General features: G+C 36.9%; 2 protein-coding genes across 13 annotated transcripts; one reads left to right on the top strand and one right to left on the bottom strand.

Annotated features, from left to right (window-relative positions):
• Positions 1-1,719: 1,719 nt before the first annotated feature.
• LOC126753483 (putative nuclease HARBI1) lies at positions 1,720-2,443 on the top strand. The gene is made up of 3 exons (XM_050464998.1): positions 1,720-1,777; positions 1,838-1,973; positions 2,031-2,443. The coding sequence occupies exons 1-3, from the start codon at positions 1,772-1,774 to the stop codon at positions 2,396-2,398; spliced, it is 510 nt and encodes a 169-aa protein (XP_050320955.1). The 5' UTR covers positions 1,720-1,771; the 3' UTR covers positions 2,399-2,443.
• Positions 2,444-29,498: 27,055 nt separating this feature from the next.
• LOC126753430 (FAST kinase domain-containing protein 1, mitochondrial) lies at positions 29,499-58,683 on the bottom strand. 12 transcript variants are annotated; one of them, XM_050464877.1, is made up of 10 exons: positions 58,229-58,278; positions 58,143-58,172; positions 56,857-57,300; positions 56,645-56,793; positions 56,296-56,575; positions 48,117-48,267; positions 47,906-48,029; positions 31,696-31,805; positions 29,821-29,903; positions 29,499-29,751 (listed from the first exon to the last, which is right to left on the bottom strand). In XM_050464877.1, the coding sequence occupies exons 2-10, from the start codon at positions 58,145-58,147 to the stop codon at positions 29,550-29,552; spliced, it is 1,548 nt and encodes a 515-aa protein (XP_050320834.1). In that variant the 5' UTR covers positions 58,148-58,172; positions 58,229-58,278; the 3' UTR covers positions 29,499-29,549. The 12 variants fall into 12 exon arrangements, 11 of the variants coding, with proteins under 11 accessions (XP_050320834.1, XP_050320835.1, XP_050320825.1 ...); XM_050464878.1 differs by having other exon boundaries at positions 56,857-56,886; positions 58,229-58,243; XM_050464868.1 differs by having other exon boundaries at positions 56,857-58,172; positions 58,229-58,682.
• Between the last annotated feature and the right edge of the window lie 11,602 nt (positions 58,684-70,285).

The following is a 70,285-nucleotide window of genomic DNA, read 5'->3' on the forward strand; positions in this document are numbered from 1 at the left end:
AAAGTTGTATTGCAGGAATTATACAAGGAGTTATTTGACTTAACTATGACAATTAATTTCGCGAACAACGGAAATTTTTATTCAGCAGCAATAAATACGGACGAGATTGAAAGGATATTAGGAAAGGGACAAATTAGTATACCGGTTATGCAGACACGCATGTAGGTAGATTAGACGACACTTTCATTGTAATTTATAAATATCCAGTCATTGAAAAGAAATGCACAACATACAAAGTTACTCCATTATCCTATCGTCAAGGCATTTTGGATATGAATAAAATCGTAAGTAAATGTGGAGATAAAATAATATTAGCATCTAAATGTAAAAGTAATTTAAGTAAATATATTTGTAAACAAGAACCTAATGACAATTGTACAATACCAATGATCAAAGGTTACGAAGCCCATTGTAATGTTATCCAAGAAAATAACGCACCTATTATAGATTTAGGACATGGTAATGTCGTATTACAAGGAAAACATATTTTAAACGGAAAATCAACTGAAGGATCAAATTTAATACAATTTAATGAAACAATTATTATTGACTCAGAAGTATTCCACAACCAGGAACAAGAAATTAAAGATTATATTATAGCTAATGGAAACGAAAGAATTCACATTCTTGAAATATTGAAATCAGAAAACGAATATCAATTTGACAACATTAAAAAATTAAACAAATTTTAATACCATTTGAAGAACACCCAATCAAGAATATGTTCATAACTATAGGAGTACTTGTAGTCCTGGGATTAAGTATATTTGTAATATTCAAACTATATATAATTTATCAAACAACTGTATATCTAAGAAACTACAACGCTACCATAGAACGTGTAGGAATGACTCATCTACTCAAGACTCAAGTATAGATCAGGAGATCTATTCTTCACAAGAGAGGGGAGAGTTAATACTTTAACCTTTAACCACAACCTTATCTTTCAGTAAACATTAAAGAAAAATCATCAAAACAACTTTATCTTAGAACAATAGAAGCGCACTATCAGTACAACAAACAATAACAATCCAAATAGTTATTTACTAGTAAACAACTAGCATCTCAATAGTATGAGCAGCGATAAGCATAGCCTATATAAGCAACTGGAACAATAGCCTCGAGGTCACTTTATCATTATCGACTGCCGAGTAACAAGTTCTGTATACCACTTGTAAAGGTACAGTTTAAGTTTAATATATTCAATACTTAAGTACATGTGTATACTGTGAATTATTAAACGAATAAAGGATCAGTCAGTACCGATCTCATTGGCTGACTTAAAATTATATTTATTTTATTCATAACGAGTAAATAAATTAACTCTCGCGAAAAAGTGAATAAACATATATAATAAACAATAAATAAAAAATGGATATATTCGTGATCACTCAAATCCATTGGAGCTTCCAAATGCAAAGTAAGCCATAGTTTTTTCACAATTGAATTGCTTTTTTTTTTAATATTTGTTGCAGATTCATAAGTTATTTTCGATTAAATAAAGAAGCATTTTGTTTTTTACTGAATGAGATAAATTTCCACAAAGTGCGAGGAAGCATTTTGTTTTTTACTGAATGAGATGAAGGATACATTTCTAAATATAATTGAACAACGTACATATTTGTGCCCAATGGGTTAAAATTCAAATGACTGAGGAGGAGCACAATGCTTCAAAAGTTTCATTTTATTCAAAAAGTGCATAATTTCACCGGAAAGAAAAGAAGTGCCACATCTTTATCTTAACAGAAAGGGCTACTACAGTTTAAACGTGATGAATGTATGTATAAAATCAGAATTATATTAGAAACAAAATGGTATAATTTCTTAAAATTTTTAGCTTTGTGATTATAAAATGTCTATTCGATATGTGGATGCTAGGCATGCAGGCGCAAATCATGACTCTTTTGTTTTCAATGTTAGCGATTTGAAAGTGCATTTACAGAACAACATACAGAATAACACTTGGATCTTGGGTAAGACTTTATCGTATTTATTGCTAAATAATTAGAGTAGAGTAGATAATTTCTTAGGAGACGCTGGCTATCCTCTGCACAAATTTTTAATGACGCCTTATCGCTTGGCGGAAGCTTCTTCACCCCAAGCACGCTACAATACAGTACACTCAAAGGCCCGGAATATTGTAGAGCGGACAATTGGTGTACTCAAGAGTAGATTTCGATGTCTTGTACGAGGTTTACATTACACTCCCGAAAAGGCTAGGCAAATTGTGAATGCTTGTTGCGCATTGCACAATATTTGCCAACACTTTCAAGTGGAATCTCCGGAAGAAATACCATCTACTTCACATACTACAATGACCAATGATATTTTGGACATAGAAAGAGAAGAAGAGGATACGGCTCGAATAATTCGCAATAATATTACGACTTCCCTCTAAACAATTAAAATATTAAATTTCATTTATTATTTCTAATGTGCTATTTATTCAGGCATATATATGTATGTTTAAATTTTATTTAAATAAATTCATTAAATAACAATATCACTTCATTTTTTAAGGTAAACTTAAACTATGGTACAAAAATATAAAATATCACTTCATTCCAGAATTATTAAAAATAAAATAAAAAAAATATTACTTTGTGTCTTAAATAACCAAAAAAAATTAAAATCTTTGCGAAGATTTTAATTTGGCAATTTTGAGGCGCTGCACCTCAATTTGAATTTATTGTTTCCAAATTGTGGCTTTCCTCTTCCTACTTCTGGAAACTTCTCCATTAACTCCACCAATTTTTCGAATTGCTTTTTTGTTGCAACTTTATTTTTTCTAAAAATTTATAAAAAATATTAATTAAAATTAATTTAACATTAATTAAAATAGTTATTTTACCCGTCCTCCATTTTTCTTTAATATTTTTTTGTATTTCACTGCACGAATGTTGAACTTCAACTGCTATTAAACAGTTGAAGTTTATTTATATACTAGTCAACCCCACTTGTACAGAGTTGAAAACCGCAATACCAAAAAAAGTTGAAGTTCGATCATACTTCAACCGCAATTTTTTTTGACGGATTGAGTTGAAGTTGGCAATACCGAATTTTTAAACTTCGACTGAAATGCAGTTGGGTTGAAAACCGCAATAGGGGCATTAAATTTATACCAATTTGTATGTTTATTACATAACGTTGGCTTGGCGGCCGAAATTATTGTCTTTTCATACAGCTTTAATAACAATGGTGAATGGTCAGAACTTAGGTCTGAGTTATCTTTAATACGTACATAAATTGTTTTTCGGTACTTTATTGATTATAAAGAAGTCAATAAGGTGTAGAAATTTCTGTCTATCTGTAGGTCAATAAGTGGGTCTACCTGTACAAACAAAATTGCATCCAATTGCTTCTACACCTTTGAGAAGTTCTCGACCTTTCGTTGTAGTTAAACGAGATTCCCAATGAGTCCGTTTTACGTTGCCATCATTATTGTACCTTCCGTCATATTTTTTTAATAAATTATAAAAATAATATACGTATCTGTTTTTTATATTATGCCTAGGTGGACTAATTTGATTTGATTAATATCACACTCCGTCCTTGTGCTGAGTTTGCCGGTTGTGGTGTGTGATGTTATTCATAGTATTTAAATTTTAAAAATTAATATAGAGATATTTCAGTCGTGTAGAATAACTTTTAATTCCTTTTTACTTTTGGAAAGACCCTTGCGTTCCATAGCATTATTCTTAAAGAGTTACTATTCATCAATAAATTGTAGTTGGTACACAAGAGCGTTGAGCCGCTGATTAAAGGACTTAAATTGTTCCTCTCGCTCATTTAGTTTATCCAAAACTTGGGATAACGGACTACTTTTTTAATTGTATTTGTATGACCTTGCTTAGCCATTTGCGCAAATGTAAATTTAGAAATGTAAGGAAGGGATTTTACTTCAACTGTGTTCATAATAGGTTTGTTCGACAGAACATTGGCATTCTCCTCAACTGAATTACCATTCTTGTTATCTTTAATTTTTTGCAGTTCTTTTGCAACGACACAACCTCGGTAGCTTAAAGGATGAGAATCGCCGCAGTTACAACATTTAGCAGGATCTTTCTCACCTTTGCTGCATTCAGTAGTAGGATGTTTGTCTCCACATTTTACATACCTCGATGGCTTACCACAGAGGTTTTTTGTATGTCCAAAAGTTTGACAGATTTTGCACTGTGATTTATGCACTATTAAATGCTTTAATAGGCTCAACTTTGACAACGCTACTAAGAATGCTTTTGATCTGGTGGATTTTCTTAATGTTTTCGGGAGCATCCATTTAAGCTTATTAATTGCATTTAATACTATGTTCCCACCAAAAATTTTAAGTGGTTCGATTACATTTAATCTCTTGACTAATCTAGCCAGTTCTTACTGCCGTTGGACAGATGATAAAACTGATGTTTTTGCCATTCAAGAACTGAAATCGTATAATATTTATTAAAAGAAAACATTTTTATATAGTATTTTGTTATAAAAGCCGTCTCTTTTAAATATTTTCCATATAATGGACATAATGGACGCATTTTTTTTATTTTCATTTTCATTTCGTTTAATTAATTTTTTGGTTACATTTTTAAGATTAAGAACTGTCATTTTTGTATGGCTAAATCTTGTTAAATTTATAAGATTTCAGCAGCCGAATATGGTATAAGACATTAAAGCCTTGAAATTTTAAATCATTTAAAATAGATTGTGTATATTTTTTATGATTACTTTTAGAGGCCTATTATGTTTACATTCGTAGATAAACCAAGGTGTATTTTCATTTGATAAGAATTTTGTTACTGTGCGATAATAATTTGCATCGAAAACATTAAGTTTGTAGGTGCCGTGGCTGAAAAGCTTGATTAAGAAGTCGTTATTTATTAGAGCTGTAATATTAGAATGTATGTTATTAAATCCTTTACATCGTTTATTATAATAGGAGGTGGGCGGTGGGTTTTAGTATCATTGTTTGGCGCCTGCGCTTTATTTTTATTTTTTGCGGTTTTTTGAAGAGCGCTTCTTTTTTAGTATCCACTGAGTTTCTTTAGCTAGCTCATCTTCACCACTTTTGTATATTTGATCAACATTCATAATTGAATTTTTTGCCTCAATACTCACATGCTTGCTTTTACTAGTTTTTAGTTTTTCGTTTTTTTTTATAACGCTACTTTATCTTTATGTAAGTGATTGCACATTGCTTCCAAAGTTTTAAGCCTTTCATTTATAAGCGAGTTTGTTTTTTCTGATTTTCCTATTTTATTTTTTCTAAATGAGCTGAGACTGTTTCTCGGCGTCACCTCAGCCATTTTTATTTTCTAGTGATTTCTCTACAGGGTAATAGCAGAGAACGTAAATTACAGAGAAGGTCCAACTACGGACAAGCGTGTGAACTGTTAAAAGCTAACAAAATGCGATGGCGTGTTTCACCACAGCTAGCTAAGAAGAAGAAATTTTAACAGTGGCGTGTGAACAGAGCTGAGTATTCAATGAAAATTATGCTGATAACATTCTAAATAAATTATGTTATTTTCAAAACAATATTTGTAGTTAATGTGCGAATAAGAGTTATTTATTAAATATTTCATGTGCTTGATAATATATTATAAATTCACAAATATTTATGTAGATATGCTATATATGTATATGTATGTACATATGTGTATATGACATACTATTATAATATCCTAAAAAAAATAATATATTACAATAATATTTCATTTTAATTTTCATACGCATCTACATATCAGATAGGCTATGTTCGTAAATGCATCATGACGCGCATCATGACGATTGCATAACAAACAGAACGTTCAGAAATGCAATATTGCAACACTGCAATAATCAAGCGTTCAAAAAAGCAACACTTCTATCAACTGTCATACATAATTTCTATCAAAAAATTGTTTACTGCATTTAACTACGATGTCTGACGAAAAGTAAGTGCAAAACTGTTTTATTTTAATTTTTGTATTGAAATTTAGTTAAATTATGTTAATAATAATTGTATAAATAAATATGGAGGACGAATTTAAATCCGATAGAAAGAAGAAAAATGTATTGTGGAAGAAAGTTTTGAGCGAAATTAAAAATGTAAATCCACATATAAGACTGGACAGCACCACAGCGCAAAGAAAATTCTTAAATCTCTTGGTAACGTACAAGCGCATTAAGAAAAGAAATAATTCTTCCGGTAGAGAAGCTACATCCTGGAGGTATTTTGAGGACTTCGACGAAGTTTATGGTACAAGGTACTCAATTACTCCTCCAATAGCAAATTTGCAAGCCTCTTTGGATTTGGTACCTTCAACGTCGCCCACATCTTCAAGTGAAGTAAATGAGTCGCCAGATTCTCCACCGACTAGCAGTCAGAGAGCCACTCGTCCTCGAGCGACGTCTAACAAAGACATTTTAAAGTTTTTCGAAGCAGAGGCGGTTAAAGAAGAAGCTCGACATAACGAGGTCATGGCTATGGAGAGGGAAAAGCTGTCTCTAGAAAAAGAAAGAATAAAAGCTCTACTAGACATGAAATCGGTGTTGGCAGATTATTTAAAAAAATAGTGTTAATATGAATAGATAAGTATTTGGCCTGTGGTAGAGAACTGAAATGTACCTTTTTATTTTTTATATGTGTAAGAAGTTCAACTTATTTTTTTATTGAAACTAGGTTTAGTTAAATAAATGTTTTTTCTTATAGAAAATGTCCTCGGGAAACGACTTTATTGTTTTAATAAATGATTTGTTTTTAGGTATTTTTCTTTTTAAAGACAAACATTTGTACCTACAAATTTTTCTTTTTGACTTCAATAGCCTTCTTTTACTTAAATTTAAAGAAAATCTATCATTTCTTTGCTCACAAATTTCGTCTAGTATTAGATTCAGCAAAATTTCCATTTTAGTATTATACGCGTTCAAAAATGCAAACAAATGTATCTGCAAATTGTCAAAAATTGTATAAGAAGTATCAAACGTCAAACTTGCAGTGTTGCAACTGTTGCTTATGCTGCAAGTCATGATGCATTTACGAACATAGCCATATTTGTAGACAAATACGGGTGACGCTTTGTCGTCGCGTCAGTTCTTCGACACATTAACTCTTTGACAAAACGTAAGCTTCAGCCATTGGTTACCCATGACAACGGAGATTTCGTATGAAGCAATAAGTGTACATCTTTACATACAAAGTTGTGTGTTGACAAATTTACAAACATTTTGCGTATGGTTCTTGTTGTTTACATGCAAATTATTACTTGCGCGAACGCGGGGTGGTTTTTAAAAAGATGTTAATCTAGTGAGCTATTGTTCAAAAACTAAACTGAATTATCTTTATTTCACTTATATTTATACAATTGATATCTTAAGCCTAGGTACAGAGTTTCATCTTTCATTCTAAGAAGTGCAGACTTATGTGTTAGATGATGTGCTGTCTAATTCTACTTAAGGCGTGCCATAAGTTATAGTTTATGGCCACTTCCTAAGCGTCCCGTCTTCGAATATAAATTCTGTAAGTTATTAATTTGTGTCGATAGTTTTATTAACATTTTTTTTTTCTTTTGAATTTTTAACTTTAATATTTAATATAATATATGTTATTATTTTTGTAATAAAATAACCCATTATGATTATCAATAATAAATGTCCACCAAATGTAAATAATGTCCACCAAATAGGATTTATTTTTATTTCTTGTTTTATTGGATTTAACATGTTAAAGTTTTCCAATCTTAAATAAATATTTATTGTTTCAATGTATTATTTTACAAAAAATTGCTTAAATTTTCCTTCTTTTAAATATTTAAAATTTTTTCCGGTGGAATTTTCATATTTTATATCATCAATTATAACATTATTATCAAAATTTATTAAATATACTCCGTCTATTGTATGATTATTTACATTATGTTTTCCGGAAATTGTTATAGCTCCGTCTTTTATAATATTTATTACTTTATTTGCTACATTAATTTTTGTACAATTAGCATGTTTATTATATAACATGTCTGGTAAACAAGTATTATTATTAGTATTGTATTATCATACAAAATGCATTATTTAACACTTTTTTTACAAACTTGGACTGAATAAAATTTATTTTCTTATTTTGATTCATTGATATTTTCATTTTCAATTAGTAATTTACCATCTTTTTGTGAGACGGGTATTGCTTTAAATAACTTACAAATGTTTGGTATTTTTGGATATTTAATATATACTTGGTAAATATGATAAATGTGGTTATCTGTAGTACTAGATTCCAGCATAAGAAGATTCATCAAGCTACCTGGCTGTCTCCGGATCGAAAAACTACCAACCAGATCGATCATGTTGTGATAGACGGAAGACACGTCTCAAGTGTTTTAGATGTGCGTGCGCTCCGAGGTCCTAACATCGACTCGGACCACTATCTTGTTGCAGCTAAGATTCGCACCCGCCTCGACGTCGAGAAGCTGCAATTACAACAGACAGCCGAACGATTCTCTACTCGGCTTGCACTCCTGCTCTCTGAGAGCACTCGTCAACAACTCGGTATAAGGGAACTGTGGGACGGCATTTCAAATTCCTTACCTGCAGCTGCAACCGAAACCATTGGTTTTCGGAAAGTGCAAAAGAACAGCTGGTACGACGAGGAGTGCCGGGTCGCAGCGGAGAGAAAACAGGCTGCCTAACTCGCAACGTTACGATCGACCACTACACATGCGGGATGGGATAGATACCGAGAGTTGAAGAGGGAAGCGAGACGCATTTGCATACAGAAGAAGAAAGAGGCCGAAATGCGTGAGTACGAAGAGCTTGATAAGCTGGCCGACAGGGGTAATGCTCGAAAATTCTACGAAAAAATTCGGCGGCTTACAGAAGGTTTCAAGACCGGAGCATACTCTTGTAGAACCCCCAAAGGTGATCTAGTAACCGATGCCCAGAGCATACTTAAATTATGGAGGGAACACTTCTCCAGCCTGCTGAATGGCAGTGAACGCACAACACCACGAGAAGGAGAACCCGATTCCCCAATCGATGACGATGAAGCAGACGTTCCATTACCCGACCATGAAGAAGTTCGAATAGCAATTACCCGCCTGAAGAACAACAAAACGGCGGGGGCTGATGGATTGCCGGCCGAACTATTCAAACACGGCGGCGAAGAACTGATAAGGAGCATGCATCAGCTTCTTTGTAAAATATGGTCGGACGAAAACATGCCCAACGATTGGAATTTAAGTGTGCTATGCCCGATCCATAAAAAAGGAGACCCCACAATCTGCGCCAACTACCGTGGGATTAGCCTCCTCAACATCGCATATAAGGTTCTATCGAGCGTATTGTGTGAAAGATTAAAGCCCACCGTCAAATCAACAACCGACCAGATATTCACCATGCGCCAAATCTTGGAAAAGACCCGTGAAAGAAGAATCGACACACACCATCTCTTCGTCGATTTCAAAGCTGTTTTCGACAGCACGAAAAGGAGCTGCCTTTATGCCGCGATGTCTGAATTTGGTATCCCCGCAAAACTAATACGCCTGTGTAAACTGACGTTGAGTAACACCAAAAGCTCCGTCAGGATCGCGAAAGACCTCTCCGAGCCGTTCGATACCAAACGAGGTTTCAGACAAGGCGACTCCCTATCGTGCGACTTCTTCAACCTGCTTCTGGAGAAAATAGTTCGAGCTGCAGAACTAAATAGAGAAGGTACCATCTTCTATAAGAGTGTACAGCTGCTGGCGTATGCCGAAGATATTGATATAATCGGCCTCAACACCCGCGCCGTTAGTTCTGCTCTCTCCAGACTGGACAAGGAAGCAAAAGAAATGGGTCTGGCAGTGAACGAGGGCAAGACGAAATATCTCCTGTCATCAAACAAACAGTCGTCGCACTCGCGACTTGGCACTCACGTCACTGTTGACAGTCATAACTTTGAAGTCGTAGATAATTTCGTCTATCTTGGAACCAGCGTAAACACCACCAACAATGTCAGCCTAGAAATCCAACGCAGGATAACTATTGCCAACAGGTGCTACTTCGGACTGAGTAGGCAATTGAGAAGCAAAGTCCTCTCTCGACAAACAAAAACCAAACTCTATAAGTCACTCATAATTCCCGTCCTGCTGTATAGTGCAGAGTCTTGGACGATGTCAACAACGGATGAGTCGACGTTGCGAGTTTTCGAGAGAAAAGTTCTGCGAAAGATTTATGGTTCTTTGCGCGTTAGCCACGGCGAATACCGCATTCGATGGAACGATGAGCTGTACGAGATATACTACGACATCGACATAGTTCAGCGAATTAAAAGACAGCGGCTAAGCTGGCTAGGTCATGTTGTCCGGATGGACGAAAACACTCCAGCTCTGAAAATATTCGACGCAATACCCGCCGGGGGAAGCCGAGGAAGAGGAAGACCTCCACTCCGTTGGAAGGACCAAGTGGAGAAGGACCTGGCTTCGCTTGGAATATCCAATTGGCGCCACGTAGCGAAAAGAAGAAACGACTGGCGCGCTGTTGTTAACTCGGCTATAATCGCTTAAGCGGTTTCTACGCCAATTAAGAAGAAGAAGAATATATACTAATTAGATGATGGAGGATGGAGTCATGTGTAGAAGTTCACGCAAGTGAGGAAAGTGTCTGATCGCCATTCATTTGGGAGTGGCCAGAAACGATTCTTTTAAATATGACTCAAGCAGCTCACGACTTCCGGTCTTTGACCAAGTATCCTCTGGGTAGCCTAAGAACATCCGTTTGAAGGCGAGCTAAAGTGAGAAGGCGAAACATCCCCTCCGCAGGGTTGTGCGCTGGGTTTGGGACCCGCCACGTGAAAAACACCCCCAATGAAAAGAAAGCGACAGCCTCGGAAGAGAAACCCCCCTTTTGATGACGGCCATGACAAATGAAATAAGGACTACGAATTGAAGGCATGCAGCACCCGCCGGGGAAGAAGAGGAAGAGGAAGACCTCGACTCCGTTGGAAGGACCAAGTGGAAAAGGACCTGGTTTCGCTTGGAATATCCAATTGGCGCCACATAGCGAAAAGAAGAAACGACTGGCGCGCTGTTGTTAACTCGGCTATAATCGCGTAAGCGGTGTCTACGCCATTAAAGAAGAAGAATGTGATGTCCTAATTAATTACTTTTTTCCGCTTTCATTGCAAACGCAGGCTGAACCCTACGATCCTTATCCATTTAATATCTTAAATATCCGCCCGGGGAGGCGGAAGCGTGCCTATAAATAGCTCTCTAACAAGGAATATTTAAACGGAAACGATGAAGTATGTGCGTACAATTTCTAACTGATCCTTCCTCAAAAATAATAATATTGCTAAATATTTGGAATAGTAGTACTGGAACCAAATACGCAGTGCAATGGGTTATAATTGACTCAGTAATCAGTCGATGAATGCCAGCCGACTTTATCGTCTTTCCGTGATTGAGAACCGGTTCATCATGTGCAGTCCACCAGAATGTCGATTGGACTCCAGTGTAAAATGATGGAGCCATGTTTCTATTGTCACACACCAACACAAAAATTCGGTTTTATTACGATTAAAGAGAACTCAAACAGAATCAAACTCCTCAGAAGCTATTCGTTGTTTTTGTTGGATTATAAACTTGCGCGGCACTCACTTTCCACAGAGCTTTCTCCTCTTTAGAGCGTCATTGTCCACGGTGATCATTTCGCCTGTTGACAACATATCAAATCTCTTTTCAACGGTTGATTTCCCTAATGTAGAGCCAAAATTCAACAATACTTTTCCCCAAAAAGCAATGCTACATATACTTATTAACACACGAAATCTTTATGATCCATTTTTCTGTAAACTAAGGCAAGTTGCTTCATAAAAATGCTAAATCTCATTAACTAATAGTTATAATCTAACTAAAAGAAATCATATAAATGGTAGTGGTAGTATTATCTACATATATGTACATATGTGGTTAGTAGTACATCTATATGATTTCTAGTCGGCGCCTACCTTTTAAAGATGCGTATACAAATTTGCCAACTGAGAACCTATTAGTTAATCAGATATAGCATTTTGGGTGAAGCAATTTGTGTTAGTTTACAAAAAAGCATTTCATGTGTTTCTAAAGCATTGCTTTTTGAGGGAAAAATACTGTTGAATTTGGGCTCTGCACAAGGGAAATCTACCTTTGTAAAGAAATTCGCTAAATTGGTAAGAGCTCAAATGAGCTCCGAGGAAAATGAAGGCTGATTCTAAGAAGTGTTTGAATGCTCTTTAATAGTATTAAAACGCGACTTTTTTTGCGTCGGTGTGTGGCAATAGAAACATGGCTCCATCATTTCACACTGGAGTCCAATCGACAGTCTGTCTAGTAGACTGTACATTATGAACTAGTCCTCAAGCGTGGAAAGACAAAAATGTCTGCTGGCAAAGCATCGGTATTTTGGGATTTTGGGATTGGGACTGATTACTGAGCCAGTTATGATCCATCGTATATACATACTTCATCTTTCCCTTTTAAATATTGCACTACTCTGTGCAATGCTTCGAAAATATTTATGTATATCTCAAATTATAATAGAACTTTTTATCAACACTGCAGTTATTCCGCTATTTTTTTTTGTTAGACGTCCCACAGTGTTGCGAAACCGGAATTTTTTGGAAATCATATTGCCTAAACTGTAATTTTAATTGTATCGATGAGAAACTTCTACAGATTGGTAAGAATGAAATCCCAAACAGAATGAGTGAAAAAAAATGTACACCAAAAAAAATTGTTGGGTCAAATTTTCAACAAAAGTACAAAAAAAAAGTTCAAAAAATTTACAAAAAAAATTTATTTTAATTCTTCTTTTATTTCTGATAAATACCCTATGATTAGTTTTTTAAATAAAGTATAGGGTGGTCCGAACAAGAATTATAAACGTCAAATTTTCATGATTTTTCGATATTTGTTGAAAAACTCTGAAATTTTATATAAAACCAAAATCTATTTCATTTCTTGTTTGAAAGGTGGCAATAAAAGCTTTAATTTGATAGGTTTGAAGTCAATAGCTTCAGTTTTAAGAGAGTTATGCTCATTTTTGTAGAGTGCTAGAATAGATGTAGAATAAAAAAAAAAATTTGAAGATACTATTTTATAACACAGGCATATTTTATTGCATTCTACAGAAAAATTACAAATTATCAGTCATCTACCAATAAGTTCATTGCTTCCTCTGATAATTTCAGGTGTTTCTTCTCCTTCAGTATTCGCACTTGTGATTGCGGAATCAGAATTGGCGAGCAGATAATGTAATATGTCTTCACAATTGTCTTTTCTTGATGTTTTCCTAGCATGGTAAAGCCTTGTGTTTCTGAAGTCCTTGTTTCCTGCTTCCAATGCTTGTTCTGATAAATGCCCAATGGGGACCAAAAACGAACGAATTATTTCAGCTCCATGAATAAGAACCTTGTGGACAGTTGGTGGCATATAATGCCACGAATATTTCTTTACATAGAGACCAGCAGTTTCTTTGCCGTACTTAGAGAACTTATCACAGTCTATCTTATATCCAGAAGTTATAGCTTGAAGAATACTAGAAAACCTTCTTATAAGTTCGGTATCTACTGTTGTGGCCAGAGCGGTTTCCTCAGGATCACTAAAGAATTTCCTTGCTGTGTTCCGTCATTAGTTGTTCCACTTCCTTGTTTCACAACATCGAAGGTTATTTGGAGCTGATCTTTCAGATTTTGTTGAACTTCCTTTTTTCTTTGATCTCTAATAATCTTTTCATCTTCACTGAGCTTAGTTCTCTCTGTTTCCCCTGCCTTGCGCACAGTGATTTTATAAGCAATGTTCAGTAGGGTTTCCATAAATCTTATTCTACAATGTAGTGTTGATAATCCAAATCTATAAGCTTCCTGATTGGGTGTCCTTTTAACAATTTTGTCCAACTGATTCATTTCACTGGGCTTTGCGTGGCAAATGTGACAGGTTGCTGCATACTTGTTATCTGATAAAGAATTACAGACTTTTCCATCAACCATTGTTTCCTCCAATTTATGTTCTACTTTAAATTGTAATCCGCTTATGTTGATAATCGTTTCGTGTATACTATTTATTTGTTCTTTCATGAGATCGTCCTGTTGCTTTGTATACTCTGCAGTCTCCTTAGCATATTCAAACTTGATTGCTCTGCAATATCTGGTTGATGATGGTATTTGATTCTCCCATACTTGTTCTTTATTGCATGAAAGAACTAAAGGAACCATAGATATAGTGAACAAGCTACTATCAGTTGCTGTATTGTCAGTAAAGTTTTGTTTATACTGGCTATGTCCTGAGGATCCATCCATACCCCATTTGCTAATCAATAACATTAATTTCTCTGCATATGCTTGAAGGTGGTCAATTGATTGGGATTCCAGTATTCTATTCGCGGTGTGATCCAAAAGAGATTGTAGTTTGACTGAAGCAGACTTTTCAGTTACCTCGACATCCTCTGGATAACATTTCTTTTTCTCCTCTAAAAGTTTTCTGTAACTTGGAAAGTAATTGTATTTTTCATGATATTTTTTTAACTTTTGCCACTGATAAACGCTGAGTTTCATGTCCATGACGAAAGCCAAAGCTGTCTTTATATCCCTTTCTTCCTCTTTTCTCAATTCTTCAGCTGTGTATTTAATTAAATCTGCAGAAACCTCTTCTGTTTCCATTAGTTCCATACTTCTTTTCTTCTGTGTTTTCTCACAGCATAATGTAAATTCCTTAGGTTCGGGTTTTCGTTTTGAAGTAGTTGGATGATTTCCAACATCAATATAGCCCTATTGAATCCAAACTCTTAAAAACGTGTACTGTACTTATTGACAAACTTTTTCAATTTATCTTTTATGTTTGGAAATATTAAACTACTTTTCACTCCATGCTCATGATCAAGCAATTCCAAAACATCCTCCACGTTTCTAGTTTTACTCTGTTGCATCAACTCATGCAGTTCCTGATAGGAAATTTTAATGTATTCCATAATACTTGACTGTCAAAATTATAATTATACCCAGTCTACTACCTAACCCAAATTTAAAGGAAAAATGAACCTTTAGTCGGGTTTTCGCTCTAAAAAAGGTGCATATAAAAATGTCTCAAACAACATTCCTTTGTTTTACAGAAGATACTTGTCCGAAGGCAGATTTTTTTTCCGAATCAAAATATCTGTCACCAAAACCAAATGAGATCATTTTGAATACAGCCCTGAAATCCCCTCTTTTCGTGAAAATTTTGTATATTTGACTTCTAAAATCAATTAAAAATCAACGGGCCAACATAAAAATAAGCTTTATGTGTTTTTTGTTTACTTGGAATGTCTGTGACAAAATTGCATCATTAAAAACACTGAAAAAAATAAACGGAGAAAAGTTACTTTTCCACTAGCCGCAACACAGTGCGTCCGTTTGGTTTGTTATGAATGCATTTGCGTTCTTCGCCCATAATATAGTAAAGGAGCTGCAATGCCTTGACGATGAAAATATCTATGCCAATGAAAGTATTTATTCGCATCTTATTGAATTTTGGGGTTCTTAAAAAATCACAACACACAACACCGTTAAATAGCTGAATAGCAGCAATTATAAATAATTTTATAAACGGAATGAATATAGATCCTCAATAAAGATATAAATGCATTTCTTTGTTCTAATTACAGCACAGCAGCTTCGTCTCCGAGGAGCCATCTATGTCAGTGTACATCAGGAATGTTTTAAAGCTGGATGGAGAAGATTTGGAAAATTGTAACCACCTCGTTTAACAAATCCACAGCCTTAATAGTTCTGAAGAATCGGAACAACGATCTTAGGAACATAAAAACTCAACTAAGGAAAGCCGTCGATGAGCCCTGGAAACCCCACCAACCAGATCGATCATATTATGATAGACGGAAGACACGTCTCCAGTGTGTTAGACGTGCGTACTATCCGAGGTCCCAGCATTGGCTCAGAACATTATCTAGCTGCAGCAAAGAAACGCTCCCGTCTCTATACAGCAAACATGCACGTCAACAAACACAAGTAAGGTTGGACGTTGAGAAGCTGCTATCACAACACACAACCGAACGATTTTCTAGTCGACTTGCATTCCTTGTTTGAGAGAACTCGTCAGCAACTCGGTAGAAGGGGTCTGTGGGAAGGCATTTCAAGCTCCTTAAGTACAGCTGCAAACGAAAAAAGTGGTTTTCAGGAAATACAAAAGAACAGCTCACAATCTGTACTGTAACTACCGTGGGATAAGCCTCCTCAACATTACATATAAGGTTCTAGGTTTAAAGAAGGTATAATCTTCTACAAGAGTGAACAAGTTCTGGCGTACACAGATGATAGTTATAGTATATCGTTGGCCTCAACAAACGCGCCGTTAGTTCTGCTTTCTCCAGACTGGATAAGGAAGCGTAGCAAATGAGTCTGTTAGTGAACGTGGACAAGACTAAATATTTCCTATCATCAAACAAACAGTCGTCGTACTCGTGATCATACTCCCACATCACTGTTGACAGTCATGACTTTGAAGTTGTAGATAATATCGTCTATCCTGGAACCAGCTGAATAGGCAATTGAGATGTAAAGTCCTCTCTAGACGTTCAAAGACAAAGTTCTGCAAGTCACTCATCATTACCGTCATGCTGTATGGTGCAGAGGTATGAAGGATGACAACATCTGATAAGTCAGTCTTACGAGTTTTCGAGAGAAACGTTCTGCGGAAGATTTATGGTCCTTTGTGCATTGGCAACGGTGAATGACGTAGTCAATGGAACGATGACCTGTACGAAATATATGACGACTTTGACATAGTCCAAAGAATTAAGAGACAACGGCTACGGTGGCTAGGTCATGACGTCCGGATGGATGAAAACACTCCCACTCTGAAAGTATTCGATGCAGAATTCGCTGGGGGAAGCAGATGGAGAGGAAGACCTCCAACCCGTTGGATAGACCAGGTAGTGAATGAACTGGCTATACTTAGAATTTCCAATTGACTCCAAACAGCGAAAAGAAAAAACGGCTGGCGCGCTTGCTGTTAACCCGGCTATACTCGCGTAAGCGGTGTCTACGCCAGTAAAGAAGAAGAATTATTAGATTATTTTTTGTGCAATTTTAAGTTCTGAAACATCAGTAAGATCTGATATTGTTACGTTAACTCTTTTCTCGCTTATTATTTCTTTGATTTCTGCCATACCTAAAATTAAAGGATTGAAAATTCCCAGTCGACGCTGCGAGTTTTCGAGAGAAAAGTTCTGCGAAAGATTTATGGTCCTTTGCGCGTTGGCCACGGCGAATATCGCATTCAATGGAACGATGAGCTGTATGAGATATATGATGACATTGACATACTATAGTTCAGCGAATTAAAAGACAGCGGCTTCGCTGGCTAGGTCATGTTGTCCGAATGGACGAAAACACTCCAGATCTGAAAGTATTCGACGCAGTACCCGCCGGGGGAAGCAGAGGAAGAGGGAGACCTCCACTCCGTTGGAAGGACCAGGTGGAGAAAGACCTGGCTACGCTTGGAATATCCAATTGGCGCCACATAGCGAAAAGAAGAAACGACTGGCGCGCTGTTGTTAACTCGGCTATAATCGCGTAAGCGGTGTCTACGCCAATTTTTCAAGTTCAGTAATTATTAGTTTGCTTTTTTTTTTCTTAAAATAGTCTTTTTGTTCGAGCTACCTTGTAATTGTTTTATTATTTGTGTTAATTGTGTGATTGTTTTAAATATTTGTGAGTTAGTTGTAAATTGTTTATTATTATTTTCTATTAAATCATTTACTTTGTTTGTAATTTTCATAAAATCATCATGGTCAGGTGTACCGGAAATCCATTTCCATACCGTACCTAATTCATTAATGCCTCTTTTTTGTCTGTTATTGTCGATTTTTAATTATTTGTATTTCAGAGTCTATATTTGAATTGTCGTTGGTTTTATATTTTTCTTTATATTTTCAAATAATGATAAATTTGTTAAATGGTGTATTGATCCGTAATTTTCAAAAATTGCTGCATCTTCTTCCTCTACAAGTATGTAATTTTCTCTTGCGTGGTCAATTATGTCTGTCATAGTATTGTTAATATATAAAAGTATCAATGAAATTTGTAAAAATATCTTCATTGTTCCTATAAGATAATGTAATTAAACTTTAATATTGTCTTTATGTATTATTCTATTTCTATTTTGTACTTTTACTTTATTTCCTAAGTCTTCTGCAACTATTTGTTTTTTATATTTAGGATTTATTTCATTCCTTTCCCCATATATTTTTTCATATATTATTTCTCCTTTATGATAGCTCTTTGTAATCCTTTTCTTATCCTCCTGAGCCTTTTTTACCTTGGCTTTCAAGTCTAAGTGGGTTTCTTTATTAAAAAAAATATTGTTGAGCCGCTCTAATAATGGCTTCAAAGTTACTAATTAAACTATATTCCTGTTTTAAACATCTTGAAATTTCTATTAATGTCGAATGAACCCTTTCTATTTGCCTATTACTAGTGCTATAACGTGGTGTGTGGTGTACAGTATTAAATTTGTATATTTAGTCGTTCCATTAAGGATTTGAATTGAATTGTCCTTAAACCTGGTTCATTGTCGATAACTATACTGTTTATATCTAACAATGGTTGTAAAAATTCTAGAATTTTTCTTCTAAATTCGATGAGTCTTCAATATATTTTATTGTCAAAAATCAAAAAACTCAAATCAATGCACGTAAGAAATTTTAATTAATGTGCGAACAAAATGTCAATGTGAAATTGTTCTCCCTCTTTTTGTGCTATAGGAGCTTCCCCAATTGGAATTTGTTTTGGATGTCTTTCATATTTATTTGTGTTGCATATGCTGCAATTTTTTGCATATTGTTTAAATCGCTTTATCATTAAAGGCCAATAACACTGGCCTACACTCATTTTGGTGCCTAAGATTTTATACCCGATTTTGGATGTATTTTGTGAGTTGATACGAGAAAGCAAGTCACATTTTCCATATCAGCTCTTGTTGATAAGAAAGAAGAAAAAAAATCTTGTAGCGGGAATGTGGTTCATCCTACCTACTATACCGACTACTGATGAGCGCAGAGCTGCACCAATCCAAAAAATTTTTTGTGTTTGTTTGTTATGGTTTATTCACATAAATTGCCAGAAGCCAATATTTGAAATTTCTATGCGCTCTATTATGGGTTTGTTCAATTATTGCCCCTTGATCTTCTTTATTAGTAATATCATTCGGGAATAGTTTGGTATATAAAATTCCGACTATCAAGGAAAAGCTTCTTTCAAAATGTTTTTTATTGCGTACAGCACTTCAGGCGTGCAGAATATTCCAGTAACTATTTTTGGATTTATATATTCTTTTAAAATACCAACTATATTTTCTGGTATCTCGTATTCAATTAGAAATCTTATGCTATTAAAATAGGAAATTGTCTCCAAGACTGATTCACCCCATTATAGCAATTGCTCGCCTCAAGAACAACAAAGCGGCAGGGGCCGACGGACTGCCGGCCGAGCTATTCAAACACGGCGGCGAAGAACTGATAAGGAGCATGCATTAGCTTCTTTGTAAAATATGGTCGGACGAAAGCATGCCCAACGATTGGAATTTAAGTGTGCTATGCCCGATCCATAAAAAAGGAGACCCCACAATCTGCGCCAACTACCGTGGGATTAGCCTCCTCAACATCGCATATAAGGTTCTATCGAGCGTATTGTGTGAAAGATTAAAGCCCACCGTCAACAAACTGATTGGACCTTATCAGTGTGGCTTCAGACCTGGAAAATCAACAACCGACCAGATATTCACCATGCGCCAAATCTTGGAAAGACCCATGAAAGGAGAATCGACACACACCATCTCTTCGTCGATTTCAAAGCTGTTTTCGACAGCACGAAAAGGAGCTGCCTTTATGCCGCGATGTCTGAATTTGGTATCCCCGCAAAACTAATACGGCTGTGTAAACTGACGTTGAGTAACACCAAAAGCTCCGTCAGGATCGGGAAGGACCTCTCCGACCCGTTCGATACCAAACGAGGTTTCAGACAAGGCGACTCCCTATCGTGCGACTTCTTCAACCTGCTTCTGGAGAAAATAGTTCGAGCTGCAGAACTAAATAGAGAAGGTACCATCTTCTATAAGAGTGTACAGCTGCTGGCGTATGCCGATGATATTGATATCATCGGCCTCAACACCCGCGCCGTTAGTTCTGCTCTCTCCAGACTGGACAAGGAAGCAAAAGAAATGGGTCTGGCAGTGAACGAGGGCATGACGAAATATCTCCTGTCATCAAACAAACAGTCGTCGCACTCGCGACTTGGCTCTCGCGTCACTGTTGACAGTCATAACTTTAAAGTTGTAGATAATTTCGTCTATTTAGCAACCAGTATTAACACTACCAACAATGTACGCCTGGAAATCCAACGCAGGATTGCTCTTGCCAACAGGTGCTACTTCGGACTAAGTAGGCAATTGAGAAGCAAAGTCCTCTCTCGACAAACAAAAACCAAACTCTATAAGTCGCTCATAATTCCCGTCCTGCTATATGGTGCAGAGGCTTGGACTATGACAGCAACCGATGAGTCGACATTACGAGTTTTCGAGAGAAAAGTTCTGGAAAAGATTTATGGTCCTTTGCGCGTTAGCCACGGCGAATACCGCATTCGATGGAACGATGAGCGGTACGAGGTATACGACAACATTGACATAGTTCAGCGAATTAAATGACAGCGGCTACGCTGGCTAGGTCATGTTGTCCGGATGGACGAAAACACTCCAGCTCTGAAAGTATTCGATGCAGTACCCACCGGGGGAAGCGGAGGAAGAGGAAGACCTCCACTCCGTTGGAAGGACCTGGCTACGCTTGGAATATCCAATTGGCACCTCGTAGCGAAAAAAAGAAACGACTGGCGCGCTGTTGTTAACTCGGCTATAATCGCGTAAGCGGTGTTTACGCCAATTAAGAAGAGAGAAGAAGATTTGTTTAAAGGTTTTTTTGTTTCGTGAATTTGGTATTCATCGCTGATTTCTGCAGAATGTTGGGTTTCTATTATAGAATTGTCTGAGTGACTTAATTCGCTTGAATTTGTTAAATTATTTAAAAATTGCTTTGACAATGCGTAAGCATTTATAAATTATTTTTGGTGAAAATTCTTTAATGAAAGCTCTCCATTTTTTCATTTGAATTTTTTGCAGACATTGCTAATGCCAATGGCTGATGATCTGTATGGATTTCCAAATCCTTTACTGCATAAAGATAGTATCGTAATGTTTTCAATGTCCATACTATGGCGAATAATTCTTTTTCGTTAGTTGCATAATTTTGCTAGGTAGAATTTAAAGAATAGAGTACAATGAATGTAATTGGTCTTTCTTCTTGGGATAAGACTGTACCTAAAGCTACATTTGACGCATCTATGATTAGAACTAATTTTATTTTCAAAATCTGGTTGAACAAGTTCAATTTGTTCTTGTAATGCTTTCTTTAAAGTTTCGCAAGCAGTTATTCCTTCCTGAGCAAGGTTAATAACTCTTTTCTCCTTTCAAATATGTGGTTAATGGTTTAGCAATTGTTGCGTAGTTTTCAATAAATTTCCTGTAATATCCTGATATTCCTAGAAATCCTTTAAGTTGGCGTAGCGTGTTTGAATTTGGATAATTCTTTATTGTTTCTGTCTTTTTGGCATCTGTTTTTATTACATTGTTGGGTATATATACGTATTCTAAAAATTCAACCTCGCCTGCTATTTCATATGAGTTTTTTCAAGTGTTTGTACTATCTATATTAATTGAAATATATGTATGTTCTTTTAATGTTTTTGAGTATACTATAATATAGTCAATATAGACGTTGTTCATTGCTCTTTGAAATGTACTTAGATTCTTAAATATTCATATTTTCCATTTTTTCCGACTCAAGGTCTATTGTAGAGAAATATTTAGATTTTCCCACATTAAAGAGTATTACCTCTGTATTAGGTATTGGATATCTATCCGTTATTGTTTTTTCGTTAAATTTTAAAAAATCGATGACCATTTTTAGTTTTGGACTACAGTCCTCATTTATACCTTTTTTCGGAACAACCCAAACAGGAGAATTATATGGGCTTTTGCTTTGCCTTATAAAACCTTTTTCCAATAAACTTTGGATTTCCTGATTGACAAAATTATTTGCGGATAATGAATATGGATATTGTTTCGACCATATAGGTTTTTCATCTTCTGTTCTTATTTCTGCTTTGATATCTGTTCTGAATAGTAAATCCATGTTTATGTTTTCATGCGTTTTATATATAATTGTTACCTTTGTTTTTATATTTTTCTGCTTTTCTTCTTTTTTCATTTTTAAAATATTAGAACCTCCTTCTCTGAGAGTATATTTTTATACTCTCGCAACAAAGTTGCTAAGGAGAGTATTATAGTTTTGTTCACATAACGGTTGTTTGTAAGTCCTAAAACTAAAAGAGTCAGATATAGGGTTATATATACCAAAGTGATCAGGGTGACGAGTAGAGTTGAAATCCGGATGTGTGTCGTCCGTCCGTCCGTCTGTCTGTCCGTCCGTGCAAGATGTAACTTGAGTAAAAATTGAGATATCATGATGAAACTTGGTATACGTATTTCTTGGCTCCATAAGAAGGTTAAGTTCGAAGAAGGGCAAAATCGGCCTACTGTCACGCCCACAAAATGGCGGAAACCGAAAACCTATAAACTGTCATAACTAAACCATAAATAAAGATATTAAAATGAAATTTGGCACAAAGGATCGAATTAGGGATGGGCATATTTGGACGTAATTTTTTTGGAAAAGTGGGCGTGGCCCCACCCCCTACTAAGCCTTTTGTACATATCTCGGAAACTACTATAGCTATGTCAACCAAACTCTATAGAGTCGTTTCCTTCAGGCATTTCCATATACAGTTCAAAAATGGAAGAAATCGGATAATAACCACGCCCACCTCCCCTACAAAGGTTATGTTGAAAATCACTAAAAGTGCGTTAACCGACTAACAAAAAACGTCAGAAACACTAAATTTTACGAAAGAAGTGGCAGAAGGAAGCTGCACACAGGCTTTTCTTAAAAATTTGAAATGGGCGTGGCGCCGCCCCAAAAACCATATCTCAGGAACTACTCTACCGATTTCAATAAAATTCAGTTTATAATATTTTCTTAACACCCGGATGACATGTACGAAATATGGGTGAAATCGGTTCACAACCACGCCTTCTTCCAATATAACGCTATTTTGAATTCCATCTGATACCTTCTCTGTATAATATATACATTAGGAAATGAAATACAATTCAATACTCAAAGTACACAAAAAAAGATGTAAATTATTATCACTTTATCATGCGAGAGTATAAAATGTTCGGTGACACCTGAACTTAGCCCTTCCTTACTTGTTTTATTTTATTGTTGGTATTATCTTCGACTGGTGTCTTAGCGTTTTCTTGTCCCAAGCAGTTTAAATTTTGTATACACATATATTTCTTTGGTTTTTCACCATTCTTTTTTTGTTTTATTTTACCGGTACTTTCTTCGCTTGGTGTCTTAGGATTTTTTTGTACAAAGTAGTTTAAATTCGGTAGTTTTATATTTTTATTTAGTTTTTCACCATTCTTTTTTTGTTTTATTTTGCCAGTACTTTCTTAGACTGGCGTCTTAGGACTTTCTTGTCCCAATGTGTTTAATAAAAATAAATCATTGAGAAAATATATTTTCTCTATTTTTTATTTCCATAAATTAGTTTCCGATTTGGAATATCTATTGTGGCTCCGATTTTATTTAAGAAATTAATTCCAATTAAGAGATCGCTCTCTAAGTAATCAATTTCATAAAAACGTTCTTGTACGACCAATAAATTAATATTATGAAAATATTTGTTCATGGTAGAACCATTAATGGTTCTTACCCTTTTCTTAATTACTGAAGTGTTTTTGTTATTAAAAATTCCAGTTCGTATAAATGAACTGGTTGCCCCTGTATCTATTGAAACTCGAATTATTTGCCCGGTTTTCATATCTGTTTTTATAATATAGGGCAAATCAGAGTTTACCCTAAAAAATGGTTTTCCCCAATGTTATTAATTCTTTGTATTTTAGGTTGAGGCTGTGTGCCTACTTGTGCATTTTCATTTTGCCTCTTTGGTATATTTCTCAGCGTTTGAAAAACTACGCTACTCTCGTAGCATTTCATTTTACTCTTGCTACCGCTCTCACTTTGTCGGGAGCCGCAGCATAGCCTTAGCATAACAATGTAAAGTATGTGCTCTACTCTGCTCCGAGTTTTGTTACGTAAAAAACTATAGCTGGAGCGGGAGCAAAAAATTAAATTCTGCGCTATGCTCTGGCGTAGCGGTAGCAAAAAATTGGGAGCGGTAGCACAGCAGAGCAAATGAAAAATTTCATGTGCTACAGTTCCCGAATGTGTTTGTTGTTTTTTTTTTTCTTTTTTTGCTATTTTCTGGCATTTATAAAAGGCGTATATAAAAGAAAGTCGTTTATAACTCAAGAACGGCTGAACCGATTTGGCTTAAAATTGGTGGGGAGGTAGTTTAGAAGCAGGGTAAGGACATAGGATACATTTTATCTCTTTATGCTAAAATTCAATACAGCTCATAAATACAAAAATTATATTTCAAATCATAAGAATTTGTTCAAAATTTATGTAAGAATCATTTGAAAATTTTAGTAATTCAAAAATAGAAAGAGATAAGTAAAAATTTTCATTTCCAAACATGCTTAGTATATGGGTTATACTGGTTTTGCTTCTTAACAAGGTAGTTTTTTTTTAAGACGAGCCCGTCCGATATATTTAATATCACAACAAAAAATGGCATTGGAATTTTCATCGCCAAGGCACTGCGGATACTTTGCTAGATTATTGGTCAAGGCCGCAAATGCATTCATAACAAACCAAACGCGATATCAAACGTAAAAACAAAGCGGAATAATTGGAGTGTTGATAAAAAGGTTTATTATAATTTTAGATATACAGAAATGTTTTCGATTCTTTGCAATATACATTGAAGTATGTATGTATATGCGTACAATTTCAAACCGCGCTATATTCCCGCAATTTCTTCCGCACATATAAAAATGCTCTTGAAAAATTAAATGCGGGAATTTTATGGCATCGCGACTTTAAACGCTATAGCTCTTGTCAGTTGTACAAAAAAATGGTAATTTCGCGGAAAAATCAGATACCTCGCCGGTGTGAGTTTCGACTTTGTTGCTCTGGGCACTTTTGTAGAGTGAACAATTCTGAGAAACATGCGTCTAAAGTCAAAGCGATGCCATAAAATTCCTCTGATCTGTAGGAATTTAAAGATAAAAATCAGGATTGTAGTGTATTTTCTATGGAAAATTTTTACATGCCTCGGTCCAGTTCTTAATGTTAATATGTAGGGCTAAAATTTTCAGGGAATTTTTTTTGGGGTATTTCCAAGGAAATTTCGTGACGGGACTGAAAAAAATTAATAGTTCAAAAAAAAACACCCTAATGTATATAAAAAGGGGGAAAGTATATGTACATAGTTAAAATTAATTTCGAAAATTCATAGTAATTGAGTATTGTAATACATTTGGAATAGATGATGTTTTTGGTAATATAAAATTGGTAAATATTTTACATAATAAAAAAAAATTATAATTTATTCAACTATTATCTAATTCACTTTATTAATATATTTCTTAAAATATTTGATTTTAGATTTATAAAGGCACTTGACGCAACAAGAGCCAAAATGATTTGCATACCATTGATTTGTTTGAATTATTCAATTAATTCAAATATTATGCCAGAAACACATTCGGGAGCTGTAGCACATGAAAATTTTTCATTTGCTCTGCTGTGCTACCGCTCCCAATTTTTTGCTACCGCTACGCCAGAGCATAGCGCAGAATTTTATTTTTTGCTCCCGCTCCAGCTATAGTTTTTTACCTAACAAAACTCGGAGCAGAGTAGAGCACATACTTTACATTGTTATGCTAAGGCTATGCTGCTGAAAAAAAGTAACAAATCTTTATAATTTAAATAGAAATTATAAAATCTATTTAAAATTTACCTTCCTCAACAATTTAACGTCAATATATGTATTTAAGTAAAATGACAGCTATCACAGGGTTGTACTTATTTTTTACGTGTCATTGCACGTATTTGCAAATAATTTTCTGCGTGTGTTTGTTGTTGTGTCGTTGCATTAGGTGGAAAAATCTGCAACTCGTGCACCGTGCAAGGGTTTTGCGAGAGCAAGAGAATCCCCCTAAAACTTGCGAGAATGACTGACAAGCTTTATAAAAATGTTTACTTGTATGCAAATTACAAAAAAAAATCCAAACATCATGAAAACAATAGCATGTAACCAAACTCTTCTTCAGCATCTAATTCTATAGGTAATGAAACAAAAATTTAGCAAGCAAAAATGTAATACTTAATATAGTACGGGTGGTAAAATTATATTCCCCTTTTGGATGCTTTTGAAAGAGGAATATGCTCCTCTTACTGATTTCTTTAGAGAAGAAAACAATAAAAAGCGTTTACTTCGTTTGCATCATCCTACAATGCCATTCACAAGGTTTCCATACAAGGCAAGAACTTTATAGTTCAGTTGTATTGCGGTTATATGCTATAATCGTCCGATTAATTTACTCAGAGATTATAGCTTTGCCTAGGACAATAATTCCTGTGATCGGTGTACGATATAGGCGGTTCCGACAAATGAGCAGCTTCTTTGGGAGAAAGAGATGTGTGCAAAATTTTAGATAGATATCTTAAAAACTTAGGCATTAGTTGGTGTCGATGCTTCCTCCTAGATTGTTTACTTATTTTAGTTACTATAAAATGTTATATACATTTAATAACTGTGAGACTCAAGGCGGAATTTAAGTTAACCCTTCTGTTACCTTAAGGTCATCTCGTAACCTTTTTATGTTATTTTTGCTTATATTTCATAAAAGATACAACATTTTGGGATTGTCTTTTACGAATTCCAGCATTGAGTGAAATCGCTTTGAAAAAAATGCAAAATATTTTTTATAATTTGATAAAAACATGGCAGAATCAAAACTAACGTATGGGCACCATAAGGTTATTCAGTGACACCCTGCTGTTCAAAGTGGCAAGAGGAAGTTTCGCGCCATTTTTGCCAATTAATTTTTGTGTAAAACGACAGACATTGTAGATATTTTATAAAATGAAACGTAACCGAGCATCGGTGAGTATTTTCATTGATTTCGATGGAGTATTATCTGATTCAACAAATTTGTCAGCTGACAGAAAGACATTGTGGATATTTATAAGTATAGTGATTTTGAGGACGATGAGAATGTATTGGAAGAATCGCCAGATATCGAATCTTCTGAAAAGTATGGTACATTGCTAGTGAAGAAGAAGACAGTATTGCTGAAGCTGATATAAGTAACATTCCCGCGTACTTTTCACCGACAGCAACAAATAGCACTAGAGCCAGCACAGAAAATATAATTCGACGACACCCCGGTTACAGTATATTCAGTTCACCTAATATCAAATATGAATGATACATTTCACCTGTGTTAGAGTTCACCAACATCGAGGGCGCTGAAAAATTGGGGAGATATATAAACCAATTGACGAAATAGAATTTAATTGATATTTGGGTATTTTGATATTAGGAGGTACTTCAAATGGCGTATTTATTCAATATGTACTTGCTAAAATACATATAATTTAGAAACAGGCGTTTATCGGTCGACTAATATTTTGGGTTGTAATGTCACTTACAAGGTTTTTGGAAGGAACTTGTGTGCTGAGGTTCGTTAACAGAGATAATCGCAGAGCGAGATTATATGATAACCTTGCTCCAATTCGGGATTTTAAGAGAAAAGGGTAGCTAACGTACCACTACTGTTTGTTCCCTATGAAAACGTAACCGTAGACGAGCGTTTAATTTCTTTTAGAGGCCGATACCCATGCTTAGCTTACATGCCAAGCAAGCCAAATAAATACGGGTAAAGGTATGGGTAGCTGCGGATATGCGAACATGATTTTGCCTACATTTTGAAATATGTTTGGGAAAAGAACCGGAACGAAACCAACACAAACGGGTAGGGTTGAATCTAGTAAGTGGGTATGAATGACGGAATATAACAAACAGATAACTTTTTTACAACTCGAGATTTGGCATTACTTTTATTGAATAATAATATGACATTGATGGGCACTATGAGAAATAATAAGACAATTACCACTACTAAATCTTTTTGGATGGATATCATCATTGTTCAATACATTCCTATAAATTATACTTGTAAAATGGTTAGTGAATTGAGCACTCTTCATCATAACAAAAATCTTATTGAAAACCATCCCAAAAAGTTGCCGGAAATAAAAGATTTTTATAATTCTACAAAATCTGAAGTAGACACTATTGACCAATTAGTAGAAACGTATACATGCAAGAGACAAACTAATCGTTGGCCTTTAGCTGTCTTCTCGATTATGCGCTAAATGCCTAGGTTTTATGGACAGAAATTCACTCTAATTGGAATGCGTCAAAAACATATAAGCGCAAGATTTTCTCGAAAAACTTGGCCTATACCTTGTTTAGGGTGAAATAACTCGTAAAAAACGCGTACCTAAAAAACAGTTGTCGGCTGGTATTGTCAGGAATGTCTGGGCAGAAGCAAAATAGACAAGTACTTCGGCGGATGTTGCTCTAAAAAAGAGAAAAACAATTCTGTGAGCACCCTGTGCATTCATTTATATTGAAAAAATCTAAGAAATGTTAAGAACAAAATAAAATTATAAGCAATACAACTATGAAATGTTATATTCAAACTTAATTTGTAGCCAGTAAAATTGAGATATATTAGAACAAAAAAATAAAATCATAAGGTTTTTATAGGATACCCTTAGAAAACTCCGGCTATGTCGTTCCGCGGCCTTGACATCACATGTGCAAATTTTTATTAATATAACAGAAGGGTTAATAATAGAATAATTGAAGTTCAAAATAATTCAACATTGTAAATATATATTGTTATTGGATTTTATCATGTGCATTTCATCTGAATGATTGTATCTATTTTTGTATTCTATAGTTTAATACCCACAGTCTAATAAAATTTTATTGCTGCATATCTTGTGAACTATCATCATCTCCCGTATTAAATGAAGATTAAAGCCACGATTTTAATGACCTAAATCGAATAATTTTCCGAAAAATTTGAGTTGAATGACTACTATCTATAAAAAGTTTCACTTATAATGTAATGTGTGCTTTACACTGCAGAACAAAATATAATAACAAAAACTACTAACGTCATAAGCGATTCTTTACCGGAGAGTTATAAAATAACCACATATGTACTATATATAAAATTGCTTCACTATATACCCTTTTTTCTCAAAATTATTATTTTTTTGAAGTATTACTCTTCCCATATATTAGATTAACCTTATTATCGCAATCTTGTTCGCGCCATGCGCATCTTTTCAATATTTTAATTTATGGTAAATTGTTAAAATCAAATAAGAATTTATTTTACAAATAACATGAACATTAAAAATTATTAATTCATCAATTTTATTAGATATATACACACTATATAACTTTTTATTTATATCTGCAGGAGGTATTTAAGATATTTTGTTTTGATTTCAGGAGAATTCATGTATCTTGTGTTCCAATCGTGCTCGTTAATATGAATCACTTTGTAGCCCATCATTTCTAAATGTTTTGTTTTAAGGTGTTCAGGTCCACGCAATGCTGTCAGATCGTTTTCACAAAAAGAATCTAACCGCAGCAACAGTATTGCAAACCTAATTTAAATATAATTTCACTAATTGTACGATTCAATGCATAAGCAATAAAATAAAATAAAAACTTACTTTGTTATGCGATCTAATATTGTTGTTTCTGCTGGAGCTGGAATAGGCTCACGATTTTTATCGAAGTGTATTACAAAATCAATCTGCAAGACAAAACGAAAAAAATATATGTTCGAATTGAGAAAGACCATTGTACGTTTGGAATTAAATAAAAAAAAATGTCTTTCAATCATATGCGTCTACATTTGTGATGATCTGCTTGTGTAGTGAATACCTGCCTAGACGCTTAAGATATATGTATAGCATGTTTGTAGTTTTATTAGGGTTTATCATAATACATACATACATTGATACAAAAATCAATGTCAACCTTTGTTAATCGTTTGTCGTAATCTGCACTGCCACATATTCCATTTAATCTTAATTTTAATTCTGCTTCCTTCTCTCACTTTTATCAATGGATTACTTAAAAGAAATTCTATGTCATAATAAATAATTGATTCTCCATTTTAAACAATAACTTCAAAAATACGATTTCACATCAAGTTCACTAAATTTTGCTGTTTCGTATGATCAAAATCTTCCGAAGCTTCTTGAATGCCCAACTTGAGCCTCTATACAGTCCTATAAAGTTGTCTTGGTCTGCAACACTTGCTTGTTTTTGTAAAACAACTAGTTTCCATAAATTTTTGGTGATATGATAAAGACGCCATAGGGATAGATAACTTTAGCATTCGTGTTTATAAAATGGTTTTAATGGAAGGCATACACACAATAATTAGTTGGTTGATTGAGTTGGGCTAGAAATTGCCCTTGTCGCTACATACGACATAACTTTTAATACAATTTTGAGGCCAACTTCAATTTGAATATTCACTTCGTTGCTTAAATATGAGTTCGGAAGTTGTTGCTTTACTTATTATACATATATGACGCGCTCTCTTCGACAGCCGAAATAAAATGGCGAAATCGTTTGAAATCGCACGACCAACCCAAACACGATCCAACTAACACAACCAACTTGACAAAAGATCAAAAAATTTTGATTTTCATCCAATCAGTTGGTACAACTCATACAACTGCCCCATATACTTAACAATCAGTTGTACAATTCGATGAAATTGGTACAATAATTGGTGCGTATATGCCTTCAATAAGAACGCAATATCGCACTTAAAAAGTGGCCAGTCTTGATTTGAATCCAATGGAGAACCTTTGGGGGTACATATAATTAAAAATTTGGAGACAAAAAGCCCAAAAATAACTTTATTGGGCTCTATAATGGAAGGCATACACGCACCAATTATTGTACCAATTTCATCGAATTGTACAACTGATTGTTAAGTATATGGGGCAGTTGTATGAGTTGTACCAACTGATTGGATGAAAATCAAAATTTTTTGATCTTTTGTCAAGTTGGTTGTGTTAGTTGGATCGTGTTTGGGTTGGTCGTGCGATTTCAAACGATTTCGCCATTTTATTTCGGCTGTCAAAGAGAGCGCGTCATATATAATAAATAAAGCAACAACTTCCGAACTCATGTTTAAGCAACGAAGTGAATATTCAAAATGAAGTTGGCCTCAAAAATTGTATTAAAAGTTGTGTCGTATGTAGCGACAAGGGCAATTTCTAGCCCAACTCAATCAACCAACTAATTGTTGCGTGTATGCCTTCCATAAGGTTAAAATTGGGCAATCAAGAAGCTTGCGAAGATTTTGATCATGCGAAATAGCAAAATTGAGTGAACTCGATGTGAAATCTTAATTTGCTCTGTAATGGATTGGAATTCTTATAGGATACTCCATACGAATTGTACTTGAATAAGTACACAGCTCAATGGCATTTCTAAGAGCAATTTAAAGCTGGCTGAAAAATAAGAATTTCAACTATAGATCTGTGTGGATTTGAATGATATACAATCAAAAAGGTATTAACTTGATATCCATAAGGTGTAATGTGATTACAACTGAAGAAATTATCGTCGCTTAAAACTGCATTTAGGAGATTTTTGACATCGTCGCCAAATTTGCTTCGAGTTTTATGTTCTAAAAAAAAAAATATATATATATATTAGTCATTTCACAAATAAAATTAAATAAAATGTAAATACATATATATTATATAAAATGTATATCTTTATGATGATACGGAACGCTTTATTCTCAATCTGCTCGGAAAAAAACCCCTACATATGTATATAGCGTTCCGTATCATCATTTTATTGTAAAAGCAATGGTATGTGCCACTTGCTTACTAAAAAACTCTCCTATAGGGCACCTTAGTGTGACGTTAAAATAAAATTGAGACCGAGACGGGATACCATTCATATTTAATAAGATATTTATTTTCGAACATAATGACCAATATAAATGGTATAAACTTTATTATTAATTATTGGATCAAAAGAAAGGCATGAGCTGATTGCAATTAATTTCAGCATTAGGCAAGGTTTGGCTCTATGGCTGATCAGAACCGAAGATGTTGTTTAAACCCCTCAATTTCATGGTGTTCAAAGTTAACTTACACCCGCGATTAAGATTGCAAATAAAAATGCGCGGGTAATTTGGTGTACAATTACTTTAATTTTTTGTATATTTGAAATGCAATCAATATTTAAATATGTACATATAGATATACATATGGATTCCGAACGGTGTTGTGTTCAATTACGCAGCGACAAATTGTTGTTGGGTTGAGATAAGATGCTGCTCGCAGGAACTGGGTTGGCGCGAAGTTGTGTCTAGTTATCGCGGGAAGAAAATCTAATCGAATGGTGTTCATGCGGCGTAGTGCAGAACGGAAAGTATCTAAAATGAATATAATATAAGCGATCATTCAATTCCTTTTTGTTATGTTGATGATGTACGATGCCGTCTTGTGATGACCGCTTGCTGAGTGTGGTGGTGTTCTTAGATGTGGTGTGTTGTCCTAGGGTGCGCCTGTTTTCCCCAGGTCGAGTGGTGTACACATGTATGGAGATGCTTAGGTTATTTAAACATCCTGGCCCCCCTAGGAAAATGTGTTGCCTTGTATTACGTATAAGTAACCTCATTATGTATGAACGAGTCATATTGAAATACCCTTTATACGAATTTAATGACTTCACGACTTGTATATTATGCTCTTATGCTGTTCAATGAGAGGGATCTTGCGAAACCCAACGCGGTATTTGTATCTGCGAAATTTCAGCTCGGTTTCATTTGTTCGTCCCATAAATCTTTCGTCAAGAGTCATAAGTGGTGAAGGCCATTCTGGGGGGTCGAAAAGTAACATATATTTGAATTTTTATTATTGGAATTGTCAGACTGGATTCTGGATTTGTTTTTTGCCAATGTGTGGGGTGTTAGATAATTGTGGCTCTAAAGGTAGTTGTACGACGTACTGACCATTATTTGATCGCGTAGTTATGGGGGAAGTTTGCTTTACTTTTGAAATTTCCTTAATTGTGTATTAAGGTATTTGTTTGTATTATACTCAATTTGGGTTGAAATGGTGGTAACTAGTTCTGTAACTAGTCCGCTTTGTGTTTCGCTGTGCAGCGGTTGAGATTTTTGTGCCTTTGAGCAACATGGTGTCTCTTTGCAATTTTTCGAATTTTGTGTTTCGGGATTTGCTTTTGCAATGAAACCCGTGGTTATTTTTGTATAAGGAGTGGGGCACTTTTTTCATGATGAGAGTTTGTGGGAATATTTTGTGCCGATAGAACCGACAAACAATTTGAGACAGTGGATTCTAGTTTGATGAATTCTACACTTGTTTCTTTCTTAATTTTTGGCAAGTTCATTAGTGTTGTTACTTGTTTATCAATCAGTATTCTTTCATTTTCATATCTAGCTTTTAGAGCTTCCCAAGCCATATTGAAATTGTCGTCATTAAGAGCGAACTGTTTTACTATCGGGTGATTTTTTAAGAGCTTGATAACTTTTTTTTAAAAAAAAACGCATAAAATTTGCAAAATCTCATCGGTTCTTTATTTGAAACGTTAGATTGGTTCATGACATTTACTTTTTGAAGACAATTTCATTTAAATGTTGACCGCGGCTGCGTCTTAGGTGGTCCATTCGGAAAGTCCAATTTTGGGCAACTTTGGGCCGGAATAGCCCGAATTTCTTCGGAAATGTTGTCTTCCAAAGCTGGAATAGTTGCTGGCTTATTTCTGTAGACTTTAGACTTTAGCCCCACATATTGAAAAAAAATAGTCTAAAGGCGTTAAATCGCATGATCTTGGTGGCCAACTTACGGGTCCATTTCTTGAGATGAATTGTTCTCCGCAGTTTTCCCTCAAAATGGCCATAGAATCGCGAGCTGTGTGGCCTGTAGCGCCATCTTGTTGAAACCACATGAGTCAACATTTAAATGAAATTATCTTCAAAAAGTAAATGTCATGAACCAATCTAACGTTTCAAATAAAGAACCGATGAGATTTTGCAAATTTTATGCGTTTTTTTTTAAAAAAAAGTTATCAAGCTCTTAAAAAATCACCCGATATTACGCCTGCTTGACCTTTAGTCTTGTATCGGAGATGATACAATTTTTGTGCTTTTGTTAGTTCTGGATGGTTGATGTAAATGGCTGTAAACATGTCTCGGAAGGACGGCCATTCTTCATAACCTCCATAAAATGTTTCTGTGTCACATACGGGCACCTCGAGGTGGATGCCTGAACTTGCCGTTTGACTGTCTTCTTGTGATAGCTCTACTCTCGGATGTGGAGTAGGTGCAATTGCTTTTATTAGCTTTAATTGATCGGAGATCATAGCTTTTGTTTCTTCGTACTGGTCTAAGCAGTTTTCGTACATTGCATTAGTTGAGGATTTAAAATTTTTAGGTTGATCTGAATTGTCAGAATCTACTATGGCGTCATGAGCCGCTTGGAGGCGAGTCCAAAAATTTGTAACATTTTGGTTTTTATTTCTAATAACGATTCCGAGTTTTCGTGAATCGGTGAAGAGGCAAATATAGTGCATCATGTTAAACTGTCACTTTCTGAAAAAAATGTAGCAACCTGTTTTAGGCATGTAGCTCCTGCAGGTGCATTTTGATTTTTGTCGTTTTAACCAATTTGGTTTTATTTTAAAATACAATATCTGTAAAAATTATAAATTTTTTTTTATCTCAGTGTGACTGATTTGTATAAGGTAATAGGATATTGCTTGAAACCGAATACGCTTTTAGGTAAATATATTTTGAATTTTGATTTAGGTTGCTAAAAAACGGGTATGTTATACAGTGTTATTATTACCGTTTCTGTTTTGCAAATAATAATATTTAAACTTACATATATTTATTTTATTTTAGTTTTAAGTTTGAAAATTTGTTTAGTTTTCTTATTTATTATGTAGATTATTTATTTTTATTAAATCCGTACTTTTAATTTATTAACACTTTTTACGTCCTTATGTTAGTATTTAGGTACACCTTAATACATGGACTTGTATGTATATACGTACTAGCTTTTTACCCGCGGCTTCGCCCGCAGTGGAGCCATTAAATAAGTATGAGAGATAAAGGGTAACAAAATTTTATTGCTTGGCTGAGATCAACAATTTTTAAAAATTACTACAGACAATGAAGTTTCAACACCTTAAAATATGAGTATTGAAATGCAACACAAATGTTAAAATATATTTCACCGTAACAAAAATAAATAATTCTGAATTCTAACAATTTAAAAAAAAATAAAACACGAAGTATTAATCTAGGATATTTTTGTAGACAATGTTATAAGTTTTCCCGTCGGGTGCAAATATGTGTAAATTCTGGGCATTAGATACACGTGAACAGGCTACATAAAGTTGACCATGAGAGAAGCATGGGTTTCCTAAATGCACTCCTGCTAGCTGTAATGTTTGTCCTTGTGCCTTGTTTATAGTAACAGCAAAGCTAAGCTTGACGGGAAACTGAACCCTTTTAAATTGGAATGGAAGGTCAGTGGGAATAATTGGTATCCGAGGTATAATAACACTATTTCCCTTACCGACACCTGTTAGAAGAGTAGCACCAAGTATGTTCTGTCCCAATTTTGTTATCCGAAGCTTTGTTCCATTAAATAGCCGAGGAGCATATAGATTTCGCATAAGCATTACTGGTACATTTAGTTTCAATTGAAGTTGTGACGGTACACCCAATAATTCAAGTGAATTTAAAAACTCCACAGGATATGAAGTACTTAGTTCCGTATCTATAATTGCATCCATTGAAAAATATTCCTTCATTTCTCCTTGAACCTCGTTTAAAATGTCAGTGTTGATCCTATTAACAATTTCATTTTTTGGTGCTAATATTGCTCTTGCACACAACCACTGATCACTACACAAATTTTGTTGCAATTCCGGAAAAACATTAGCAATGGCTATATATTACTGTCAGGAGAATTTTGTAATTTAGTAGAAAGTATCCACATCACTTTCTACTAAATTACAAAATTCTCTTGACATTAATATATAGCCTTCAACGTCAACATCTAAACAACCATCACCAATTTTTAACAACATTTCTGCGTAAAGTCCTGACTTTGAGTAAGATTTATAATAATAAAGTGACTGCTGGCAACAAAAATTACTGATTACCTCAAAAATTTGAATGTTTTATACTGCATGTAACGACAGAAGAAAATAATAATAAATTTAAAAAAATTACAAACATTTGAAACTATGTACATACATATATTCAATTGAATTAGATATTGTCGTCACCGCCGGTAACACAGTGGGACGGTATTAATGTAATGCTAGATGGCGTTGAAGTAGCTAAATTTGACGATTTTTTGACAAACACTTTTTTTATCTTTCTGAATATTTTCTTTTTTTTAATATAAAGTACCCTATTTTACTTCTAATACCTTCAGGAGTATATGTACAAAGTTTCATGATGATCGGTTGAGTCGTTTTTGCGTGAAAGCGTAACAAACAAACTTACATTCGCATTTATATTAGTAAGATGTACTTGTGTTTCGTGCAATTGAGACCTGGTTGAAGAGATATGTGCTTTTTCCATTAGTATGCTTAAATTGTTTGTGTGATTTTATGATTCTGCTCATGATCTTAAGCAATCGAGAGTTCGTTAGTGAGATCAATTCGCTTTTGGTACGCAATCTTGCTTGTTTTTGTTTGCCGAAGAACAAGAGTATTGCCGAATAATTGCCAATATGGACTTGGAATATGTGTATATACAAATGTGTTAATACATACGCATTTTGTATAGTTCTTACGAATTATGTATATTTTGTTGTACTTTTTTTTTGATTAACATATATGTATCTATGTGAATGTTATTATATTTTTCCGAAAAGACAGAAAATTTAAAACTTCTTCTTAATTGGCGTAGTCACCGCTTACGCGATTATAGCCGAGTTAACAACAGCGCGACAGTCGTTTCTTCTTTTCGCTACGTGGCGCCAATTGGATATTCCAAGCGAAGCCAGGTCCTTCTTCACTTGGTTCTTCCAACGGAGTGGAGGTCTTCCTCTTCCTCTGCTTCCCCCGGCGGGTACTGCGTCGAAACATTCAGAGCTGGAGTGTTTTCGTCCATCCGGACAACATGACCTAGCCAGCGTAGCCGCTGTCTTTTAATTCGCTGAACTATGTCAATGTCGTCGTATATCTCGTACCGCTCATCGTTCCATCGAATGCGATATTCGCCGCGGGCAATGCGCAAAGGACCATAAATCTTTCGCAGAATTTTTCTCTCGAAAACTCGTAACGTCGACTCATCGCACCATATAGCAGGACGGGAATTATGAGCGACTTATAGAGTTTAGCTTTTCTTCGTCGAGAGAGGACTTCACTTTTCAATTTCCTACTCAGTCCGAAGTAGCACCTGTTGGCAAGAGCAATCCTGCGTTGGTGGTGTTAATGCTGGTTCCTAAATAGACGAAATTATCTACAACTTCAAAGTTATGACTGTCAACAGTGACGTGAGAGCCAAGTCGCGAGTGCGACGACTGTTTGTTTGATGACAGGAGATATTTCGTTTTGCCCTCGTTCACTGCCAGACCCATTTTCTGTGCTTCCTTGTCCAGCCTGGAGAAAGCAGAACCATGGCGCGGGTGTTGAGGCCGATGATATCAATATCGTCGGCATACGCCAGCAGCTGTACACTCTTATAGAAGATGGTACCTTCTCTGTTTAGTTCTGCAGCTCGAAATATTTTCTCCAGAAGCAAGTTGAAGAAGTCGCACGATAGGGAGTCGCCTTGTCTGAAACCTCGTTTGGTATCGAACAGCTCGGAGAGGTCCTTCCCGATCCTGACGGAGCTTGTCGTGTTGCTCAACGTCAGTTTACACAGGCGTATTAGTTTTGCGGGGATACCAAATTCAGACACCACGAAGAGGTGGTGTGTGTCGATTCTCCTTTCACGGGTCTTTTCCAAGATTTGGCGCATGGTGAATATCTGGTCGGTTGTTAATTTTCCAGGTCTGAAGCCACACTGATAAGGTCCTATCAGTTTGTTGACGGTGGGCTTTAACCTTTCACACAATACGCTCGATAGAACCTTATATGCGATGTTGAGGAGGCTAACCCCACTCTAGTTGGCGCAGATTGTGGGGTCTCCTTTTTTATGGATCGGGCATAGCACACTTAAATTCCAATCGTTGGGCATGCTTTCGTCCGACTATATTTTACAAAGAAGCTGATGCATGCTCCTTATCAGTTCTTCGCCGCCGTGTTTGAATAGCCCCTGCCGCTTTGTTGTTCTTGGCGCGGACAATTGCTATTCGAACTTCTTCATGGTCGGGTAATGTAACGTCTGCTTCATTGTCATCGATTGGGGAATCGTGTTCTCTTTCTCCTGGTGTTGTGCGTTCACTGCCATTCAGCAGGCTGGAGAAGTGTTCCCTCCATAATTTAACTATGCTCTGGGCATCAGTGACTAGATCACCTTTGGGGGTTCTACAAGAGTGTGCTCCGGTCTTGAAACCTTCTGTAAGCCGCCGAATTTTTTCGTAGAATTTTCGAGCATTACCCCTGTCGGCCAGCTTATCAAGCTCTTCGTACTCACGCATTTCGGCCTCTTTCTTCTTCTGTATGCAAATGCGTCTCGCTTCCCTCTTCAACTCTCGGTATCTATCCCATCCCGCTTGTGTAGTGGTCGATCGTAACGTTGCGAGTTAGGCAGCCTGTTTTCTCTCCGCTGCGACCCGGCACTCCTCGCCGTACCAGCTGTTCTTTTGCACTTTCCGAAAACCAATGGTTTCGGTTGCAGCTGCAGGTAAGGAATTTGAAATGCCGTCCCACAGTTCCCTTATACCGAGTTGTTGACGAGTCCTCTCAGAGAGCAGGAGTGCAAGCCGAGTAGAAAATCGTTCGGCTGTCTGTTGTGATTGCAGCTTCTCGACGTCGAACCTTTCTTGTGTTTGTTGGCGTGCGTTTTTTGCTACACAGAGGCGGGTGCGAATCTTGGCTGCAACGAGATAGTGGTCCGAGTCGATGTTAGGACCTCGGAGCGCACGCACATCTAAAACACTGGAGACATGTCTCCGTCTATCACAGCATGATCGATCTGGTTGGTAGTTTTTCGATCCGGAGACAGCCAGGTAGCTTGATGAATCTTCTTATGCTGGAATCTAGTACTACAGATAACCATAATTCGGGCCCCGTCGAAGTCAATCAGCCTCAACCCATTTGGGGATGTTTCGTCGTGGAGGCTGAATTTACCGACCGTAGTGCCAAATATACCTTCTTTGCCCACCCTGGCGTTAAAGTCGCCAAACACGATTTTGACATCGTGGCGGGGGCAGCTCTCATAAGCGCGCTCATAGAAGGCATCTTTGGTCGCATCGTCCTTCTCTTCCGTCGAGGCGTGGGCGCAAATCAGCGATATGTTGAAGAACCTCGCTTTGATGCGGATTGTGGCTAGACGTTCATTCACCGGAGTGAATGATAGTACTCGGCGACGGAATCTCTCTCCCACCACGAATCCCACACCTTGCGCTCCTTTATATGGCCACTGTGGTAAATGTCACAAGGACCTACTCGTCTCTGTCCTTGTCCCGTCCATCGCATTTCTTGGACGGCGGTGATGTCAGCCTTTATTTTTGCGAGGACATCAACCAGCTGGGCAGCGGCACCTTCCCAATTAAGGGTCCGGACATTCCAGGTGCATGCCCTCAAATCGTAGTCCTTATTTCGTTTGCCATGGTCGTCATCAAAAGGAGGGTCTCTCATCCGAGGCTGTGTTTTCTTTTTCATTGGGGGGGTTTTTTACGTGGTGGGTCCCAAACCCAGCGCACAACCCTATGCAGGGGATGGTTCGCCTTCTCACATTAGCTCGCCTTCGAACGGATGTTCTTAGGCTACCCAGAGGATACTTGGTCAAAGACCGGAAGTAGTGAGCTGTTCGGGCCATGTGTAAAAGAATCGTTTCTGGCCACTCCCAAGTGAATGGCGATCAGAGAACTTTCCTCACTTGCGTGAACTTCTACACATGATTCCATCTAATTGAAAACGGGATTGAAAAAAGGTATTTTCTCTTATGTAAATATGCACTTTTACATAGTATCTATTAGAACCGCCTTCTAATATGTATAATAGATATATTTAAGTCCTCCTGATTAAAAAATATGTAAGGTAATAGGTACCGCAAACGCTTAGTTTATGAGATATTCGACTTTAAAGTTCAAAAACTCACAAAATTCGAACATTTCAACAAGCTATTTTACTATATTTAACCCACTTTTCACTTCAAAGTCATTTAATTAAACTGTAAACATTTAAACAAATTCATAATTTACACTTTTGCAGGTTTTATAAGCAAAAAATCTATATTTAAAAAATCACGTTTTACACTCGTATTGAGCATCATTTATGTGCTAACAATTATGAGGAAATGGAGCGCTGCCATATGATAATAAGCAAATATGAGCAATTTGCTGAATTTCTCTATTTCGATATAATTCCTCTTTCTTTATTTAGCAATCTTAGTTCTATCAACAGGTGCTACTTCGGGCTAGTAGGCAATTGAGAAGCAAAGTCCTCTCTCTATGAACAAAAACCAAACTCTATAAGTCACTCATAATTCCCGTCCTGCTGTAAGGTGCAGAGGCCTGGACGATGACAACAAGTGATGAGTCGATGTTGCGAGTTTTCGAGAGAAAAGTTCTGCGAAAGATTTATGGTCCTTTGCGCGTTGGCCACGGCGAATACCGCATTCGATGGAACGATGAGCTGTACGAGATATACGACGACATTGACATAGTTCAGCGAATTAAAAGACAGCGGCTACGCTGGCTAGGTCATGTTGTCTGAATGGACGAAAACACTCCAGCTCTGAAAGTATTCGACGCTGTACCCGCCGGGGGAAGCAGAAGAAGAGGAAGACCTCCACTCAGTTGGAAGAACCAGGTGGAGAAGGACCAGGACGAAAAGAAGAAACGACTGGCGCGCTGTTGTTAACTCGGCTATAATCGCGTAAAAGGTGTCTACGCCAATTAAGATGTTTGTGCTATCGATACGAAAATGAACTTCGAACAAAGAGCCGACATTAAATTTTGTTTTATAATTGGTTAAACTTTTACCAAAACGTTTCAATTGGAGAGTGCACGAGTGGTTTCAACGTTTTCAAAGTGGTCGTGAGGACATAAATGGAAGAAATTGAACATCTCCAAAACATCGATTTATCGCATTTTGACTGAACATTTGGGCTTACGAAAGGTGTGGGCACGGTTTGTTCCGCACAAATTGAGTGACCACCAAAAATTACTCAGAATCCAACATTCGAAGGACAGATTGTGACAATAACCACTCCCCGTATTCACTTGATACGGCACCGTGCGTCTTCTTCTTTTTCGGAAAAATGCATTTGCCCGTGAAAGGAAAGCGTTATGCAGACGTAGAGGCCATTCAAAAGGCTTGTACCGGCATACTGGCGGTCATACCGGCCAACGAGCTGAAACACTCGTTCGACATGGTTTTAGACCGTGCAAAAAGCTGTATTGAAGCAGAAGGAGACTATTTTGAATAAAATAAATTGATTTTGCCGAATCATTTTTTCTTTTTTTTCAAAGTCCTGTTTTCTTTCGCGCCCAATCAATTTGTTGGTATATATGTATGTATATTTTACTGCCGGGTTTCGCTCTCAGTGTTTTTTGTTTTCTCGCACGAAATTGTTTTGTGTATATGTATGTATGTCTATGCATATATTATGGGCGCCGCTCCACTTTTTTTGTTTTTGCCCACTGCGCTCTTTTGGTTTGTTTTATATGTATGTACACCCTGTCAAGGAAGTATCGGGAATTCTTTATTTCCCCCTCTTATCGCCCGCTTATATGGAAGACAGGTAAATTTCTTTTCCTAGGTTGGTACAATTGTCCTTAATTATGATGCCAAGAATTAGCGCAATCTGTCAACCAGTGTGTTTACAGCAGGGGTAATTTGTTGCAAAATTACTTTAATTTTTTGTATATTTAAAATACAATCAAATTTTAAATATGTACATATAGACATATACACGCAGCGACAAATTGTTGTTAGGTTGAGATAAAATGATGCTCGCAGGAACTGGATTGACACGAAGTTGTTTCTAGTTATCGTGGGACGAATATCCAATCGAATGGTGTTCACGCGGCGTAGTGCAGAACGAAAGGTATCAAAAACGAATGTAATGTGAGCGATCATCCAATTCCTTTTTGTTATGTTGATGCTGTACGATGTCGTCGTGTGGTGACTTCTTGCTGAGTGTTGTGGTGTTCTCAGATGTGGTGTGTTGTCTTAGCGTGCGCCTGTTTTTCCCAGGTAGACTGGTGTATACATGTATGGAGATGCTTAGGTATTTTAAACACTTGTAATGAGTGAGGTGTTCCGTAACTAGCCAAGAGCGCACATTTGATGATCTCAGGTTAACTATACTGTCGTAGAGGAGAAAGGACTACGGTTTCTTCGCTCTCTTTTCTTTTCATGAAATCACGTATACACGCGGTACTTAGGAGAAGTCATTTAGGACGACTTCTATATTATTTGAATAAGCAATCACCTTGCAATCTCGATCTTGTTGTAAGCACATCGTTGGCACATCACGAAAGAAGAAGAATTAATGGAAATATTCAAATGACTCATTATGAAAGTCTAAACCTTGAATCAGCGCGAATCTCGGCAAGAAACGTTCGAGAACCTGAAAACTGTTACTACTACTTCTTCTTAATTGGCGTAGACACCGCTTACGCGATTATAGCCGAGTTAACAACAGCGCGCCAATCGTTTCTTCTTTTCGCTACATGGCGCCAATTGGATATTCCAAGTGTAGCTAGGTCCTTCTTCACCTGGTCCTTCCAACGGAGTGGAGGTCTTCCTCTTCCTCTGCTTCCCCTGGCGGGTACAGCGTCGAATACTTTCAGAGCAGGAGTCTTTTCGTCCATTCGGACAACATGACCTAGCCAGCGTAGCCGCTGTTTTTTAATTCGCTGAACTATGTCAATGTCGTCGTATATCTCGTACAGCTCATCGTTCCATCGAATGCGATATTCGCCGTGGCCAACGCGCAAAGGACCATAAATCTTTGGCAGACCTTTTCTCTCGAAAACTCGCAACGTCGACTCATCAGTTGTTGACATCGTCCAAGCCTCTGCACCATATAGCAGGACGGGAATTATGAGCGACTTATAGTGTTTAGCTTTTGTTCGTCGAGAGAGGACTTCACTTTTCAATTGCCTACTCAGTCCGAAGTAGCACCTGTTGGCAAGAGCAATCCTGCGTTGGATTTCCAGGCTGACATTGTTGGTGGTGTTAATGCTGGTTCCTAAATAGACGAAATTATCTACAACTTCAAAGTTATGACTATCAACAGTGACGTGAGAGCCAAGTCGCGAGTGCGACGACTGTTTGTTTGATGACAGGAGATATTTCGTCTTGCCCACTGCCCACTGCCAGACCCATTTCTCTTTCTTGTCCAGTCTGGAGGAAGCAGAACTAACGGCGCGGGTGTTGAGGCCGATTATATCAATATCATCGGCATACGCCAGCAGCTGTACACTCTTATAAAAGATGGTACCTTCTCTGTTTAGTTCTGCAGCTCGAACTATTTTCTCCAGAAGCAAGTTGAAGAAGTCGCACGATAGGGAGTCGCCTTGTCTGAAACCTCGTTTGGTATCGAACGGCTCAGAGAGGTCCTTCCTGATTCTGACGGAGCTTTTGGTGTTACTCAACATCAGTTTACACAGCCGTATTAATTTTGCGGGGATACCAAATTCAGACATCGCGGCATAAAGGCAGCTCCTTTTCGTGCTGTCGAAAGCAGCTTTGAAATCGACGAAGAGGTGGTGTGTGTCGATTCTTCTTTCACGGGTCTTTTTCAAGATTTGGCGCATGGTGAATATCTGGTCGGTTGTTGATTTTCCAGGTCTAATGCCACACTGAAAAGGTCCAAACAGTTTGTTGACGGTGGGCTTTAATCTTTCACACAATACGCTCGATAGAACCTCATCTGCGATGTGGAGGAGGCTAATCCCACGGTAGTTGGCGCAGATTGTGGGGTCTCCTTTTTTATGGATCGGACATAGCACACTTAAATTCCAATCGTTGGGCATGCTTTCGTCCGACCATATTTTACAAAGAAGCTGATGCATGCACCTTATCAGTTCGGCCCCGTTAAATCCGTCGGCCCCTGCCGCTTTGTTGTTCTTCAGGCGGGCAATTGCTATTCGAACTTCTTCATGGTCGGGTAATGGAACGTCTGCTCCATCGTCATCGATTGGGGAATCGGGTTCTCCTTCTCCTCCACAATCTAAGTATGCTCTGGGCATCGGTGACTAGATCACCTTTGAGGGTGCTAGAAGAGTATGCTCCGGTCTTGAAACCTTCTGTAAGCCGCCGAATTTTTTCGTAGAATTTTCGAGCATTACCCCTGTCGGCCAGCTTATCAAGCTCTTCGTACCCACGCATTGCGGCTTTCTTCTTTTTCTGTCTGCAAATGCGCCTCGCTTCCCTCTTCAACTCTCGGTATCTATCCCATCCCGCACGTGTTGTGGTCATGTCGCGAGGTAGGCAGCCTGTTTTCTCTCCGCTGCGAGATGGCACTCCTCGTCGTACCAGCTGTTCTTTTGCACTTTCCGAAAACCAATGGTTTCGGTTGCAGCTGTACGTACGGAGTTTGAAATGCCGTCCCACAGTTCCCTTATACCGAGTTGTTGACGAGTGCTCTCAGAGAGCAGGAGCGCAAGCCGAGTAGAAAATCGTTCGACGTTGAACCTTCCTTGTGTTTGTTGGCGTGCGTTTTTTGCTGCACAGAAGCGGGTGCGAATTTTAGCTGCAACAAGATAGTGGTCCGAGTCGATGTTAGGACCTCGGAGCGCACGCACATCTAAAACACTGGAGGGTCTTCCGTCTATCACAACATGATCGATCTGGTTGGTGGCTTTACGATCCGGAGACAGCCAGGTAGCTTGATGTATTTTCTTGTGCTGGAATCTAGTACCACAGATATCCATATTTCGGGCCCCGGTGAAGTCGATCAGCCTCAACCCATTTGGGGATGTTTCGTGGTGGAGGCTGAATTTACCGACCGTAGTGCCAAAGATACCTTCTTTGCCCACCCTGGCGTTAAAGTCGCCAAGCACGATTTTAAGATCGTGGCGGGGGCAGCTCTAATAAGTGCGCTCCAAGCGCTCATAGAACTCATCTTTGGTCACATCGTCCTTCTCTTCCGTCGGGGCGTGGGCGCAAATCAGCGATATGTTGAAGAACCTCGCTTTGATGCGCATTGGCTAGACGTTCATTCACCGGAGTGAAGGACCTACTCGTCTTTGTCCTTGTCCCGTCCATCGCATTTCTTGGACGGCGGTGATGTCAGCCTTTACTTTCACGAGGACATCAACCAGCTGGGCAGCGGCACCTTCCCAATTAAGGGACCTTACATTCGAGGTGCATGCCCTTAAATCGTAGTCCTTATTTCGTTTGCCGTGGTCGTCATCAAAAGGAGGGTCTCTCATCCGAGGCTGGTTTGTTACTATTCATTGAGGGTGTTTTTTTACGTGGCGGGTCCCAAGCCCAGCGCACAACCGTATGTAGGGGATATTTCGCCTTCTCACTTTAGCTCGCCTTCAAACGGATGTTCGTAGGCTACCCAGAGGATACTTGGTCAAAGACCGGAAGTCGTGAGTTCCTTGAGTCATATGTAAAAGAATCGTTTCTGGCCACTCCCAAGTGAATGGCGACCAGAGAACTTTCCTCACTTGCGTGAACTTCTACACACGACTCCATCGTCCTTACTGCAGTAGTAGTCTGCTAATCGAAAAAATCAAACATGAAGAATCGTGAGCATTTAAAACCCAACTCATTTCAGAGTGGAATAAAATTTCAACAACACAAAAGTGTGTGTATCTAGAAAATATTTGCAACACAAAAATTTATATATGTGAGTCAAAATTTCTCAAGTGTACCAACATTTTTTTGACGGTCGAGCTTTTAACGTTGAATAAACGTTTTTCAGTTCACAACAATAAATAAAAAATACAACTTGAACAATTTTCCAAAATTTCAATTATTTTTCAAGTTATTGTTATAAACTTTTTTTTGCATGAGCTTACAATTTATTTATTTTCTCAAGATGGATAACATCGATCTTGCTCATTTTTAAAACAGCTATCGTTAATGACTTTCTCTTCCTATTTCAATTTTTTATTGACAGGAAAAACGTTATTTAAAAAAGTTATAAACAATTGTTATAAACAAATTGAAATAATTTAAACTTCTCAATCGATTTACAATATTGCTTCAATTTAATATTGTTGTACATTTTATAACACGTTATTGACAAAAAGAAAAACATGAAAACTTGCAACGCAACCGAAGTTATATTGTTTTTGCTCCTGATGTGTAATGCGTGAAGCGCGTGTCACAAGCTTCGCGCGCGATGGCGGGTTTGCGAGGGCGCCGCGACATGTTTCGACACGAAGCGATTCACGCGTGCTCTGTTTTTTCTCGGTGTTTACGATTTGTCATTTGTTTAGTTGCATATAGAGAAGCAATAAGCGACGTTTTCTCGTGTTCTATTAAATTTATTCGCTATAATCCCTGGCAGTGAATTGCATGTAATAACGAGACTGAGTGTACGATTCAGCATGCCAAGAGTGAATTCTCGTTGCAATCCTCTCGGCAAGAAAGGCCACAAGTGTGTTATCAAGAATGTTGCTTTAGTGAGTTTAAATTGGAATGCGAAATTTTCCAATTTTGTAGGGCAGTACATGTGCAGATCATGTCAAACACAAATTAACAGAGCTTCTAGTGGGAATTTGCCACAAAGCTGCGCATTAACGAATGTAACAAAAGAAAATTCAACTGTCGTACTCGATGAATCGTCAGAAAGTGACTGCGAGGTTGCAAGTGTTTTCAAAAAAAGGCTTTATAAAAAATAATGTGGATTATATTATTGAAATAATCATATACACTTTATGTATATTTCAATATAAGCAATAAACAAGAACATGTGTCCGACTTATAACTCGTTTCCAAAGATTATTTTTCAGCGTAACATTGCGCTTACAAAGCTCGTGACACGCGCTTCAGGCATTACACATCAGGAGCAAAAACAATATAACTTCGGTTGCGTTGCAAGTTTTCATGTTTTTCTTTTTGTCAATAACGTGTTATAAAATGTACAACAATATTAAATTGAAGCGATATTGTAAATCGATTGAGAAGTTTAAATTATTTCAATTTGTTTATAACAATTGTTTATAACTTTTTTAAATAACGTTTTTCCTGTCAATAAAAAATTGAAATAGGAAGAGAAAGTCATTAACGATAGCTGTTTTAAAAATGAGCAAGATCGATGTTATCCATCCTGAGAAAATAAATAAATTGTAAACTCATGCAAAAAAAAGTTTATAACAATAACTTGAAAAATAATTGAAATTTTGGAAAATTGTTCAAGTTGTATTTTTTATTTATTGTTGTGAACTGAAAAACGTTTATTCAATGTTAAAAGCTCGACCGTCAAAAAAATGTTGGTACACTTGAGAAATTTTGACTCATGTACATATGTACATAATTTTGCAAGAAAATAGTATTAACTAAAAGCAGTCCCAGTGTAAAATTAATAACAGGCTTAAATGAGCATCAAATTTTAATTTGTTTTCTTATATTATCCTTCTTGATTCATAAACAATAAAGCGCATGGAAACTATTAGGATATTTATTGAAAAAATCTGAACTTACTTTTACTGAGTTGAGCTTCTAAGTAATTTTGTTGAAACCATGGTACATTCGCCTCCGGGTAATCCAGGCACACTGTCCGATTTAACTGCATTATTAAGTTAAGTACTCGTTCGGGATAAGTCGCCTGAAATATTTTACAAAGTTTTAAAAATAAACATTTCAGGAACAATTATATAAATTTATGTTAATTAAAAAAATATAAAGACAATACCTTGGAGTAACACACGTGAATCTCCTCTTCTATTCTTTGAATAAATTTAACACAAAAAACTTTGTCAATAAGATCTTCAGGCATCGATTTATAGTAGCATAGCGCCAAACATGCTTGCACAATCGACAAGCCACTCATATTTTCGAAGTCTCTACAAAACATTAAAATTCGAAATCGTTACATTAACATAAGTAAATATGTATGTATGTACCACTGATCCAACTTATTTCATTTTTCAGCAGTAATTTTATTATCGTATTAAGGATCACCTTTGCATATACATACAAATATCATCCATCTTTTGCAAAATTATCGTATATGCCATTTTTTTCGATATTGAGTATTATAATGATATTCCTTCTAGTTAGAAAGATATGACGAGTTACATTTTAGCATATGTGCCATAAATTTAAATTTTTACGAATCAAAAGCAAAAAGGGGATGATATATTCATACATATGTAATGAGAAAGCCATGAGATGCTCTTACTAAGGTATTCATTGAATTATATTATTGTAAACTATACAATACAGTGAAACTCTATTTATGAACAAGAACTTAAACATTAGGGTTTTCAAAGTTGTTAGTTGATAACAGTTAACATAATGAATGAAATAAGTAGTGAATGAGAAATGGGGAAACGCGAATAGAATCCTTTATTCTGACAGTATTATTAAAATACGTGGCAACAGGAGCATTTCTCTATCAAATTTCATGTTAAAACGGTTGTTTCAATAATATTTCTTGTGTTATTTTTGATTAACAAACTTGTGATCGTTGCGCTTATGCTTTTCTTTCGGCACAGATGCCGGGAGCTTATGAGCGAGTTAAGGAATGTATTCCTTATAATAGTAACGAACATCAAAACAACCTTTTGTTTCAGTAAACTGAATGCAGAAACAACCTTGAGTTCGAGCAATTGAAATGCACTATCACTACAACAAACAATCCTAAACAAACAAGTATCAAAACAACATTGAGTTTGAATACCACAACAACCTTATCTTAAAACAAAGCAAGTGTGTCTAAGCAAAGAATATATATGTATGTAAACAAACCTAAACAAATAATATAATCTGTATCTTAACAAACTATCAACTAGTAATAAGTAAACATACTAGTTAGTATAAATAGAAGTAAGAAACATGTAATAAGTTAGTCTTAATAGTATAAATAAAGAGTACACATTTCGGTGCAGCTCAAAATATATTTTTTCGACACATTTTTACTTCATGTAAAAATTAACAGGGGGCTCATCAACCCCCCAAAAATTTATGACAAATTTATTTGTTATCCAAAAAGCGAGATTTTATTCCGAAAGGAATAAAGCAAAAAATTCCACAGGAAGTAGGACTTCCAGCACTAAATGCCTGAAAAAAGTGCAGAAACAAATGGCAATGGATATAAGTAAAAGTCCTGTAATAGCGGACAATACTTCCAGAATGAATCAATAGTACATCCTGAAAAAACGGACATCAGCGAATTCAGTAAGATTCACAACAGACCCTGGAACAGCGGACAGCGACGATTCCTGAAAAAGTAGAACAAGGAACAAAAGTATAAGTCCTGAAATAGTGGATAATACTTTCACCAAGATTCGCAATAGACCCTGAAACAGCGGACAACGTTGAATCCTGGAAAAGATAAAACAAAAATACCACATTCTCACCAAGACGAGACACCAGCATCACCACATACAAAATTAAAGCATGGGTAAGAATAAACAAATATCAACGAAGAAATCTTTGGAATCAATTTCAACAACGACAACCTCCATCAGTCCCAATGGACGTGGATCGACTTTGTCAAAGAAAAAATTCAGCAATTGTTAAATGACGGAATAACACAGCCAATAATTCCAAAAAAGGCAAGCCAAAAAAGGAAAATGGTTGTTGAATTCTAGAAAATTAACGCTAATTCCAAATGAACTAAAAGAAGACATCATAATATATAGAAACATAAAAAATTAATCAAACACATACGAAAAGTGAAAATTTCCACAAACACAGCCAATAATTCCAAAAAACGGCACCAAAAACAAGGAAGCCCAAAAGGAAAATGGTTGTTGAATTTTAGAAAATTTACGCTAATTAAAAACTAAATTATAAGGGAAAAGAAAGCATCATAAGAAACATGCAAAAATAATTATTTGCTATATAATATATAAAATACCGCTAGAGGGCTAGACAGCTGACGTGTTTATTTTTATCGCTCGTCAAAATACAAATAACAGTATTGTTTAATTAATTTAACATTGTTAATTTATAGTGTGCTAAGTGTTAAATTACCTTACAAGCCGCCAGTAATTCAATCAAATTATTAAATCGTAGTATTATTAACTAATCAATATGCCTCCTAAAAAACAAAACGTGACTGTACACACGTGCAGCGCCTGCTCTCTAAATATTAAGGAAAATCAAGCAAGTCTTATGTGTGCATCCGGTCGTGCATGGGTACATCTTAAATGCACCAGCTTGTCAACAAGAGAATTCAACGAGATCGCTCACATGACTAAAAAGAATGGGCCCACATGGAAATGTGATTCCTGCAAAAGTGAGGTTAGCATAATTATTCCTGAGGATGCAGTTGATACCTTGGACGATGACACGGTAACAATGAATAAAATTAATGTCTTGTTTGAAAAGAAACTTCAATCCCTTGCAGAGTCTCTTGCAGACAGCTTTGCAGCCAAATTTGATCGTTTCAAGACATCTATAGAAGGTAATGTGGCTAGCATCAGAGACGAAGTGAGTAAAATTGCTAAGCGAGAAACTCAAGTCTCATCCTGATTTGTCTGTATCCACTGAGGACATTATTGCTGAACTGGCTGAACGGAAAAAACGCCAATCAAATGTAATAGCCATGAATGTGGCTGAATCAATAAAAGTCGATGGCCAAGATCGTTTGAAGGAAGATAGAACAAAAGTCCTCGCAGCACTACCACCCAGTCTCGCTAGCAACACAATGAATTTTAGACTACGGCGACTTGGTCGTCCGTTAGCTGGCCGTACACGGCCGTTACTGATTGAAACATCATCACCAGATGATGCGTTAACTATTCTCAAATGGAAATCAACTGCTGAAGCAGAAGGACCTCACATTACCTTCAAGTCTGACTTAACACAAGCGCAACAACAACATCTTAAAAACCTACGAGCTGAACTTGACGCCATAATAAAGGGTGGTGATTTAACAAAAACCATTAAATATATCAATGGCATTCCTAAGATTGTTACTAAGAATTTTCGCCCGCTCACCAAGAAGAATCCATCCAACAGCGCTGATAATAAATTATCAGAACGTGAGGGGACTGAGAACAAAACTAAACAGGTTCCTAACATCGTCGTCAGCCAATAACACTGATGTATTTTGTATCACCGAGTCTTGGCTCCATCCAGCTATACTGGATGGTGAAATTATAGATAATACTTATTCAATTTACAGGAAAGATAGAAACCCTTCAACCAGTGGCTGTATACGTGGCGGAGGAGTATTTATAGCAATAAAACGCTCATTTCAATCTGAGCTCGTCACAACTCAAGTCGAGTCAGACCCAAATGAATTTTAGAAATTCGTCAGGAATAAAAGAAATGGCTGCGACATTCTCTCCACCTTATCGTGGAATAATCAATCAACTAACAATGGTGAGGAAGTCAAGACAGAGGTACATCAGCCAGGATTTGTCCAGGATATTCATCATGATCGCCTACACGCGACTTTAAATAACTTAGAGGTAACCACTGACAATGTCTTTAGAGCAATTTCATCATTAAATCCTAAAAAAGGTGCGGGACCTGATGGGATCCCCAATATTTTTCTCAAAAACTGTGCAGCAGGACTTTGTGAACCACTAACACACATCTTCAGCGTCTCACTACAACAGGGTGCCTTCCCTACAATATGGAAACTTTCATATGTTAGCCCGATACACAAAGATGGACTCAAATGAGAAGTCTCAAACTATAGACCAATATGTGTTCAGTCTGCGCTAGCAAAGTTATTTGAAAAACTAGTCTTACCTCAGCTGAGTTTATTCTTTACAGACATTATTACCAATAGACAACATGGATTTACTTCTGGGAGGTCGACATCATCAAATCTATTTACATATGTCAACTATGTACTTAATGAAATGAACAATGGGCACAGAGTACATGCTGTTTACACTGATTTTAGTAAGGCCTTTGACAGAGTTAATCACAGCATTTTGGTGAATAAACTAAATTCGCTCGGTGTACAAGGTAATGCCCTGAGGTAATGCTGCTGAGGCATTCAGCTCCTACATAACAGATAGACAGCTCCAAGTCAGAGTAGACGGTCACCTGTCTGCTAGTTATGATGTAAAAACAGGAGTACCACAAGGATCACATCTTGGACCTGTCCTGTTTAACATATTTATCAATGATATTGGTACGAACTTCAGCTCGGAGTACCTTCTTTACGCCGACGATTTGAAAATAAGCAGAGCAATAGTAAACGACTCAGATATCCAGGCACTTCAGCACGATATAGATCAGCTCTCTGCATGGTGTCTCAATAATAAATTAGATCTAAACATAAAGAAATGTACAGTGATCTCTTTCTCGCGTTCACATACCACGCACCCCACCAATTACATGCTGAACAACAAAGTAATCTCTGAAGTAAAGGACATAAAGGACCTGGGCATCACTATAGACAGCAAGCTGACATTTACGAAGCACATCAGTAAAATAACTTTACAAGCACACAAGATGTTGGGCTTCATTACCAGAACTTGCAGAGATTTTGCTGATCCTCGATCACTTCTCAATTTATAATACTCACTAGTCCAACCAATCCTGGAATACGGCTCAGTTGTTTGGTCTCCATATACAGATATTCTGATCAGTAGAGTTGAGAAAGTCCAGAGAAAAATGTGTAAGACATTAATTTATCATCGTGCCCAGCAAACGCGGAACATCTCTATGGAGGAAATCTGCTGTCAGTACAAAATTAATAGTCTTAAGTTAATTGCTGATCTGGCCTTTTTCTATAAAGTGGTGAATGGACTCATTGATGCACCTGAGATCAACAGTAGTTTCGAATTTGCACCCGTAAATTTAACACTAAGACGCAAACGTCTGCTTAAAATCACTAAATCCACTAAAAACTATGTTGTGAATGGACCGCTAAATCGCATTGAAGACCATGTCAACTCGCTACATAACCACCTGGATTTCTACGGAGGAACATATAGTAACTTCATCACAGCCACGAAGAACAAGCTACTCAACTATCATTGATTAATCAAACTTGAATTTTATAACTAATATTATTACCCTTGTCTTGTTGTATTTTCTCTTATATTAAATATTAAATATTAATTATTCAAATGTATATTGCCGAATGGCGTTGGTTTAATTAAATAAATAAATAAATATAAAAAGGTAAAAATTATAAACACAAAAAATTAATCAAACACATACAATAATTAATTATTATAAGCCGACTTCAAGCCTAGATATTTTGGAGTTAAGGAATGTATTCCTTATAATAGTAACAAACATCAAAACAACCTTTTGCTTCAGTAAACAGAATGCAGAAACAACCTTGAGTTCGAACAATTGAAATGCACTATTACTACAACAAACAATCCTAAACAAACAAGTATCAAAACAACATTGAGTTTGAATACCACAACAACCTTATCTTAAAACAAGAAAAAACGTTAACTTCGGTTGCACCGAAGCTAAATACCCTTTACAGGTGCATTTCTGTTAGTAACTATGTGTTCAGTTTGTATTGCAGCTATATGCTATAGTTAACCGATCTGAACAATTTCTTCGGAGATTATATTGTTGTCTTAGAAAATAATATATACCAAATTTCGTGAATATATCTTGTCAAATGTGAAAGTTTTCCATACAAGCATTTGATTCCGATCGTTCAGTTTGTATGGCAGCTATATGTTATAGTGGTCCGATATCGACCGTTCCAACAAATGAGCAGCTTCTTGAAGAGAAAATGACGTTTGCAAAATTTCAAAACGATATCTTAAAAACTGAGGGACTAGTTTGTATATATACAGACAGACAGACGGACAGACGGACTTGGCTAAATCGACTCATCTCGACATACTGATCATTTATGTACATATATACTTTATAGGGTCTCCGACGATTCCTTCTGGGTGTTACAAACTTCGTGACAAACTTAATATACCCTGTTCAGGGTATAAAAACAACGCAAATGTATCTAAGCAAACAATATATGTATATGTATGTAAACAAACCTAAACAAATAATATAATCTGTATATTAACAAACTATCAACTAGTAATAAGTAAACATATTAGTTAGTATAAATAGAAGTATGAAACATGTAATAAGTTAGTCTTAATAATATAAATAAAGAGTACACATTTCGGTGCAGCTCAAAATATATTCTTTTAACTCAGTTTTACTTCTGGTAAAAATTAACTAGCGCACTGCACAACGATCGATGCTCCATACGTTTTAAGAGCGGAAGGGGGACAAAATAATCAATATCTTTGGAATGGTATGAATGAACAAAATTTTTTTTGCAGATTATTAAAGGTGAATATTTTCCGCGTTACATAAAAAATTTGAAAATCAGAATGAAAGATTTCTCACTCAGGAAAAGACTTTTTCATTTCCCCCCACCAGCGGTAAGGTTTGACAAAATTTTTATTGAGTTTTAACAACTGAAGTGAATTCAACTAAACAATAAGTGAAAAAATGTTAAACTAAAGATTACGGGATGTCATTCCGGATACATACAAACATACGCTCAGGAAAGGATTCTCTCTGAATTTCAATTATATATCTCACACATTGACTTTTATCTCCGGTAAAGAGCCAACTATAAGCACTGGGTCCACATATTCTGTACATAGGGGCTTGATCAGTTTTGGTTCAATTTACGCAATTTTTAGTAATAATTGCATAATGCACTATTCGTGCAAAGTTTTATCCTGATATAATAATTCATTCTTGATTTGTATAAATGAAAGAGAAAGTTTCAAATGGAATTCAAAATTGTATTATATGGGAAGTAGGCGTGGCTGTGTCCGATTTTACTAATTTTCACACTGTAACATAAAAATATCCGTGGAACGTCACTTACCGAATTTGGTTGAACTCCATTGGACGGGTCAAGAGATATGTATTTTCTCTTAAAAGTGGGCGGTGCCACGCCCATCATCAAATTTTCACGCCTTTTATTTATTTTTAACATTACCGTTAAATGGGAAGGGAGGATGATAACCCCATCCGATTTCATTAATTTTCACACCGTTTTCAAGAGTTTTGAAGATATCTAGTTCCAATTTGGAGATAACATTTTTAACGTGATTCGCTATCGCGTTTTTTTGAAATCTTAAAATTTTTTCTACGAAACACGAAATTTTTTCTACGAAACACTGTCGAAAAAAGGTTAAAATTCGATACCTTTTGTTCAAACCGATGCCATTTTGTCAAATTTCAAAAATACAAAAAAAAAGCTTTCATAGCGCTATAGCGACTTTTCTACAATCTTTATGAAATTTTTGCTTTAGACCAAAATTGCGGTCGCAATCGTGGACATCGTACAGGACCTTTTTTTACGACACCCAATAAATAAACATAACAAAATCATTTTGTATTCGCCATGAATGTATTAGTTTATAAAAAAATCGGACTGATTAGTTAATTCCACTTCTCACGTCCAATATCTAATCATATGGTAATGTTTTGTTCAATATTCATCGAATGGCCAAAAGGCAGCCTTTAGGACCATCTCCAGGAATAAAGGAAAACCCGTGCAAATTTTCACGTCTTTCCATACTGTGGTTCGGGCGTAATGCGCGGACATACAAAAAAGGCGTTTTATTTTTATATATAAGATAAATCGTTTGAGTGTATAACTTTGCCGACACTGCTCTAGAGTATTGAAAATGAGTCTGTCCGTGCTCCATTTCAATAAGGTAAAACACGAAGTACGCAAACGTAAAATTTTTTTTTTTGGCAATAAGTCGGACATATAACAAAACGGAGTAATAAATCTATAGTTTACACCAACAATTCAGTCGAATAATACATCTAGAAATTTCACCCTGAAAATATTTAAGCCTCTCTAGTCATAGCAAATTGCGAGAGTATAAAATGTTTTGTTACATCCGGACGTAGCCCTCCCTTACTTATTTAGTAGTGGTACGTACCGTTTTAAAATAAATGCAGCGTTATTAAGTACAGCTTCTGATTGTGGCATATAACCTAAATTATAAGCGCAATTTAAAACTTTCTCCACAGTTTCGCCAATTACGTATTTCTGATTAGTTTCAATGTATGTGAACATTGCTTCCATAGCAATAGGTACAATGCAGTTTGATATATTGAAATTGTAAGCCATTTCCCGAATTAAACGTGAATTAAGTTCACTATAATCAAGTTGATTATACTTGTTTAAGGCTTCTTGATAAATTGTTTTATTCTTCAAAGCTAAATAGAAAAATATAGAAAAAAATTATGTGCATCTCTATAGATATGTTACTTAAAAGAAACACAAACATTTTCTATATCCAAGTGTTCGCACTATGGTGTTTAAATCAAAAATCGACAAGTACTTGCTCTCCAAATGCCGTCCAATGCAATCGGTTAATACGCTATCTATAGTAGCTAGTTGCATACCCAATAACGAAGGAATCGTATTACGAAATCTAAAATATTTGATTGTATCGTTACTGGTATATAATTTAGTTCATATTTCGAAAACAGCTTACCGCAATTCCAAAGCAATATGAACCCCACGACTAAGAAGAAAACAATCTATAGTACTGAATTGACTAGACATGGATATAATCTTGGAAAGTACAACATTAGGAAACTTTTTCCATCCAAAAGGTGTATGACCATATGCTAATACAAAAGCTGCTAAACGCGCAAACTTTGATGGTAGTCGTCCAGATACATCATTTTCTATCAATTCCATAGCCAATTGAGAGAGCCTCCGTTCGAGAGGAATGAAGCGGTATGTTCCTCCCAAATTATTATTAAAATGCATATAACGATGACAGTGTCTTAGAAACCGAAGGTGTGTTTTCTCTTCATCATTCGAATTTAAGGATTTCAAAATATTCGCCCAATATGCATCACATATTTTCGAATCTGATATTTTTAAAGCACGAATTATTTGAAAATATTCGGTGGCTGGATATGTAGTTAGGCTTTTTTCGGAAGTAAAAAGCAAATTTTTAAAAATTTTAATGGTTGGCTCTCGCCAACGAGGTTCTATAAATGGTAAATAGGCGGCGAGAACATCGACCGTTTGGTGCCTTTGAAGTAAATTTTTCATCAATTTGCTAAATGGGTTAATTAGATCTGATGGTTCTAAATGGTAACTAAAAACTCTACTTATGGTTTTAAGATCAGTTTTATTAAGATTTGAAAAACTTGGATATAACAATAATAAAAGCTGTCGTATAATTTGACCATTTTTTTGTGACCATATTGAAATATTTAATAAATGTAGTAGTTTTATTGTCGTTCTAGGAGTTTTTGCGTTAATAACACCATTTCTAATTAAAAGATCTAATTTTATTTTAAATGTTTCCAAAATATCAGTCGAAATTAATGGTTGTAGGTTTATTATGCATATTGAAAGAAGACGCAAGTCTTCTTCGTTATCACAATGTTCAATATGGGACATTATATGTGGAATAAAGGCACTACAAACTGTAGGAACATGAAAATCATCGCCAGTGTTAATACCAACAGCTAATCGAGATAATGCAGCTAACGCAATTGGTTTATCTGGTGACGAAATAAAGACCTTCTTTAGTGCACACAGGAGCAACTGCTGCATAACGAAATTAGTGTTAGGGACACCAAATTTTCGGAGGCAAAGATAACAACAACTTTGTTCTGTAATATTTAATGAATTTACGTGGGGTTCCAAAACCCTTAAAATTACTTTTAACAATTCTTCTGTAACTAAGCAATCCTTACGTTCCTGTAAAATATCTTTCAGAACCAATATTGACTGAACAATATGGTTACGTTTAAATACCTCATGGTATTCTTTTATGAACTGCAATAGCTGTAAAAATTTTAATACATTATTTTTTGGTAATTAATTTCTACAAAAATACCAACTTGGGTTGTATCCTTACAAGCATTAAGCTTTGCTATTATTTCATCCTTGTTTTCATCATATAACAGCGATTTAAATTTAAAAGTTGATGCTTCTGTTTCATTAAGTGCGAAGGGGTCGTTGGTATTTTTTACTGGCACAGGATCACTATGGATTTTAATTTTAGTCATTTGTTTAGATACATTTTTATCTGATGAAATATAGCTATGAATAAACCGTCCATTCAAATATTTACTGTAGCCAATTTTTTGGTATGAAAATATGTGAAGTTTTACACTGTGTACATTAGGAATACACTTTTGATAAACTCGAATAGCAAATGTAAAATTTTGGTTTGTAATAATATTTAATAACATAATTATTGTTTTCCAAACATCTAAATAATAAAAACTTATTGGCAGATAAAGGAGCTGTGAAACAATCGATGGCAAAATCGAATGTATAGAGTTTAATTTTCGTCTCACTATCGATAGTTTATTTTGACTATTGATGTGCTGAACAAATATATTAAAATACACACGTTCTTAATACACACGTCTGAATAATTGTGTCCGTAAGAACGTGTGTATTTTAATATTTGTCAGATGTCGCTTGAAGTCTATCGCTCTCTATGTGTTCAGCACATGATGGTTGATGCCTTAACTAGACTTATGGATAGAACACATAGATCTGTCAAAAATTAAAATAAACAGGTTCTTATGGGAAAAGTTATTTAGACGACTTCACGGCAGCAGTCTTGCAGTCGTCGCTCATAACCATATGCAAAAATAATGTTGCTAACACTTATTTTTTTATATATACACTCTAAATATATGTAACAAGTTCACATTTCACTTTTATATTGTTATTTTTAGCTAAATTTATTAGTTTAAAAATCACTTAGCATACTCATCGTTGAAAAGGTTAGATTGCTTACAATTATGAAAAAAACGAGCGTTGCCACATCTTAAACACTAAATATAAAAAATTTTTAACGACAGCGTTCGATTTATATTTAATAAACACAAATAAATAAAACTCTATGACAATATTATAAAATTTATATAATTGTATTGATTGATTGATTAATATATGAGGAATGCACCGCGACCTTTGGTCTATTGTGCCCTCTCCTAACTTACATAGACTCACCTAGCCCCAGCGCATTGATGAAGTTCAATAGACTTCCGGGCGCTAGTGAGGCTATGCGATCCCTATCCGGAATTATTGATCCTAGGGCCTTAGTCCTGCGTCTACAGACTGCTGTGCAGTCAATCAGTAGGTGCTCCGGGGTTTCAGGCTCCAAGTCACAGAACCGGCAGTTAACGCAAGAGGACAGGCCCATGTTGTACATGTGCCTATTCAACTTGCAGTGGCCGGTATACCTTGCGACCAGTAGCCTGAGTTTGTTCCTGGGGAGGTTTATTATAACCTTGAACCTGTTCAGATTGTATCCTCCCATCAGCAGCTTTGCATGTCTAATACCACGCGTTTGCCGCCAATGCTCCTCTCTGCCCACTCCTTCTTCCTTGCGAAGTAGCTCCTTTATGGTATGTGGACCTACCCCAATGAAGGGTTCTGGTCCCACCATCTTGGTGGAGGCTGCGGAACGGGCTAGCTCATTCGCCAGTTCATTACCGGCTATACCTCTGTGACCAGGCACCCAGATTAGGTGTACCTGGTTACGTTCTGCAAGGCTGTTCAGCCTTTCCCTGCACTCCTGCACTAGTAGCGATTTGATTTCGTGAGAAGAGATCGCTTTTAGCGCCGCTTGACTATCACTGAGAATGGCTATTCTCTCATTGCGATAGTTGCGATGGAGGTTTATTTCTATACACCGACTTATGGCAAAAACTTCTGCCTGGAAAATGCTTGGAAACTCTCCCATGGGTATCGAGAGCCTAGTGCGTGGGCCCGCGATCCCCGCACCGATTCCCTCCGACATTTTCGAGCCGTCGGTGTACCACCTTAGCGTACTATTCCTCAGCATCAGTTCGAGATTGGAATCATTCCACTCCTCTTTGCTGCCGAGGGTGACCTTAAACTTCTTCTTGAAGTTAACTGTTTTGGTAGTGCCGTCCCTCGGGAGGAGGGCTGATGGTACATCGCCACTTATCTTTTCCATCCTCTGGGACGAGATTATCTTACCTTTGCCCCACCCCTCTGCCGTTATTTGCAGAATTGTGTGCTTGGCTACCTGACCAATAACCAAATGAAGCGGAGTAAGCTCCGTCAGAACCGCCAGTGCTGCCGTTGGACAGGTGCGCATTGCGCCCGTCATGCAGACACAGGCTAGCCGCTGCAGCTTCGATAGCTTGGTCTTAACCGAAGTCTGCGACGCTATTGAGGCCCAGGCCACCGTATGTGATTATTGGTCGCACTATCATGGTGTACAGCCACCTGAGGATCCTTGGCTTACAGCCCCAGGACTTGCCCGCCAGCCGGTTGCACACCATTAAAGCTTTTGTTGCCTTGACCAGGGTCAGGTTCACATGCTGCTTCCACCGCGAAGCAGAGTCTAGCATCAAACCTAGGTATTTGACACTGCTGGTCATTCCTATCTCTCTGCCCCCAAGTGTGAGATTCCTGAGACCGGGTAAGGACCTGCGTCTCGTAAATGGGACTACGGTCGTCTTGGAGGGATTGATGTTTCTTGCTATAATTACAATGTCGTCCGCATACCCTTGGCAGCGGATCCCATTGTTCGTTAGCAGTACTAACAGGTCGTCTACTACTAGACTCCATAGCAGGGGTGATAACACACCTCCCTGTGGGCCTCTAGTTGTGCCAAGCCGAATCCTCTTATCACCTACTGTGGTCTCAGCAACTCTGGTACGCAATACAGCTTCAATCCATTTGCGCACCGGTGCTGCCACATTCCTTTTCTCCAGTGCCTTGGCTACACTTTTATGAGACGTGTTGTCAAAGGCACCTTCGATATCCAAGAACGCGCAAAGCATCACCTCTCCATGCTCTAGTGAACTCTCTATTTCAGAGGTTATCTGGTACACAGCAGTGTTGGTGGATCTAGCCGCTCTGTAGGCATGCTGAGCCGCATGCAGGGGTGCTCTCTTCAGCACTGTCGACCTTATTTCATGGTCCACGATCTTCTCCATGGTTTTTAGTAGAAAAGACGTTAGACTGATTGGCCTGAAGGATTTCGCCAATGAGTGGTCTTTCCTACCCACCTTGGGTATGAAGATCACCTTCGATGTCCTCCATACTTCAGGGATGTACGCCATTGCGAGGCTTTCCCTCAGCAGCCGAATCAGGTGAGGCAGTAAATGCTGCTCCCCCTGTTGTAACAGCGCTGGAAAAATACCATCCACTCCCGGAGACTTGAATCTCTCAAACGAGGCCGTTGCCCACCGGATCGAGTCCGCCGTAAAAAGCTGTTTGGCGATACTCCAATCCTCGTGGGATGGCCTGTGTTCGATCACAGGTAGACACTGGTCTTCCCGAACCGTCTCCGGGAAGTGCGCCCGCAGAAGCTCCGTCGCTCTGTCCTCTGCGCTGGTCGTGAATGTCCCATCTCCTCTTTTGATTGCTTCTACTGCGTCGTTTGTGCCTCTGGCCAGAGCATTATGCAGCCGGGCTGCCTCTGGCGTTGAGACAACGTTCTCGCAGAATCTCCTGAAGCTAGCCTGCTTTGCAGACCTGATCTCCTTATTGTATAAAGTGAGATAGCTCCTATATAATTGTAAGTTGTAAGATTGTTTATACTCATAAATATAATTTATAGACACTTGTTTTTATTAGAACTCATATTTGCTTATTATCATATAGTGCTAAAAAAATTTAAGTCAATTAAAAAAGGTATATCATATCTTATTCACGTTTGATTAATCACCAAACATTATTGTATACAAAGATTTGCGCTTGGCTTCTGCCTCAGTCAGTCAGCGAAGATACGCAATGCAGCAAAATCCGCACGTCAACAAACACAAATAATACTAGACGTCAAGAAGCGGCAATCACAACAGACTGTCGAACGATTTTCTACTCGACTTGCTCTCCAGCTTTCTGAGAGCACTCATCAGCAACTCTTTATAAGGGAACTGTGGGACTGCATTTCAAGTTCGTTACTTACAGCTGCAAACGAAATCATTGGTTTTCGGAAAATGCAAAAGGGCCGTGTCGCAGTGGAGAGAAATCAGATCGCCTACCTCGCAATGTTAAAATCGACTGCAACACGCTCGGGATGGGATAGTCACCGTGAGTTTAAGAGAGAAGCGAGAGGCATTTGCAGACAAAAAAAAAAAAGAGCGAAACTCGTGAGTACGGAGAGCTTGACAAGCTGGCCAACAGGGGTAATGCTCGAAAAGATACGGCGACAAACAAAAGGTTTCAAAACTGGAGTATACTCTCGTAGAACTCCTAGAGTTGATCTAGTGACTGATGCCCAGTGCATACTTAAATTATGAAGGGAACACTTCTTCATCTTGCTGAATCGGTCAAAACATAACACCTGGAGATAATGAACCCGATTTCACAATCGATTACGATGGAGCAGACGTTCCATTGCCCGACTATTAAGAAGTTCGAAGGGCAAATAGTAGTTTGAAGAACAACAAAGCGGCGACGAAGAACTAATAAAGAACATGGATCAACTTCTTTGTACAATATGGTCAGCCGAAATCATGCCGACGATTGGAATTTAAGTGTGCTCTGTCCTATCAACAAAAAGGGAGACCCCCACAATCTGCACCAACTCTCGTGGGATAAGCCTCCTCAACAACGCATATAAGGTTCTATCGAACGTACTGTGTAAAAGATTAAAGACCACCGTCAACAAACTGATTGGACCTTATCCGGCAGGATCGGGAAGGTCATATCCGAGCTGTTTGATACCAAACGAGGTTTAAGAAAAGGCGACTTCTTACAGTGCGATTTCTTTAATCTACTGCTGAAGAAAATAATTCGAGCTGCAGAACTTAATCGAGAAGGTACAATCTTATATAAGAGTGTACAGCTGCTGGCGTATATCCGCGCCCTTAGTTCTGCTTTCTCTACACCTGGTAAGGAAACGAAGCAAATGTATCTGATAGTAAACGAGGACAAGACGATATATCTCCTGTCATCAAACAAACAGTCGTTGAATTCGCAGTTTGGCTCCCTCTTCAATGCTGACAGTCATAACATCGAAGTCGTTTATAATTTTTTCTATCTTGGAAGCAGCATTAACACCAACAACAACGTCAGTCTCGAAATCCAACACGGAATAACTTTTGACAGCAGGTTCTACTTCGCACAGAGTAGGCAACCGAGAAATAAAGTCCTCTCTCGACGAACAAAGACCAAATTCTACAAATCACTCATCATCCCTGTCTTGCTGTATGGTGCATGGACGATGACATCATCTGATGAGCGGCACTTCGTCCGAATGTGCTTTATAACTTGTAGGTATTTATTGTGATTTTAAAGCCTATATTTTGGTTACAAGAATAGCCTTTTCTTCATTCGGATATAAAATGTAGTTACATATTTCTCATAATTGTTTAGAACGGGGTAAGAGGAGTCATTAAATTGGCTACATGGTACAAAAATATTATGTTCATAAATAAATACATTATGCCTGTTTCTATCAAAAAACCTGATAGGTCGGTGTCCCGTCGATCTTCCTTTTCTTTGTGTTTGTTCAATTTTAGAGGTGCTCTGTACTATATTATATGTCCTGGTTTGTATGTCATACTTATATTAGATTTCTCGATAAATCGTCTACCTTGTAACTAACTCTTGAGTTCGATAACTGGATTGTTACATAAAAGTCCTAATTTAATGTCTATATCTTTATTTCTAGTTCCAACTACTTAAAGCACCGAGTTAACAACTTCTTATTTAAGTACATGCATATATCTCATTTGGTCTTGTCTAACTAGAACTGTGTCTACTGCACAATCCGGCAGTCCTTATTAGTAGAATGTTACAAAAATTTGATTTGTTCATGAATATTTCTTCAGTCTTGTATCAAGCGATTGAATTAATTGTTTTATTGCATTCCGTACCGCGTTGAAAAATTCTTCAGAAGGAGCTGTTTTATTTTTACTTGCCATCACTTCTATTAACGTACTGTACACCCGTTCCACTTGAACGTTCGTTGTTGAGTGTAATGTGTAATTTGTAGTCTGTTATACACTGCCTTCGCTACGATGCCTACGAACACATTTTTATTATCATTTATAATATTTTTGTTTCTTATCTGTATTATTATTGTTGTGTGAAAATTTCCCATTTGTATGTCATCCCCTACTTCAGATGGAATTGAAGTTTTTCCTATAGGATGTTTGTTTCGTAGTCTTTCAGACTTTTGTTGTAAACAAATTCACATTTTATTGTCTCTGTCCCACACATTTCTTTTACGAGCTCCCAAGCTAGCTAAAATTTGTTGGGCTTTAGTATAGCAGCTCCAGATAAAATGAGTATATGCGGAGAGACGATGTCCTCCTGATTAAGAATATATGTATACACATATACATAGCTGCAGGAGGCTTATAGTTTTCAAGATGTTCACAAATTAAAGTTTGCAATTTTTCTATATAGTTATTATCAGTTTTACAATATCATTTCTACTAACATATTCCTAATTAGTTGTTATACATTTAGTTAATCATAACTAAATATTTAATCATAACTTGAGCACAAATAGTTTTAATAGAATTAGATTTATATGCTGTGTGACATTTCATCGCTCTCTTTTCTCTCATAACGTCTGTTGAGACACTTCAAAAGTGTTCCCAAAAATTCCAAAAAAAAGATCAAATTCCCATAAAAATAATAATTATTAAAATAAATAGTAATTTATTTTTACATAAGTCAATTATAATAATATTAATTAATATATATAAAGAAATTTTACTGTATTAATAATAATTTTTTAATTATTAATAAAAAATTAAAGTCATTTAGCAACATTTCAAATATCGTACATTATTTTAATCTTTTCTGGTAAACATTATTTTTACATCATTCATTAACCTCAGATAATTCTCTGCCATAGCGTGAAAATCAAATCCGATATACATTGAAGCAACGGATGGTTAATAACATGATACAAAAAGTCGGTGCAAAAAATTTTTATTATAACAAAAATCGTTATCACTTCTGACATTGCATCATAATAGAAATATGTCAAATTGTAAGACCGTAAAAAGACGAGACTCGCTCAACAATTTGCTTCGCTTTGCTTTACTACTCCTCGATATGAACGTAATTTGTAATAAATTTTTTACTTAAAGCTTAGTACGCAGCTCTCAAGAAACGTAAAAACTGCATATAAAAAAACGCTTAAAAAACGGTCAAGAAACTTTCCTGCGATAAATTTACTTGTGCTAGTACGCAGCTCTCAAGAAATCTATTACTAATTTTTAATACTTTTTTTCAGTAAAATGTGAATATGGCAAACCTGGTTTTGCGAAGAAACATCAAATCAACAATTGTTTTTTGAAGGAAAATCGAAGTAATCGTCAAATTCATGCTAAATTAGTTCAAATCATTGTTATGAAGTATATTCCATTTTGAAATGTTGTATAAAACCTACCAATCATCAACAACATTTCTTAAATCTCAATGAAAATATTTATGTTACCATACACATACACACATACATATTACGCACAAAGTTTGTTTTCTTTGTTTATTCTTTCTTGCTCTTCTAATAGTGCCCATACACGAGCACAGAAGTGCGTTCGATCGGTATGAATTCGTTTGCCCATACATGACACACAAATCCATTTTGCGTTCGTTCTTCACAGAGTTAACATATGCGACAGGCAAGCGGAACATTTCTTGGAATTTATTTCTAATGTAGCATTTTTATCTATTTCATTGTATTTCGTTAATAAGTTATTCCAACTTTTATTTTTCTTACACTAAATATGTATATGTATGAGCGTTTAGGCAAAAAGCGAAAACTTTGAAGCGTGATTTCTCGGTTTTTAATTTTTACGATTATTCTTAATTGACGGGCAGGATAGGAAAAAAACTAAAAGTCGTATGGAATTAGGGCAAAGTTTATTATCATTGACATAAAATTATCTTATATTTAAACTAAAAAAAATATTAAGAAAAGTCAAGTTTTAACATATTTTTAAACAGCATAAAGTAAAATTCTTTTGATCAGAAGCCACTATTTATTCAATTTTTAATAAAATTTTAAATTTTACACATTTTTTTAGAATTTTCTTAATTTAACTAGAAGATAAATTAATAAAAAATATGAATCTCTTTGAATTTTTTGTTTCCGATAGAAATTGCGACCTGCATCCTGCCCGCCGTCCGAAAAATGTACATGCGAGATGCATCGGGTAATTGCTTCCCAAAGGCAGAATATCAAAGATTTCGTATCCAAATATTTGTGAAAGATGTTCAAATATATAACTATAAAGCCTAGAAATTTCGCTTCAATCAATTATTTCTTTCCCTCCCAAAAAAATCCTCAAAAAAATCGATTTTTTGAAGCCTCGAAAGCAGGCTCTCCCCTTAACACTTGCCATTGTCCGCGATCTTCACTGTTCGGCGACACGAGAGAAATGAGATTTTGTGCGCCGACAACGCCATACACGATAAACATGTTCGCGCACCGATCGTAAAAAATCAAACATTTTCGCGAACATGGATCGGTACGCGAACAAGCCCATACACGATAAACCGCAAGCGCACACATACCGATCGAACGCACTTGTGTGCTCGTGTATGGGCGCTTTAATGTAGATCATTCACAATGCGTAACCAGCTGTCAAAATTACTTGAGAAATAATGTATTTTTTTTCTTGAGCAATTACTTGAGAGCTGCGTACCAACCTTTATAAAATTAATACTCAAGAAAAGTAATGAAAACCCCTGAACCCTAAAAAGATAACACTCCTAAACAATCCCATTTAACTCTTTTAACGCCTAAATTTAGGGTGAAAACCTCTAAGATGGTATACTGCAGTTCAATTTGGTATTTACTTTTGCGTGATTTCATCAAGCTACCTGGCTGTCTCCGGATCGAAAAACTACCAACCAGATCGACCATGTTGTGATAGACGGAAGAAATGTCTCCAGTGTTTTAGATGTGCGTGCGCTCCGAGGTCCTAACATCGACTCGGACCACTATCTTGTTGCAGCTAAGATTCGCACCCGCCTCTGTGCAGCAAAAAACGCGCGCCACCAAACACAAGGAAGGTTCGACGTCGAGAAGCTGCAATCACAACAGACAGCCGAACGATTTTCTATTCGGCTTGCACTCCTGCTCTCTGAGAGCACTCGTCAACAACTCAGTATAAGGGAACTGTGGGACGGCATTTCAAACTCCTTACGTACAGCTGCAACCGAAACCATTGGTTTTCGGAAAGTGCAAAAGAACAGCTGGTACGACGAGGAGTGCCGTGTCGCAGCGGAGAGAAAACAGGCTGCCTACCTCGCAACGTTACGATCGACCACTACACGTGCGGGATGGGATAGATACCGAGAGTTGAAGAGAGAAGCGAGACGCATTTGTAGACAGAAGAAGAAAGAGGCCGAAATGCGTGAGTACGAAGAGCTTGATAAGCTGGCCGACAGGGGTAATGCTCGAAAATTCTACGAAAAAATGCGGCGGCTTACAGAAGGTTTCAAGACCGGAGCATACTCTTGTAGAACCCCCAAAGGTGATCTAGTCACTGATGCCCAGAGCATTCTTAAATTATGGAGGGAACACTTCTCCAGCCTGCTGAATGGCAGTGAACGCACAACACCAGGAGAAGGAGAACGCGATTCCCCAATCGATGACGATGGAGCAGACGTTCCATTACCCGACCATGAAGAAGTTCGAATAGCAATTGCCCGCCTCAAGAACAACAAAGCGGCAAGATTGCCGGCCGAGCTATTCAAACACGACGGCGAAGAACTGATAAGGAGCATGCATCAGCTTCTTTGTAAAATATGGTCGGACGAAAATTGGTCGGACGAAAATTGGAATTTAAGTGTGCTATGCCCAATCCATAAGAAAGGTGACCCCACAATTCTGCAGAATTTAATAGAGAAGGTACCATCTTTTATAAGAGTGTACAGCTGCTGGCGTATGCCGATGATATTGATATCATCGGCCTTAACACCCGCGCCGTTAATTCTGCTTTCTCCAGACTGGACAAGGAAGCAAAACAAATGGGTCTGGCAGTGAACGAGGGCAAAACGAAATATCTCCTGTCATCAAACAAACAGTCGTCGCACTCGCGAGTTGGAACTCACGTCACTGTTGACAGTCATAACTTTCAAGTCGTAGATAATTTCGTCTATCTTGGAACCAGCGTAAACACCACCAACAACGTCAGCCTAGAAATCCAACGCAGGATAACTCTTGCCAACAGGTGCTACTTCGGACTGAGTAGGCAATTGAGAAGCAAAGTCCTCTCTCGACAAACAAAAACCAAACTCTATAAGTCACTCATAATTCCCGTCCTGCTATATGGTGCAGAGGCTTGGACGATGTCAACAACTGATGAGTCGACGTTGCGAGTTTTCGAGAGAAAAGTTCTGCGAAAGATTTATGGTCCTTTGCGCGTTGGCCATGGTGAATATCGCATTCGATGGAACGATGAGCTGTACGAGATACATGACGACATTGACATAGTTCAGCGAATTAAAAGACAGCGGCTAAGCTGGCTAGGTCATGTTGTCCGAATGGACGCAAGCACTCCAGCTCTGAAAGTATTCGACGCTGTACCCGCCGGGGGAAGCAGAGGAAGAGGAAGACCTCCACTCCGTTGGAAGGACCAGGTGAAGAAGGACCTAGCTACGCTTGGAATATCCAATTGGCGCCACGTAGCGGTGTCTACGCCAATTAAGAAGAAGAAGATATCACAAATATTAAAAACTATCAATTCTACGCCTTGTGAGAATTATACTGAAACTATGTTTTATATGCAATGCTTGTCTATACTAAATATGCATAACTGAGGCCATAAATTTGCTACCCCGTAACTTTTGAAGTGACCAAATTATGGCTAGCAGTTATTTTTCGTATGTGCTATAATTCTGTTTGTTTATTTTGAGAGAGAACTGCCCTGATTGCAAAGTTACTTGCATCAGTAATTAAATCAAATGGTTTGGAGAAATTTTAATTTTTTTCGGTGCATTCTAATTTTCTTACTACTTTAGCGCTCTGATTTTTTCTAATCAATCATTGGTCCCCTCTTAAATGAAAAGTGAAAGGTATATTAACTGGCTAATCTTAAAAATTACATTAGTTCCTTAAGTGCTTTTGGAAGTCGAAAGTTTTTTATTGTTTCCATCTTTTTCGGATTCACTGTAATCCTATTGTGTTTAATTATGTGCCCAAAATACTCACTGAGTCTTGAAAAAATTTTGACTTTTCGTCTGAAACTTTCATATTGCATTGCATAGTGATATCCCAGGGAACTGTGAAGCAGTTGAGCTGCTCTTGCCGACTATCAAAATTTAAAAGCAATTATCCTATAATACTGTTGTGAACTGTTGACTTTAATTCGTATGGAGTGTTGTGCATACCGATTAGATGATTTTCTCGATATTTCGCTGCACTTGAACCCTGGATTATATTTTATAGATACTATCATCAGGTCTTAGAAGTTGCTAATTACAGCAACCGATTAGTCGACGTTACGAGTTTTCGAGAAAAAAAATTCTGCGAAAGATTTATGGTCCTTTACGCATTGGCCACGGCGAATATCGCATTCGATGGAACGATGAGCTGTACGAGATATACGACGACATTGACATAGTTCAGCGAATTAAAAGACAGCGGCTACGCTGGCTAGGTCATGTTGTCCGGATGGATGAAAACACTCCAGCTCTGAAAGTATTCGACGCAGTACCCGCCGGGGGAAGCAGAGGAAGAGGAAGACCTCCACTCCGTTGGAGGGACCAAGTGGAGAAGGACCTGGCATCGCTTGGAATATCCAATTGGCGCCACGTAGCGAAAAGAAGATACGACTGTCGCGCTGTTGTTAACTCGGCTATAATCGCGTAAGCGGTGTCTACGCCAATTAAGAAGAAGTTGCTAAAACCTTTTTTGCTTGTCAATTTGCTGATTGACGTTGTCCTGGTAATCGTATTAGCTATAGCACTTTAATGAGTTCAAG

This window comes from Bactrocera neohumeralis, chromosome 3 (assembly GCF_024586455.1).
Source record: "Bactrocera neohumeralis isolate Rockhampton chromosome 3, APGP_CSIRO_Bneo_wtdbg2-racon-allhic-juicebox.fasta_v2, whole genome shotgun sequence".
Taxonomy (NCBI): Eukaryota; Metazoa; Arthropoda; class Insecta; order Diptera; family Tephritidae; genus Bactrocera; species Bactrocera neohumeralis.

Excerpts from the sequence above, each read along its gene's own strand:
- LOC126753430 (XM_050464868.1), bottom strand. The coding sequence starts at position 58,582 with ATGTTATTAAATATTATTACAAACCAAAATTTTACATTTGCTATTCGA. Across the intron at positions 58,173-58,228 it reads CTTGTAAGGATACAACCCAA|CTATTGCAGTTCATAAAAGA; the intron begins GTTGGTATTTTT and ends AAATTTTTACAG. Across the intron at positions 56,576-56,644 it reads AACACTTGGATATAGAAAAT|CTTTGAAGAATAAAACAATT; the intron begins GTTTGTGTTTCT and ends TTTTCTATTTAG.
- LOC126753483 (XM_050464998.1), top strand. Across the intron at positions 1,974-2,030 it reads GAATAACACTTGGATCTTGG|GAGACGCTGGCTATCCTCTG; the intron begins GTAAGACTTTAT and ends ATAATTTCTTAG.